We start from the raw sequence: 72089 nt of genomic DNA, 5'->3' as shown, positions 1-72089 counted from the left end.
GCGCGGAAGGCAGCGGCGGCTCTCCAGTGTCAGGCGTGCTGGCCATGGCCCGGTGGGCACAGGACCAGGCGACGAAGGCTCTGAGGCTGGACCAGGCGACGAAGGCTCTGAGGCTGGACCAGGCGACGAAGGCTCTGAGGCTGCTGCAGCCGACGAAGGCTCTGAGGCTGCAGCCGACGAAGCACAGGCTGGACCAGGTGTAGTAGAAGGTGGCTGGATGGGCTCCTCGGGCCCTCCAGCTGATGTGGCATGGTGCTGAACGGGCCCCTCGGACCCTCCAGCGGAGACAGGAGGCTGGACGGGCCCCTCGGACCCTCCAGCGGAGACAGGAGGCTGAACGGGCCCCTCGGACCCTCCAGCGGACGTGGCATGAGGCTGGTGCGGTTCTCCTGAACCCCCAGCTGACGAGGAAGGAGGCTGAACGGGCCCCTCGGACCCTCCAGCGGAGACAGGAGGCTGAACGGGCCCCTCGGACCCTCCAGCGGACGTGGCATGAGGCTGGTGCGGTTCTCCTGAACCCCCAGCTGACGAGGAAGGAGGCTGAACGGGCCCCTCGGACCCTCCAGCGGAGACAGGAGGCTGAACGGGCCCCTCGGACCCTCCAGCGGAGACAGGAGGCTGAACGGGCCCCTCGGACCCTCCAGCGGACGTGGCATGAGGCTGGTGCGGTTCTCCTGAACCCCCAGCTGACGAGGAAGGAGGCTGAACGGGCCCCTCGGACCCTCCAGCGGAGACAGGAGGCTGAACGGGCCCCTCGGACCCTCCAGCGGAGACAGGAGGCTGAACGGGCCCCTCGGACCCTCCAGCGGACGTGGCATGAGGCTGGTGCGGTTCTCCTGAACCCCCAGCTGACGAGGAAGGAGGCTGAACGGGCCCCTCGGACCCTCCAGCAGAGACAGGAGGCTGAACGGGCCCCTCGGACCCTCCAGCTGACGAGGTAGATGGCGGCGTGGGAGCCGCAGAGTCCTGGATGAGCTCATCCGAGCTCCCAGCAGGAGCCAGAGAGTTTTGAGACCCCTGGCTGAATGTTAAGCCGACCAGCGGACCGTACTGCTATCGGGGACTGGGCTACAGGAGGTACTGGAGCTACTGGGGCCTGCGCTACAGGCGGCACTGGAGCTACTGGGGCCTGCGCTACAGGCGGCGAGGGAGCTAACTGAACTGAGGGTGGCTGCGAGGGAGCTAACTGAACTGAGGGTGGCTGCGAGGGAGCTAACTGAACTGAGGGTGGCTGCGAGGGAGCTAACTGAACTGAGGGTGGCTGCGAGGGAGCTAACTGAACTGAGGGCGGCTGCGAGGGAGCTAACTGAACTGAGGGCGGCTGCGAGGGAGCTAACTGAACTGTGAGAGGCTGCAGACCCTGGCGGCTCCGAGGGCCCCCGAGAGCCAGGCGTGTTCCCCGAAAGATGTGCTGACAATCGGGGGTAGGCCACGGCTTTCTCCGGAGCTCCTCCTCTACGTGGGTGCAAGCTGCTTGCTGCTGCTCACAGAGACCGGGCTCCATGATTTCCGGAGTTAATGCGGTGCCACGGCGGCGCCGGCGCCGCCCCCTTCTGGTAGCTGGCGCGATGGGCGCTGATGGCACCAATGCAGGGGGTGATGTAGCGGCGATCTCCCGGTCGTCCGCCCACATCCTTGCCAGAAATGAGGCAGGCGAAGTAAAGTCTAAGTGGATTGGAGACGGCGAGCGGCTGGTAGGCTGTGCAGCAGGTGAGAGGTCCTGCTCAGAGATGAGCCAGGGCTTCCACCGGAGCTCGTCCTCCCGATAAGCCCGCAACACCTGCTGCCGCTCCTCCTCACCGAAGTCAACAGCCTCGGGCATCTCCGTGCAGGCAGGCGGTGGCGAAGATGCGGAAGCTGATGAAGTGTGAGCCAATGGTGTGTCCGTGGTGAGCCTCACCGTTCCGACTCTGACCGCCACAGGCTCATGAGGCGGCGGGGCAACGGCGCGATGGCACGGCTCTGGTGAAGGTGCACGCCCACCGGGCCGCTGCTGCTGCGGACGGAGTCGGAGAGCGGAGACGAGAAGGTCGCTGACGAGGGGGTGCAGCGTCTCCCATAACCAGGGGAACACAGACACGCACACCCCTACCTGGCGGGCGAACTCCTCCCGTTCCTCCTCACTGGAACAGTGCAGCCACTTGTCGCATAGCGACTCCACTGTCCGGACAATCTCCAGTCTTTGTGTCGCTGGGTCCGGCATGGTCGCGTCGTACTGTCGGTCCGCGGAGGGGTTGTGAACTGCTGGGTCCATGTTGTGGTCGTGTTCTTCTGTCATGGATCGCTGTGTGGCAGGCAGGAGGAGGACCCAAACGCAAAACTCACAGACACGGGGATGAACTCAAAATCACAGCTTTAATGCTGGAATGGCAGAACATAGGAAATACAAAACTAAACTGGGAAAAGTAAACTAACATACGCAGAGAGACACAGGGAGATCCACACAACATGAGGGAGAACACGACGCCGAACAGAGGGAGACTCAGACAGAAATACACAGAGGGTAAACGAGGAAAGTGGGCACACACGGGGAACACAGGTAACACTGATAATCATAACGAGACAGGGCGGGGTGAACTGAACATGACATGTAGAGGCACAGAGGTTCCGACAGGAGGAGAGAGAGCACGGGGAAAACACAGACATAACGGGCTGGGGAAACATGAAACAACCACAAAGGGAGACGAGGGCTCATCAATACATAGAGGGCACACAGGGGGGAGAGAGCCATGAAGGGAAAAACACTTAGGGAACAACACAACAGGGCAACTCAGAAGACATGGCCTAAATAAGGAACGAAATACGAGAATACAAAAAACTAAGAATACTGGGCCCACATGGCCCAGGACCATGACAGAAATCATACATATACCAAAAAGACTGTACATCACTGTCACAACAGGGTTTGTTTTCATTCAAAGGCTTTATGGCTTTAATACCTGGTGGGTCGGTCTGTAGTCAAAATGCCCGATTTTCTGTCCCAGTCCAGCCCTGCAGGTTATACTGGCAGTGTCACCATGCCAGCTGAATGTATTTCATCATCAGCCAGTGTTGTTCTTTATCAATATTACCAAAGTTTACCATAAGGCAGCATAGAAAGTATTTACTTGCTTTCAGGTTTTATTCAAATATTAGTCTTTTCAGTTGTTTCTCCACTTTTTTCCTGTTTCAAAATCAAACACCAGTTTGTGAGAAGATTATCTTCTTTTTTTAACAGGCAGAGAAAGTTTTACATTGGAACTGGCTAATTTGTCAATTGTTTGCTACAAATGTTCGTATTTTAATATTCAAAAATGTTTTTGCCCAAAACATATGTGCAGTATATGTCAGTAAAAATACTATGCAAATATTGCTGTCCTTGAATGCTGAGTAAACACTGACAAAGCACTGATTGTATCTCTTGTACTTTATCAACGCAGTATCTAAAAACTTTGCACCGTAGTGGTTAAAATCTCATTCTAATAAGAGTTAAAAGTGCATTTGGTTATTAGGTTTATAGGATTATTGAATTATGGTTAAGGGTTGGTAGAATTTTTTTTTTTTAAACATTATCTGCCAATTAAATCTGCCACCCTTCTCCAAATCTGTGCCCCTACCTGGCCCCCCCAACAAAAATTTTCTAGACACGCCACTGGGCATGAAATGCAGACAAATGTACATGTTGGAAATGTTTTTTCTTTTTTTAATGAAATAGGAGCAAAAATTAGATGGGTCCAATAGTATTTCTAGTAATGTTAATGTAAATATAAGATTTTCTATTTTCTGTGTTAATCAAAGAGAGCCTGTTATGCGCATTTCCAGCTCCATATTTTTATTCATGGATTATAATCCAGCAATGGCTAAAGCCTTTCAGCTCAGCCTCTGTCTGAAACAAGCTGATTTAGTGCCTTTCTCTTTAACCCTGTCATGCATGAATTATGACCTCAATCAGGATTTTTTTAATTCATCTTTAGGCATGAAAAGATGAATAAAAATACATAAGAATAAAATCCTGATTGAGGTCATAATTCATGCATGACAGGGTTGAATAACAATAATTACAGTGAAACACGTCATACAGTAAATGACCAGTGGGTGGCAGGTGTGGAGTGACACATCAGTGTCCATGCAAGTACACCATCAACACTGACACAAATACAAGCAAGCAGCCTTTGAATAGCTGTCCACTGTAGTGTCCACTATTCAGGGTTAAAGTCAACATCACTCACAAACAGTAAATGGGTGGGTCCATTGTGCTCACAGCCAGAGTAGTTTCCCTGGGATGAGCCAAGACTGGAGAGCTCTGCTCTCTCTGACATCATACAGAGCCAACACAGGGAGTGCAGAATTATTAGGCAAGTTGTATTTTTGAGGAATAATTTTATTATTGAACAACAACCATGTTCTCAATGAACCCAAAAAACTCATTAATATCAAAGCTGAATGTTTTTGGAAGTAGTTTTTAGTTTGTTTTTAGTTTTAGCTATTTTAGGGGGATATCTGTGTGTGCAGGTGACTATTACTGTGCATAATTATTAGACAACTTAACAAAAAACAAATATATACCCATTTCAATTATTTATTTTTACCAGTGAAACCAATATAACATCTCCACATTCACAAATATACATTTCTGACATTCAAAAACAAAACAAAAACAAATCAGCGACCAATATAGCCACCTTTCTTTGCAAGGACACTCAAAAGCCTGCCATCCATGGATTCTGTCAGTGTTTTGATCTGTTCACCATCAACATTGCGTGCAGCAGCAACCACAGCCTCCCAGACACTGTTCAGAGAGGTGTACTGTTTTCCCTCCTTGTAAATCTCACATTTGATGATGGACCACAGGTTCTCAATGGGGTTCAGATCAGGTGAACAAGGTGGCCATGTCATTAGTTTTTCTTCTTTTATACCCTTTCTTGCCAGCCACGCTGTGGAGTACTTGGACGCGTGTGATGGAGCATTGTCCTGCATGAAAATCATGTTTTTCTTGAAGGATGCAGACTTCTTCCTGTACCACTGCTTGAAGGTGTCTTCCAGAAACTGGCAGTAGGACTGGGAGTTGAGCTTGACTCCATCCTCAACCCGAAAAGGCCCCACAAGCTCATCTTTGATGATACCAGCCCAAACCAGTACTCCACCTCCACCTTGATGACGTCTGAGTCGGACTGGAGCTCTCTGCCCTTTACCAATCCAGCCACGGGCCCATCCATCTGGCCCATCAAGACTCACTCTCATTTCATCAGTCCATAAAACCTTAGAAAAACCAGTCTTGAGATATTTCTTGGCCCAGTCTTGACGTTTCAGCTTGTGTGTCTTGTTCAGTGGTGGTCGTCTTTCAGCCTTTCTTACCTTGGTCATGTCTCTGAGTATTGCACACCTTGTGCTTTTGGGCACTCCAGTGATGTTGCAGCTCTGAAATATGGCCAAACTGGTGGCAAGTGGCATCTTGGCAGCTGCACGCTTGACTTTTCTCAGTTCATGGGCAGTTATTTGGCGCCTTGGTTTTTCCGCATGCTTCTTGCGACCCTGTTGACTATTTTGAATGAAACGCTTGATTGTTCGATGATCACGCTTCAGAAGCTTTGCAATTTTGAGACTGCTGCATCCCTCTGCAAGATATCTCACTATTTTTGACTTTTCTGAGCCTGTCAAGTCCTTCTTTTGACCCATTTTGCCAAAGGAAAGGACGTTGCCTAATAATTATGCACACCTGATATAGGGTGTTGATGTCATTAGACCACACCCCTTCTCATTACAGAGATGCACATCACCTAATATGCTTAATTGGTAGTAGGCTTTCGAGCCTATACAGCTTGGAGTAAGACAACATGCATGAAGAGGTTGATGTGGACAAAATACTCATTTGCCTAATAATTCTGCACTCCCTGTAGTCCGGATCACATGAATTCCGTATGCACAAACCAACTCATTATTTGAAACGTTGGCATGTTTGATATTAGCAATCCAGCACTGAGTAATACAGATATGACTGAGATGCAGGAAAATCAGAATGGCTCCTATTTAAACTATGGTGCTGCAAAGATTATTGGACTCTGACCACAGATCTCACAAATCTGACAGTATAGTGTCACGTGGAAAATATATCACAAATAAGGGTATCGCTATTCATTCCCGATTATGAATCCCCACTCTGTAAATCTGTAAATCTCAAATTATTCAAACTGCATTCAACACAAGATGAAGAGAGCACAGAAAGTGACAAGAGTGGGATGGTTGTGACACTGATGGCCATATGCTAGCAAACTGCCAATCACAGCGGAAGCTACCCAAAACAATGGTTTACTTCATCTGCCTTTTTGACAATGATGGGAATTGAATCTGAAAAGTGGTTACTTGGGTCACAAAATGAAAAAAACATAAATGATAATTTTCCCAAGGATTTTAGTTAACACAGGCATTAGGAAAGAGGAGCGTTACACTCTGATGTCCATTAGAACAGATGGTAACAGTATAAGAGCTGGGATAGGCTGCACAATGAAGTGTTTAGATTTATGGCTAAGGATGAAGTCAAGGTGTATTCATTTGTTGAAACCACTGACAATACACTTTTTGCTAGATAAATGCTAATATGATCTCTAACTAGTTGTTCCCGATGGCCCCGCCCCTCCCTGAGCCTGGTTCTGCTGCAGGTTTCTTTCTGTTAAAAGGGAGTTTTTCCTTCCCTCTGTCGCCAAAGTGCTTGTTCAAAGGGGATTGTTTGATTGTTGGGATTTTCTTCGTTTTGCTCTCTCTGTGTGTGTTGTAGGGTCTGTACTTACACATATGAAGCACCTTCAGGCAGCTGCTGTTGTGATTTGGTGCTCCATGAATAAAGATTTATTGAATTCAATTAATTAAAATTGAATTTGTGTGGATATGATACCCAGGTGTTCCAATTGTCCATATAGTATCAGTCTATTTCTTTAAACCTCCAAAATGACCAAAACTCTTTCTTTCAGAACAAACAATGGAAAACCAAATGCAACTCTGGTGCAGCAAAATCAAGATGGCTGCTAGGGTGCAGACACACAGCTTGGTAGGTCCTGTGCTTTTGCCAAAAAAACTACCTAAAAAAACATCTAAAAACCCCTGGACCTTGACATCAACTTGTCTTTTTGTTTTTATACATTTTTATTTTCTGTGGAATTCGACATGTCCAAGAAAGCTGGATAACTATACCACTTTCCCAGCCAAATGGAGTCAACATCTTTTGTTCACAAGATTCTTGGATTTTGGTCATGCCAGACCACCCCCAGGTAAACATGAACAATTAAATGCACCACAATTGTCCCTGGAGATTCTGAAACTTTTTCTGATGCTACTTTTGGCTAGTGATATAGAACTAAATCCTGGACCTAATTCAAACATCAGTGATTTGGACTGGCTAACTAATTAGACTAGTTAGCCTATGGGCACAGCTATCGCTGCATTGCTTTCCACCTCAACTAACTGTGCTCCAACCACCGTCCCAGTTAGTAAGGCTACATCTGCAACTAATAGTGTTTACGCCCCTGTTGTCCGGGCCTCCGCTTCTGCTGTTTGGGTTCCCACCTCAGCTGCCTGGGCCTCCACCTCAGTTGCCTGGGTTTTTGCCTTGGCTGCCTGGGCCTACACCTCAGCTGCCTGGAACTCCATCTCGGCTGCCTGGGCCTCCATCTCGGCTGCCTGGGCCGCCATCTCGGCTGCCTGGGCCTACACCTCAGCTGCCTGGGCCCCCATTTCGACTGCCTGGTCCTCCATCTCGGCTGCCTGGGCCTCCACCTCAGCTGCCTGGGCCTCCACCTCGGCTGCCCGGGCCTCCACCTCGGCTGCCCAGGTCGCCATCTCGGCTGCCTGGGCCTCCACCTCAGCTGCCTGGGTTTCAATCTTGGCTGCCCTCCTTCTGCAAAGAATATTTTTTATGAACAACTACAGATATTACTTAAATATCATACAAATAATAAGTTTAATTAAATAATTGTAATGGGAGATTTTAATGTAAATGGGACTGTGAAAAGGACAGAAAAACACTCAAGGACATAATGGAGAAAAACTTTACTCAACACATTGAACAACCCACAAGAATAACTAGACACTCTAAAACTAAAATAGATCTTATAATTTTATCACTGGTATTTCAGACCACAATTTTATATTATTTTCTAGAAAACTTAAAATCATGGGTAAAGAATCACTTTCATAGTTCATCTAATAGGAGATCCTTTTATGAATTCATACCAAGAAGTCCGCGACAAAATGTAGCAGAAGAATTAGCATCAGTTAACTGGGAGCCTTTATTGTGTAGTGATGATCCACAATTCTGCAGCAGTCACTTCACTGACATTGTCAAGGATGTTATATCAACATACTCCATTAGAGGTCGACAAAAAATAAAGACAACATCTAATCTGCCCTGGTTAAACAAAGAGTGCAAGAATTTAATGAAAATAAGAGCTCAATTACTAAAACAGTTCCTGAAAACAAGTCTAACTCTGGATAGACAGAGATTTACTTCAATGCGGAACAAAGCAACAAGAAGTTTGAGACAGGCCAAAGCAATTTTTTTATAAATATAATTGAAAGAGCCAAAGGTAATGGTAAAATTATCTGGCAACACTTAAATAAATTAGTAGGCCGTCATTCAAACAAAAGTAAAAATACAATTGAACTTTATGTAAATAACTCTATTGTTAGCCTCTATCTATTGCCAGTAATTTAAACACTTTCTTTATCTCATCTGTTAAGGAGATCAGTCAGAGTTTTGACCCAGTCGTATGCTCTGATAATGTGAATGATGTTGGTCAAAATTTGTTCACCATCACTCATATTTCAGACACTGAAGTTGCTAAACTAATTACAGGTTTAAAACAAGGTTTCAAACAACTCATATTTTGAATATGTCTTTCGAACACTCCATTGTTCCAACAGATTGGAAAATGCTGCAGTTACCCTAATTTTCAAAGCAGGTGTGAAGACTGACATGGCTAATTATCGCCCCATAAGCATACTCCTGGTCGTATCTAAAATAGCTGAGAAGTGGGAGGTTAAACTCCTCACTGCTCACCTAGAAAACGCCCAGCCCTCATTACATCCATTGCAGTTTGGCTTTCAGGCACATCACTCCACAGATACTGCCCTGTGTCTATTAGTGGAGAACTCGAAGAGCCTGCTGGACAAGAGTCCTTGTGTTGGAGCTGTATTTTTAGATCTGAAGAAGGCTTTCGACTCTGTAAACCATCAGATATTGTTGTCCAGATTGACTCAGTTTAATATCTCCAGTCAGGCTCTTCAGTGGTTTGCCTCATATCTCTCACACAGGAAACAGTGTGTGGTGTTCGACGGGGTTAAATCTCCATATTTAGACTGCGATACAGGGGTTCCTCAAGGATCCGTTCTTGGGCCCTTATTGTTCTCTCTTTTTATCAATAACTTACCTGAAGTCTGTCCAAATATATTTGCTCAAAGGCATGCGGATGATGCAGTTATATATACGCAAGCAAATAGTGTCCAGCAGGTGGCAAAAGATCTTACAGCTGCTTTAGCATTAATGCATAGCTGGCTGGAGGACTCATACCTAATGTTGAACACCTCAGAAACTGTCTGTATGTATTTTTCAAAACGCCCCTGAAACTTGAAGCAGTCAAACATATTCCTGGATGGAGTAGAGCTTAAATTAGCTCCAGAATTTAAATATCTTGGGGTCATTCTAGACCCAACATAAATAAAGTGTCCCAGGTACTTAAATTTAATAATCAAAATTTTAATCATATATGTAATAATTTAAATATGAATGTTGCAAAAATGTATTTTTACTCAATGATCATCTCTCATATGGACTATTGTTTGACGTCCTGGTCATTTGCTTGTCCATCAACACTTAAAACTATCAAAAACATTTATAAAAGAAGTTTAAAACTACTTGACAAAAAACCGACTTCCCACCATTCCCCCATTGCAGTCAGATGCGCCCCATCACACGTCTCCCAGTGTTACAGTCCACGAACGCTGAAAGGGAATGAAATAATCACTGTCAATAATACCGATTAAGCAGAGATGTACTGGCATTAGCACAGTGTGAGGTTATCAAGCTGGGCATGACCAAGCATGTTTTCTACTTGGTATCACTTTACATAACTGCAGGTGTAAAAGGCCAAACAGGAACTGTGGTAGTGAAGGTACTGGGTAAATGTCAGGCTACTCTAGTGCATATCAATCACCTTTAACAGCTTTGTCCTGATGGCTGTACACACCCTACTCCGTTATATTTTCATATTATTTATTTTTACACAAAAACTACTTTACATGTGCATCCATTAGTTGATTGAAGCTGAGACTGTGAAGGGACATCCACACAGAAAAAGACTAGCAGCATTAAATCAGAGATTGTGGTTTGTCAGTAAAATTCAGTGACTTAGCATCTAGCAAAGAAAAGTGTGCAGGTCCTGAATGGAACTTTTCTCATCTTTAAAGGAAGCACTTGTAGAAACTACCAGTGTAGGTAAGGCATACAGATCAAAATATAAAATGATAATTAGATTAAATAAACCATCCCAACCTCTCAATGTGGATTATTTAAAAATAATCAGATTAAAGTCCTTAAGAAAACCTATTAGTGGGATAACTGGGAAAGGGCACTGTGGAATTTGCAGGTAGGAATAGCGATAGGTTTTATCCGATACCAGAACCAAACCGATACTTTTGAAACGGTGCCGGTGCTCGAACCAGTGCTTAAAGAATGGAGAACACACACTTTGTCCGAAAACCTCTCATTTTCAGCTGTTTTTTTTTGGTAAAAAGATAACAATGTTAGCCTTTTCTGCAGCTATAGGGGATATACTGTATGGTATCACTCTTGGCTGGAAGCAGTGCTTAAACAATGGAAAAATTATCAAACTTTTTCCAAAAACCTCTCAGAATTCTGACTTTTTTCTCAGATTTTTTTTCCAGTGGCCCTAATCCTCTTCCGTAATAATGGCACCGGATACCGATACCCATCCCTAGGTAGGAAACCATGTGACTTGGTGACCTGCTTACAGAGGAGTCTTACTTCCTGTGTACTTTTACAGTACTTCTTGTTGTTGTTATGCTAATCTGTCATTGGTCAAATCATGCCTAACGTCCTTAACCAGTTAACAACGGAAACATAGTTTTGATTGTGGTTAGCATTTGCATTGGGTAATGCAGCATTTAGCTTGCCGTAACAGAGTTAGAGAGCAGATGTGCTCTGCTTAGTCACATTAGGTCTGTTGAGTGAAACAGGGAATATGTCCTGCAGTTATATTAACCTTTCTTATTAGTATCTTAATAACTATGACTGAGTTTGTGGCTTAAATGTGGTCAGAATTGACCATTTTTCATGTTCTTGGCTGATGAGTTCCACATTACATAGGTCACATGTCAGGTGTGGTGTAGTATTCAGGCCACATTTGGCCCACACAAGTGCCATAAGTGGGCTCAAATATGTGTGCACCATCTGGGAAAGAAATCAGGCACCCTGTAATTTTCTCTGAGAGATTGGATGTAACAGCAGGAGACATTGCAGTAACATAAAGAGTAGAATTCACTCATGCTTGATTTTTGCTTTGTCTGTTATATTTGCAGATTTTCCATTTTTATATTTTAAATAAGTATGTTGGTGAAAAATTATCACAATTATAACGTGTGCTCCAACACACCTCTGTTAACTAAAATATTTAATGGCATACAAACAGCACAGAAGCTTTTAGGAAATCCAGGGATATTTTGTTTTACTGATAAAGTTTTTCTCAAAAATAAGTAGATGTACCCAGTTTGTGTTCTATAACATGTCCCTGAGGACTGGTTTTCAACACCACCACCACATATTGGGATGCACCTACTCGTGTTTCAAACTACGTGCATGCATTGACAGAAAGGTGCTGATGCACTTGACCAAGACACAAAATGTCACTGGGAGAAGTGTTTGTACCAAGACTAGTGAGACAAACAAATGCACTTTCACATAATTACAAACAATGTTCCCTCTAATATTTCATGTGTCTGAGCAAACACACAAACTCCCTGAGAGGCCCCTTGGACCACTGTGAGCAACAGCAGACGTGTGCAACATGTATCACTGCTGTAACACCTGCACCGCTTCAGCCGTCTGTTCCCGCTGGGGGTTCTGGAGAACCGCTTCAGCCGTCTCTTCCTGCTGGAGGGTCCGAGGAACCGCTTCAGCCTCCTGTCTCCGCTGGAGGGTCCGAGGGGCCCGTTCGGCCTCCTGTCTCCGCTGGAGGGTCCGAGGGGCCCGTTCAGCCTCTTGCCTCGTCAGCTGGGGGTCCGGGAGGACCCAGCCAGCACATCCCAGTGTCTGCTGACGGTTCTGGCGAGGCCATTCAGCCACCACCAGCTCCACCGCCTGCAACCTCAACATCCAAGCCGCCCGCAGCATCTGCTTCCGCCTCGTCTGGTCCAGCCTCTGCAGCTCCGCCTGGTCCAGCCTCAGCCTCTGCAGCTCCGCCTGGTCCAGCCTCCGAGTGTTCAGCTTCGTCTGCGCCTGAGGTCCCCATGCCGTCTGGTCCTGCTCATCCTGTCCGGCCTGCTTGTCCTGCACGTCCTGTTCGGCCGCTTTCCAGGCCGATGACCGTACGTCGTTGCCATCATGGACGGCCCCCTGAACTACACCGCCGTCATGGACGGCCCCCTGAACTACGTCGCCGCCGGTGCCTCCCGCCCGGCCGGCCTCCTGGTCTGCTCCATCGCCGCCGGTGCCTGCCGCCTGCCCGTCCCCCTGGACTGTTTTCTGGGCTCTTGGGCCGTCAGCCTCCGGGCCGGCCCCCTGAACTTTGTGTGAACTGTTTTTCCTGTCCCAGTCCAGCCCTGTATGCAGCTCATATGCAGTCTGGTGTTGCCTACATCTTCCTATTCAGAAGGCAGAAGTTCTGAGTACAATCGAAAGCACCACGACTGCAGTTTTTGTGTTGGATGTAAAAGGCGCACATGATGCTGTGACGTAGGCTAGAATCATGGCAGCAGTCAATGACGGTCCAGGCGTGGGATTTCTCTCGTGGAAATGTGCACATTATCTTTTCCTTTCTATTGGTAGGTGGCACAGTGCACTTGTGGCAAGTAAGCAAGCTAGAAGACTGGCAAAGTTATGGAAGAAACACATTAACAAGAGAATTCTGAGTAAAATCAAAGTTACTTTCCCTAGTAACTAGTTACTTTGAAAGTAACGAGTAACTTGAAGTAACTGAGTTACTTTTGAGAGAAGTAACTAGTAATGTAACTAAGTTACTATTTTAAAGTAACTTACCCAAGACTGCTCCTGTCTAACCCTGTCCATTCTGGTCAGTGTCATTGAATGCTTTATAATTGACGTGTCCTGACGTGTTTGTCCAGGACATTCCACAGATGCTTGATTGGACTGAGAATTTGGGTGCCAAATCACAAACTCATTGTTGTGCTCCTCAAAGACTCCTGTTCTGGGGTGTGTCAGAGCCACGTGCCACCATGCTTTCAAGTCTGCGGGGTCCATTGTTTGGCTCCGATTAACTGCCAGTGCAGGATTAGGATCTAAATGCAAAACACAGGAAACTTCAAACTGAATTAAGAAACTATGAGACATTTACCTAGGCCACAGTTTAAGGTCCAACACAAAGTTTGTACCATGAAGCACAAAATCCCCTCCAAACACAGCAGGCAGGAGGAACCATATGGGGACTCAGTGCTTATGTATACACCCACAGGATGATCCAGGTGAAGCTGAAAAATAAGGCACAGGTAGAAGAGAATGGTGAAAACAACCTCACATACAAACAGATCATGGGAGTAAGAACTAAAAACTCAACATCCGAAGGATGTAAACGTGTAAAATCTCAAAAACTCTTGGTTCAAGACCCAAGACCACTAACATTGAGTTTGGCTAACAGAGTACACTTCAACTGCTGTCCACAGATATGTACAGTGGGGCAAAAAAGTATTTAGTCAGCCACCGATTGTGCAAGTTCCCCCACTTAAAATGATGACAGAGGTCAGTAATTTGCACCAGAGGTACACTTCAACTGTGAGAGACAGAATGTGAAAAAACAATCCATGAATTCACATGGTAGGATTTGTAAAGAATTTATACGTAAATCAGGGTGGAAAATAAGTATTTGGTCACCTCAAACAAGGAAAATCTCTGGCTCTCACAGACCTGTAACGTCTTCTGTAAGAAGCTTTTCTGTCCCCCACTCGTTACCTGTATGAATGGCACCTGTTTGAACTCATCATCTGTATAAAAGACACCTGTCCACAGCCTCAAACAGTCAGACTCCAAACTCCGCCATGGCCAAGACCAAAGAGCTTTCGAAGGACACCAGGAAAAGTATTGTAGACCTGCACCAGACTGGGAAGAGTGAATCTACAATAGGCAAGCAGCTTGGTGTGAAAAAATCAACTGTGGGAGCAATCATCAGAAAATGGAAGACATACAAGACCACTGATAATCTCCCTCGATCTGGGGCTCCACGCAAGATCTCATCCCGTGGGGTCAAAATTATCATGAGAACGGTGAGCAAAGATCCCAGAACCACACGGGGGGACCTGGTGAATGACCTGCAGAGAGCTGGGACCAAAGTAACAAAGGTCACCATCAGTAACACACTACAACGGCAGGGAATCAAATCCCGCAGTGCCAGACGTGTTCTGCTGCTGAAGCCAGTGCATGTCCAGGCCCGTCTGAAGTTTGCCAGAGAGCACATGGATGATACAGCAGAGGATTGGGAGAATGTCATGTGGTCAGATGAAACCAAAGTAGAACTTTTTGGTATAAACTCAACTCGTCGTGTTTGGAGGAAGAAGAATACTGAGTTGCATCCCAAGAACACCATACCTACTGTGAAGCATGGGGGTGGAAACATCATGCTATGGGGCTGTTTTTCTGCCAAGGGGACAGGACGACTGATCCGTGTTAAGGACAGAATGAATGGGGCCATGTATCGTGAGATTTTGAGCCAAAACCTCCTTCCATCAGTGAGAACTTTGAAGATGAAACGAGGCTGGGTCTTCCAACATGACAATGATCCAAAACACACCGCCCGGGCAACAAAGGAGTGGCTCCGTAAGAAGCATTTGAAAGTCCTGGAGTGGCCTAGCCAGTCTCCAGACCTCAACCCCATAGAAAATCTGTGGCGGGAGTTGAAAGTCCGTGTTGCTCGGCGACAGCCCCAAAACATCACTGCTCTCGAGAAGATCTGCATGGAGGAATGGGCCAAAATACCAGCTACTGTGTGTGCAAACCTGGTAAAGACCTATAGTAAACGTTTGACCTCTGTTATTGCCAACAAAGGTTATGTTACAAAGTATTGAGTTGTATTTTTGTTATTGACCAAATACTTATTTTCCACCCTGATTACGAATAAATTCTTTATAAATCCTACCATGTGGATTCATGGATTATTTTTTTCACATTCTGTCTCTCACAGTTGAAGTGTACCTCTGGTGCAAATTACTGACCTCTGTCATCATTTTAAGTGGGGGAACTTGCACAATCGGTGGCTGACTAAATACTTTTTTGCCCCACTGTAGCTACAAACAGACTCTGTATTTGTTTACTGACAGTCAAACAAATCCACATGTGTCCTGATTTGTCGGCTGTGACTTATTTAGTCTAATTCTCTGTGGACAGCAACAGAATCACCAGTAGGAATGAAAGGCTCATCCATAACTTCAGCCAGTCTTGCAGATGGTAAAATAATTTACTGGGGACGATATTAAGCCAGGAACTCTCACACACATTTAACCCACAGCTCAGCAGAGCTGGCCTGTCTCCTCTATGGCTTTGTATGTTTGTAACACCAGATGCTGCAGTTTCTGCACATCTTTTTAAAATATTTCTCTTTATTTTGTTCCTTTTGTTTATTGTTTTCTCAGTCCTTGGCATGACGTTTGATGTTTAGTTCAGAGTAGATTAGTATTATTAGATAGGTTTTTTTTGCTGAACAATTTCATTCCCATGTGGTCTTATCATCTAATCATCATCTGGACTCATCACTTGGTCTTATCATCTCTGTGGGACACTATACTATGTGGGAAAACTGGGCCACCTACACATTCCCTGATACATTACATGCACAGGAGCAGCCTGTCCATGTATGCGATGAAGCTCCCAGCACACAGTTGTTGTGCTGATGTTAACACTCCGCAGTTATTGACTCAGCAGAGCATTGGGCACTTTTATGCACCACACACCTCAGCAACCTCATTTCATTTGGTCTCCCACTTTGTGATTGAGTTGCTAAATCGTTTGTACCCTATTGTGCACCTCTGAGTGACTGACTCTGTCACATAAAGGCAGACTGCATGGCTGAGTGCTTCAATAAGAGCGAAAACGTGTGATTCAAATAGAGTTGTGATTTTGTTCTTTAAGCATACGCCAATCTTTTACAGTCAGGGCTGAGCTGAAGATTTTCAACTTTAATTCCAGCTGTTAAACAACTGTATTGTTGAAGAATGACGGCCAGCTGTATGCACAGTTGCCCACTGGAAGCGACCGACATCCTCCTCAGGTCCTGTTTTGTTAAACCTGACTTACATTCATGTTTGGTGATTCTCATTAATAAGCTCTTACAGATCACATTAGCTCTAAATTGTGTCTTTTGTGCTCCCTTCCGAATTTATAGCTGATTGGTTATTAATTTACTACCACATGAGGTCAGTGACATTATCTTAATTTGAGGGTGTAGATCATTTGTTCCTCGTTAGCGCTTTTCTTTGTTAATGGTCACATTACCCATTTATAAGTAATTAGAGTGTGGATCGTATCCTGATGTTGCAGGAGCGTCGGTAACCTGATCACGTGATTTCTATGCAGCAGTGTGTGCACATTTGTGGAGGCCTGCAGACTCCATAAAGCATGTCATGCATATACTCTGTGCCATCCCATTGCTCACAATCCTTCAATCATTTAATAAATAAGTGGTTTCACAGGCTCAGCAGCTTCCTTAACATACAATCTTTGTATCGCTACTTTTCAGAGAGATACTGGAAGAAAAATCCCAGTGGATACTCAGAGAGAGATGGGACAATGTGATGACATGCTGTACAGGTGGAGAGTCACTCTCTGCTCTTCACTAGCATCATTTAAACTGAATCGAGCACTGCAGAGGAAATGAAATGGGAAGGAAGAGGCTGTTGAAAGAGACACAGCATGCGAGGCGGAATCAGAGGGCAAAGAGATTAGCCAGGGAGAAAAATTGGAAAAGAGAGGAAATGCACAGCAAATATGGGAGAAAAAGAAGAGAGATGAGACAGAACAAATTGGATGAAAGTTCAGAAGTGGGAAGGCAAAAATTGAGGAAGCAATAAAGATGTGAGAGATGAGCAAGAGAAGAGGGGAAGGAGAGGGCAGCACAGAAACTAAGAACACAAAAGCTTTGAGAAAGGAAAAGACATTATTACCCTTTGATGTGGAGTAACAAGCAGTCAGAGCAATCAGAATTTGGCTCTCAGGCAACAGCCCCTCAAAAACACACAGGTTAATCAGGCCTGTGCACGGTGATGTTGTGTATTCACAGTCGCAGGTCTGGTCTAATGATCCCCCCACTGATAGTGGGAGAGCAGCCTAATACATCACTGTGTGTGTGTGTGTGTGTGTGTGTGTGCGCTCATTGATGAGATTACCCCTCTTGTAGAAGTGGTACATTGCAGATATGCTGGACACACACACCCCTCCTGCACTCTCACAGCTCAGCAGATGAAACACAGATGGCATGTTAGTGAAAGAAGCGGAAGGACGTTTGTACGCACAGAGACACACACGGGGAGTTATCCTCTTGCTAAGCGATGCTACACTTGTGTATTTTTGCGTATTCTATGTTGTGTTTAAAACTATCGCAAATGCAACTCAGCATAAATGCATGAGTTGCATTTGCTCACTGCTAAACAGATCTGTAGTGCTTTGGTCTGTAATCTGAGAATTTGACAGATTTTTTTCTGTATCCTCAGAAAATCCAAAAGGACAGACTCGGATTGGGAACAGCTTCAAGCCTTCCACAGCAGTTCCATCACTTCTGGGAGCTTCACTAATATAAACATTTAGTAAGTAAGATTTCTACTTCTGCTCACACTCAGCTGTGTACTCGATCTATAAATCATGTTGTAGGCGTAGTGTCGTGAAACTCTCTTGCATCACAAACACGTCTCCAGTTGTGAGTCATCATTTGCACTCTTGGTGGCGCTGTCACTTGGTGTTCGCTCGCTCTGCGGTAGAGTATCACTTCCTGTTCCTGCTCAAACACAGTGGTGTTTCTGAGTAGCTTATTTGCTTAGCAATTTAATTAACAACTTTTAAATACATTCTTCTTTCATAGTATAATTTTCACGTGCTTCATCCGAAGCACACTTTCTGTGTACTCACTACCTAATTTATAGCCAAAGTATTCACTCACAGTCTCTGTACTGTTTCGCTAGCTTAGCTTAGCTCGTAGCCGACTCGTTAGCACCATGGCTACTTCACCTGTCCCTCCTGCACTTTCTTGCTCATTGTGTCAGATGTTTAGTTACTCCTCGGCCTCCTTTAGCAGTAATGATATCTGTAACAAATGTAGCATATTTGCAGCTCTGGAGGCCAGGATTACTGAATTGGAGACTCGGCTTCGCACCGTTCATTCACCCATAGCTAGCCAGGCCCCTGTAGCTGGTGCAGCCGAAGATAGCATAGGCCCCGCTAGCTGTTCCCCGGCAGACCCCAAGCAGCTGGGGAAAGAGGGCGGCTGGGTCACGGTGAGGAGGAAGCATAGTCCTAAACAGAAGCCCCAGGTACACCACCAACCCGTTCATGTGTCTAACCGTTTTTCCCCACTCGGCGACACACCCGCCGGGGGTCAAACTCTGGTAATTGGTGATTCTGTTCTCAGACATGTGAAGCTAGAGACACCGGCAACCATAGTCAATTGTCTTCCAGGGGCCAGAGCAGGCGACATTGAAGGAAATTTAAAACTGCTGGCTAAGGGTAAACGTAAATTCAGTAAAATCATAATTCACGTCGGCAGTAATGACACCCGGTTACGCCAATCGGAGGTCACTAAAATCAATATTGAATCGGTGTGCAACTTTGCTAAAACAATGTCGGACTCTGTAGTTTTCTCTGGTCCCCTCCCCAATCAGACCAGGAGTGACATGTTTAGCCGCATGTTCTCCTTAAATTGCTGGCTGTCTGAGTGGTGTCCCAGAAACGATGTGGGCTTCATAGATAATTGGCAAACCTTCTGGAGGAAACCTGGTCTTGTTAGGAGAGATGGCATCCATCCCACTTTGGATGGAGCAGCTCTCATTTCTAGAAATATGGACAAATTTATTAAACCCCCCAAAATATGACTATCCAGAGTTGGGACCAGGAAGCAGAGTTGCAGTCTTACACGCCTCTCTGCAGCTTCTCTCCTCCTGCTACCCCCCCCCAAAAACCCATCTCCATAGAGACTGTGTCAGCTCCCAAACAGACAAAAAACAAACTAAAAACCAGCAACAAACAACTTAAACATAAACAATTACAAAGAAAGAACAATAAAGTATCCACATCTGAACCAAAGAGTAAAACAGTGAAATGTGGATTATTAAATATTAGGTCTCTCTCCTCCAAGTCTCTGTTAGTACATGACTTAATAATTGATCAACAAATTGATTTACTCTGCCTTACAGAAACCTGGTTGCAGCAGGATGATTATGTTAGTTTAAATGAATCAACACCCCCGAGTCATTCTAACTACCAGAAACCTTGAAGCACAGGCCGAGGGGGCGGTGTTGCAGCAATTTTTCACACCAGCCTGTTAATTAATGAAAGACCAAGACAGACTTTTAATTCATTTGAAAGCCTGATGCTTAACATTCTCCACCCCAGCTGTGAAACTCAGAAACCAGTCTTACTTGTTATCATCTATCGTCCACCTGGGCCTTACACAGAGTTTCTGTCTGATTTCTCAGACTTTATATCTAATTTAGTTCTGAGCTCAGATAAAATAATTATTGTGGGTGATTTTAACATCCATGTAGATGCTAAAAATGACAGCCTCAACATGGCATTTAATCTGTTATTAGACTCAATTGGCTTCTCTCAAAATGTAAAAGAACCCACCCACCACTTTAATCACACTCTAGATCTTGTTTTAACATATGGCATAGAGACTGAACATTTAACAGTGTTTCCTGAAAACCCTCTCCTGTCTGATCATTTCCTGATAACATTTACATTTACAATAATTGATTACACAGCGGTGGAGAGTAGACTTTATCAAAGTAGATGTCTTTCTGAAAGCGCTGTAACTAAGTTTAAGAATATAATCCACCCACCGTTATCATCTTCAATGCCCTGTACCAACACAGAGCAGAGCAGCTATCTGAACGCTACCCCAACAGAGGTCGATTATCTTGTTAATAATTTCACCTCCTCACTACGTACGACTCTGGATACTGTAGCTCCTGTGAAAACTAAGGTCTCTAATCAGAAGTATTTGACTCCATGGTATAATTCTCAAACATGTACCCTAAAGCAGATGACTCGTAATCTGGAGAGGAAATGGCGTGTCACAAATTTAGAGGATCATCATTTAGCCTGGAGAAAAAGTTTGCTGCTTTATAAGAAAGCCCTCCGCAAAGCCAGAACATCTTACTATTCATCACTGATTGAAGAAAATAAGAACAACCCCAGGTTTCTCTTCAGCACTGTAGCCAGGCTGACAAAAAGTCAGAGCTCTTTTGAGCCAACCATCCCTTTAACGTTAACTAGTAATGACTTCATGAACTTCTTCACAAATAAAATTTTTATCATTAGAGAAAAAATTACCAGTAATCATCCCACAGATGTAATATTATCTACAGCTACTCTTAGTACCATTGATGTTAAGTTAGACTCTTTTTCTCCAATTGATCTTTCTGAGTTAACTTCAATAATTACTTCCTCCAAACCTTCAACGTGTCTTTTAGACCCCATTCCTACAAAACTGCTCAAAGAAGTCCTGCCATTAATTAATTCTTCGATCTTAAATATGATCAACCTATCTCTAATAATCGGCTATGTACCACAGGCCTTCAAGCTGGCTGTAGTTAAACCTTTACTCAAAAAGCCATCTCTAGACCCAGCAGTCTTAGCTAATTATAGGCCAATCTCCAACCTTCCTTTCATATCAAAAATCCTTGAAAGAGTAGTTGTCAAACAGCTAACAGATCATCTGCAGAGGAATGGTTTATTTGAAGAGTTTCAGTCAGGTTTCAGAGCTCATCACAGCACAGAAACAGCTTTAGTGAAGGTTACAAATGATCTTCTTATGGCCTCTGACAGTGGACTCATCTCTGTGCTTGTCCTGCTAGACCTTAGTGCAGCATTCGATACTGTTGACCATAATATCCTATTAGAGCGATTAGAACATGCTGTAGGTATTACAGGTACTGCACTGCAGTGGTTTGTATCATATCTATCTAATAGACTCCAATTTGTGCATGTAAATGGAGAGTCCTCTTCACACACTGAGGTTAATTATGGAGTTCCACAGGGTTCAGTGCTAGGACCAATTCTGTTTACATTATACATGCTTCCCTTAGGCAGCATCATTAGAAGACATAGCATACATTTTCACTGCTATGCCGATGACACCCAGCTCTATCTGTCCATGAAGCCAGATAGCACACACCAATTAGTTAGACTGCAGGAATGTCTTAAAGACATAAAGACCTGGATGGCCGCTAACTTTCTGCTTCTTAATTCAGATAAAACTGAGGTTATTGTACTCGGCCCTGAAAATCTTAGAAATATGGTATCTAACCAGATTCTTACTCTGGATGGCATTACCTTGGCCTCCAGTAACACTGTGAGGAACCTTGGAGTCATTTTTGACCAGGACATGTCCTTCAACGCACATATTAAACAAATATGTAAGACTGCTTTCTTCCATTTGCGCAACATCTCTAAAATTAGAAATATCCTGTCTCAGAGTGACGCTGAAAAACTAGTTCATGCATTTATTACTTCCAGGCTGGACGACTGTAACTCATTATTATCAGGATGTCCAAAAAACTCGCTGAAAAGCCTTCAACTAATCCAAAATGCTGCAGCAAGAGTCCTGACAGGGACTAGAAAGAGAGAGCATATTTCTCCTGTTTTGGCTTCCCTTCATTGGCTTCCTGTTAAATCCAGAATTGAATTCAAAATCCTGCTCCTCACATACAAGGTCTTAAATAATCAGGCCCCATCTTATCTTAATGACCTTGTAGTACCATATCACCCTATTAGAGCACTTCGCTCTCGCTCTGCAGGCCTACTTGTTGTTCCTAGAGTATTTAAAAGTAGAATGGGAGGGAGAGCCTTCAGTTTTCAGGCCCCTCTTCTGTGGAACCAGCTTCCAGTTTGGATTCAGGAGACAGACACTATCTCTACTTTCAAGATTAGGCTTAAAACTTTCCTTTTTGCTAAAGCATATAGTTAGGTCTGGACCAGGTGATCCTGAATCCTCCCTTAGTTATGCTGCAATAGACTTAGGCTGCCGGGGGATTCCCATGATGCATTGAGTTTTTCCTTTCCAGTCACCTTTCTCACTCACTATGTATTAATAGACCTCTCTGCATTGAATCATATCTGTTATTAACCTCTGTCTCTCTTCCACAGCATGTCTTTTATCTTGTCTTCCTTCTCTCACCCCAACCGGTCGCAGCAGATGGCCGCCCCTCCCTGAGCCTGGTTCTGCCGGAGGTTTCTTCCTGTTAAAAGGGAGTTTTTCCTTCCCACTGTCGACAAAGTGCTTGCTCATAGGGGGTCATATGATTGTTGGGTTTTTCTCTGTATCTATGAAGCGCCTTGAGGCGACTTTTGTTGTGATTTGGTGCTATATAAATAAAATTGAATTGAATTGAATTTTCACTAATACTTCAAATTAGTGATATTTTTACGCCTGCTCAGAAAAAACAGCTAAATTTAACCCAGCAATCATAGAAGCTCAGTGAAAATGATGTGATTTCCTGTAATTTGTGGCTTTTGTCATGAGTGGGAAATAATCTGCATCATGTTACTGACCAAGCCTTGGCAGGGCCGACCTCTGAGGTGCGCCGCATTTATTAATCAAAGGCTTGATCATCATTGGACTGCATATTAAGATCGAGACAGTCGCTGTGACATCACTCTCATTCATTTATGATGTTTTGAGTGTCAGTATTAATATTTTGGCTGCTGCTTGTTGAGGGTTTCTTTGAAGAGTGACCACACGGTAGTAAATATCCGCTCATGCTAGCAAGCCTGGCAGCGACACTGTATCCATAAACTGTGTGGATGAATTTCACTGACACAGCTACGTAACAGATGAACAAAATAATCTCGTTTAACTCTCCAAAGCTGAAGCACGAGCTGAAACATCACCACACCTGTACCTATGTAACCCGTCTGTGTGCTACGCCTGTCGATGCGGTGTGTTCTGGTGTATAAATAAAAGGCAGGAGACAACACTGGATCTCTGGGCTGTTTACTAAGTCGCAGCAACATCTGCGAGCTGCAACATGAAGAAATACAGAAGTGTGATCCGTGCGTGTCGCACCTGCTAGGACACCTCTGCTCCTGCCATGCTGAAAGGAGCTGTGCCTTGCAGCTGTGTTAACTCCACAATAATATAATACATCAAATACAATCAATTGTTTTTAAAATATCAACTTAAGCCCTCAAAAAAATAAATAATATAAAGTAATGTATCACTGGAAAATAATCAAAAACAACTTATAAGAATAATACACAAAATAATACAAAAACAGTTAAACAATCAGACAAAGAATACAACTCAATAACAACATTTAGATGATGCTTTAAAACGTCATACCTTAAACCTTAAACTCAAATCCAATTATCTTAATAAATGCCATTTAACAGGTAATACAGGACTGTACCACAAAAGCAATTCATGAAATATCTCCATAACTGCAACATACAGAAGTACAGAGCTGTGATCTGTGTGTGTTGTGTGCTTGCTAATACAGCAGTCCCCAACCCCTGGCCCACGGACCAGTCCGTGAGTCATTTGGTACCGGGCCGTGAGAGTTGAGGCTCGGGTGTGAAATTTATGGTTTTCGGGGTTTTTATTGTTAACTCGGTTTCCCTGGGTCTTTCCCTGTGTTGTAGTTGTGTGTCTTATTGTGAAAGAAATATTTACATGTTACCATAGCGACCAGAGAGCATTAAGGGGCAGAGAGGAGGATGTTACTCTCAATGTTGTTGGTGCATTTCAGGAGGTTGCTGCTAATAAAGTTACACAATTACACAGTGAATTCATGTTTATTATTATATGTACAAAATACCACAGTTTGTGTCTTAGTCGTATTATTTTACTTTGTTGTATTTATCTGCCACACCTTAAAGGCCTTAAAGGCCAGGCTAAGTTAGCATGATAGTATAACACCTGGATCCTCGGGCTAAAACTCATTAAAAACTTTGATTAGTGTACTCAGCCCTGTAGAAGACTTACACCGAACGAGTCCGATATCAAACAGGCCAAAAACGTGGCAGTTCAGTCATATGTAAATTACAGCTTGTGGCCTTTAGAAACTGTCATTAGCTAAGAGCAACGTAACAGTGACTTACTGACCAGGGAGCACATGCACACACCTGCGTCACAACCACACGAACACACACAGACTCAGAACACAAAAATGCAAAATGAAATATTTAATTAAAAAAGGTTGTTTTGGTGAAATTCATAAGTATTTAACACATATGCTACACCTAGCTAACGCTATTATAGGGCAGCTCCTATAGCACGTACAGCACAAACAAGGTGACTGAAAACTGGACACAGGTATGCAATCTGTCTTTGGATCTTCAGCAGTACGTCACAGGCTCGTGTGACTCAGTGGTACAAGTAAGTCTTTTTTTAAGTCTTTCGATTGTGTAAAATCCAAAAACTACAAAAACTTCTTATTTTCTCAAACTAACGAAGTTGAAAACAATGAAACAGTAACAAACAAACAGCACTTAGTAGATATTTTGTAAAGAGTGTTTGTAGTTATACTCGCCACAGCCTAAGCTCTAATCAAACGTGTTTTTTTCCACCAGTTTGGGGAGATAGGGTCGTAAATCCTTAGCTGCTGAATCAGAGAGTTGTTATGATTTGTCAGCAGCTGTGTCCTGCTTGGTTTGATGCAAAGCAGAAATAATATCAGTTCTTATTAGTTTCTAACAGTGTCTTACTGTGAAGTGGCTTTTTTAAACACAATACTCTGTACTTTTTGTGCGTGAGTAGATTTGCTCTTTGGCCGCCACCTGCATGTCACCACCTATGAAAAGTCTGCAAAGTGCTTTAAATACCAAAGTGATAGTAAATGTCAAATGCTCATAAAAATAAAAAACAAAGAAAATAAGCCACCACTAGACAGCAGAAGATAAACATTATGTTAATAAAATCCCAGAATTAATGTCTGCATATTAATAGTGTGACTCAGCAACTAACTTTAAGCAAGTGATTTAAATGCTATTATGACAGATAATTAGCCACGCCTCCCATGTAGATTGTATAAAGGAAAAAAGCAAAGCAGGAGTTTTTTAAGGCTGGCAGAAAACTTTGAAAGTGACTCCTGAGTCAGAGCAGGATAACCCTGCCCTGCCTCCTGCCCCTCCTTCATGCAGTGGAAGTTTTGTGTTTTAAGAGAAAACTTTGATGAAACCATATTTTTCACAGGAACTTCGAGAGGGACACGCAGTACAAGAGGAAAAGAGTATTTATCAGAGCATCGCTGCGTCCTTCTCTAGTGTAAAGTTGTAAAAAAAGAGTCACATTTTTTGATGGTTAACACTGAAAAACATGCACTGAATCTATTTAATGTTTGAAAGCAGTTTTGTTTGTAGGATGTAACCAAGAATTACAAAGCGCAGTAAAGTTCTTCAAGTAGTTCAGCTGTAAACTTTCATGTATTTGTATGTGTATTATTAAAACAAGTATCCAAGATTCATTTTAAAGGGTTTTATGAATTTTTATAAATTCTTTAGATGATTTTGTTAGAGATTGCTTAGTTAAACTACACATCAGAATAAACTCATAAAGGATATAAAAATAAGAACATAACTAATGACCTTACATTCCCCTAGGTATCGATCACTGTAGCACGGTGCGCTTCATGTTAAAGCAGCCGTCATGTAAACACGTGTTTAAACAACTGTGTTGCTAGGCAACCCGGGGTGGCTTTACATTCATTTGTCTGGGGTCAAAATGACATTCTGGGTAAAAGTGATCATAATTTCTTTCTATCGATTCCACACACCCCAAAATTCAGGATTTGATCAATATCTTTATTTTAGAAAAGGTCGAAGACGACGGGATTTTAATACCATTTTAAAAGTGGTGATGCCCTCCAGTTGTCTACCACAATAGTTTCATTGTTTTGTCCATAGATGGTAATGTCAGGAGCAGTTCTGTACTTTACGTGCATGTTTCTCGACAGCAGCCTTGCATTTTGGTTTATTTCAGCTGTAAAAACTTACTTTTAGAGTCAGCCTCCCGTCAGAGGTTGTTATTGAGTTCGTTAGTTGATGTCTTACTAAATTTGCCGTTTCATTTGAAAGACAGCATGCCGCAGTTTCAGCCAGGATGCAAATATCTCAACTAATGTTGCATAAAATTGCATTATTTTAAAAGTTATTTAAGGGTGATTTAAAAGTGATTTTTGAATTAGTTTAGCTGTTACTGATATATTTCTTGAATGTGTTATTCTATTGAAAGATTTATATTTTTGTCTCTTTTGTTAACGTAACAATGGCTGGTTTTACTGGTTTTAAACTAACATGGATATCAAACCAGTAAACTGACAGCCGAACAGGTCAAAGTTAGTCCTTGCATTATTCATTCCAAAACTTGGTGACAGTTCAGCAAACAGATCCTTCAGATTAGCAAGGAAATGGTAAAGTTAGTGTTTTTTTACAATGACAGAAAAACAGAACCTGCCAGCTAACCTTGATACAACAGGAAGAGCTGTTTTCCCTTTTTAATGCGTCTGCCTCAAAGGTTGAAATAATTTGCAGTAATTGCATGCTAATGTAGGCAAAGGTGCCTGGAGGGTAAACGAGTACACAGGAGGAGTGTCAGAAGGTGAGCTGGGGAATCAGCTCCCATCTGCTGCAGCACTTTAGAGGCCGTGGACTCTAACACCACGGACAAGAAAGGACAGATGCTCCGTGGTAGAGACTGAGGGCGCGAGCATCTGTATTTCTGTCCAGGAACAGTCATTCTCTTTGTGTGTGGTGGTGTGTGTCAGAGGGACAGATGCTGGCGTAGCGGGTGCTCCGTCCCCTGACAGGTGACAACTCTAACTGCTTTGAAAACCTTATGGCCAACAGACCAGGGTCACATTGTTAGTTAAACACTTTCTGATTCTCCAGGGCGCTCGCTTTAACCTGCCTTGATGTGCTGGGGGGACTGTTAATTGGGTTCTACTGAAAGTGCACAAAGTCCCTGTTTCATGCCCATAATGAACACTTTGAGACCTGAATGGCATAAAAATTTGTTCAAACTGTCCGACCTTTAAAATAATGTATATTTGCTCATTCTTGAGCAAATGGGTGAGGAAGCATTACCTCTATGGGGGCTCTATGGGTGCAACGATTTATTAAGACGTGTAACTGTCAAAATAAACCATCTCATCTCTGTAAAATGATGATAATTTAGTGAATGTGCCGTTTGGGACCACCGATACATTCATACACCACCAGAAACACTTTGGATATCACTTTGACGTTAACGTTAAACAACAATGGTGCTGAGCTGCTTCTTTGAACACATTTTGATATGAATGCTACATTATGAGCTGGAGCGGGCGAGATATGACTGATAGGCGGGTTTCATCAATCTTTTTCATAGATTTCTTTATTTTTGTGTAAATAAGAAACATTAGCCAAAAATAAATGTTAGCTTCTCCATAATATTCTGCTTCTGTAGAAATTAAATTGTTTGTATGTATTGGGTCTTTTGTTATGTGTCTAATTTGTTATCTGCAATCAGCTCTGCTCCAGGTGCATAAATCAAAGTTACCTGTGCTGCAACAATCAGCAATTAGTAGGACCTCAGGTTAGAGCCCGCCATGCTCACCTGGCTTCATATCACACACATGTCAACATCACCTTCTGAGAGGAGACTGTGAGTCAGACATCCATGGTGGAACAGCTGCAATGATCTGCAGCAGACACATATAAGAGAAGACAGGAATTACAAACCAGTAACATCACACCAGTCAAAATGTGGTTCACAGAATAGTTTGAATGATTTTGTTAGTTTTCCATGAGGTTAAGATAGTTGTGAAGGAGAAGGACTTTGGAGTAAACTGATGTTAACCACCTGACATGTTACGGGAGGTCTGTTAAGAGAGTCTCCGTGCAAAAAGAATAGGAATTCTAGTAGGGACCAGCAACAAACCACCACGCACACACTGCAATGGGTTACACAAAATTTATTTGTTCTTCCTCTAGGCAAACTACCGGCTGAAGACAACCCCGGCCAGGGATCCAAAGCCCAAAGACCACCGCGGTCCGAGTTCTTCGCCTAGTTACAAACAGGGGAGAGAGGGTCACTGCACGAACATGCAACCAACACGTATCAATATTGCAGCTCCCTAAAACAGGTTTGCCACCCACCTTTTCAGGCTTTAACTTTGTTCGAGGCTGGGTCTCCACATTACCTCCCGGCAGTTAAACTTCCCCGAGCTGGTCCAGTTCTTCTTATCGGGGCGCAGGAGGTCTCCAGTCTAGTGCTAGTTTTCCTCTTTTCCAACACGTCCCTTTTTTTCCAGCACGTCCTCTCTTTTCCAGCACGTCCTCTCACAGCTCCATAGGAATACGTCCTCCTTTCCACGTCCTCCGTTTCGTTAAAAGCAAAAACCAGGCCAGGCTAAAAAAAAATCCTTTCTATTAAAAATGCGCACACTTTGTCCTGGATCTCCGGGGCTCTCCTGCTTCACCGAGGTCCTACTAAAAACAACAACCACACTTCCTGCTTCCTCTCCCCTTTATAAAGAGGAACTCCAATCAGCCGCTCCCTGTATTCAACTCCGCCTCACTGGCAGCTGGGCTAGAGTAAAATCTCCCCTCCCACACAGGTGCAACAACCGTAAATAAACACAAAAACATGCAATTAATCCAAAACAAACTCAAAAACAAAACCAACAAAACTTGGGGGGGGGGGGGGGGTTCTCTCCGTCCTTTCCCACCATGCTATACTCCGTAACACCCACCCCAACTTTTTCCTAGCCCGTCCTCGGGCACTCTACTAAGTATATCGAGGTGGGGGCTTCCCGAGATTTTCACGGGCAGATCTCCTTAAACCCTCCTGAGTTGCAGGGGCGGACTTGTTGGAGGACGGATAGTGACCTGGCCCTGGCATCTGCTGTGCCATACTCCATAGAAGTAACCACTGGTCTGAGGCTGTCGCTATATCATGCGCAGCTGCCGTTCCTGGTTCTAAGGCGCCACCTCCTGTTTTATCATTGACGGAAGGCAAGAAAGTACATATGCGCAGGCGATTACGATGGACCACTCTAACAGGCCCATCTTTACCTTCTGGCCGAACCCTGTAGACTGGGTTCATAGGGTTTGGCTGGCCAACTACAATTTGGATCTCTTCCTCCCAGTGTGCTGCCAGTTTACCCTGTCCGTCCCTTCTTGTCGTATGGACTAGAACCCTTTCCCCCGGGAGCAATGGTGCTGCCCTAGCCCCAACATCATACCTGTCCTTCATCCGGCCTGCAGCCTTCTGGCTGCTCTTTTCCACCATCTGGTATGCCAGCCTCAAGCGCTCATGATGTCTCCTCACCCACTCCTGCGTCGTGGTTGACTCCATGGGTCTCTTCGTCCACATAAACAGCTCGCCTGGCAGACGAGCATTCCATCCAAACATCAGGTAATGGGGGGTGTAACCTGTAGACGCATGGACAGAGTTATTATAAGCCTGGAGCAGTTCGGGCAAACATTGTACCCACCGAGTCCGCCTCTCTTCCTCTAGGGTGGACAGCATATTTATTAATGTCTGATTGAAACGTTCACAGGCCCCATTTCCCTGAGGATGATAGGCAGTAGTTCGACTTTTCCGACAATTATAATACTGACAGAGCTCCTTTATGAGGGCGGACTCGAAATTAGCACCTTGATCCGAGTGCAGTTGTTCTGGGCATCCAATTGGCTGAATAATATGTTTCAACAACATCTTCGCTGTAGTTGCAGCGGTCTGGTCCCTGGTAGGTATTGCCCAAGCATACTTTGTAAACAAATCAGTGGCGACCAAAATGTACTGGTATGAGTCTGCCGGTCTACCTAATGTCAGGAAATCAACTGCCACGGTTTGGAGAGGTGCGTGTGTAAGAACAGGACTAAGTGGGGCCTGACCGTCACCACGACCTTTATGACGTACACACCGTTCACAGGATGTTGTCCAGTCCCGCACTCTCTTCTCCATTTGAAGCCAATAAAAACTACGGCGCAGCATCGAAAGTGTCTTTGCCACCCCCAAATGACCATTCCTTTCATGGAAAGCCTTCCATGTTGGTTGCTGTTCCTCCAAAGGAACAAGGATTTGGTAGTACGCCTCACAGGTGTTGGAATCCACCCCCCTGCGGACCAGAACACCCTCCAACAACTCCAGCCGTGACCATTGTTTCATGTAGTTTAAGACTGCAGTAGGCTCCTGGCGTCTTTCCTCCCCAGATGGCATCTTTCCTCGGGACATGTAGTATCTCACTCTATGCAGCGTGGGGTCCTGCTCTTGTAAGCCTTGCCAGCATCCTGGATCCCAATCGATGTTCACAGCCTGAACCCATGCTTTTTCGTCCACCCTCTGTGGAGGCACCAAATCCTGGGGTTGCACCTGCAATGGCATTCTAGACAGAACATCAGCATTCACATTTTCCTGGCCAGGCCGATACTTAATATCAAATTGATAATTTGCGAGCTGGGCTACCCACCGTTGTTCCACTGCGCCCACTTTTGCAGTCGATAAATGGACCAATGGATTATTATCAGTATAAACTGTGAACAGAGACCCCCATAGATAATCTTTAAATTTCTCAGTCACCGCCCACTTCAAAGCGAGCAGCTCCAGTTTAAAGGAGCTATAGTTTGCATCATCCCTTTCGGCGGGTGCTAAGCTTCTGCTAGCATAGGCTATCACACATTCCTTCCCATCTTGTACTTGAGACAGTACTGCACCAAGGCCCACTTTACTGGCATCCGTATAAAGCCGGAAGGGTAATCTGAAATCAGCAAAAGCTAAAATAGGAGCCTCGAGCAATTTCTGCTTCAGAAGATCAAAGGACTGCTGACAATCCTCATCCCAATTTATGGGGATATTCTGTTTTTTATTCTTCGGTACTCCCACTAGCAGCGAGTTAAGAGGCCTAGCAACACCCGCAAACCCTGCAATGAACCGCCGATAATAACCGGCAAAGCCCAAGAAGGAACGCACCTGATGAATAGTCTGCGGGGCCGGCCACTTCTGTACAGCGGCAATCTTATCAGGGTCCGGAGCCACACCCTCACTGTTCACCAGGTGACCCAGGAACTTCACCTGTTGCTGGAAAAGAACACATTTATCAGGTCGCAACTTCAGCCCATAGCTCTTCAATCTTGCAAACACTGCCTGCAGATGTTCTAGGTGGCTGTCAAAATCCGGTGAATATACTATCACATCATCCAGATAGACAAAAGCGGACTCTGTGATTTGACTTCCCAAACAACTCTGCATCAACCTTTGAAATGTTGCTGGAGCATTACACAATCCAAAAGGCATTCTTTCAAACTCATACAAGCCAAAAGGAGTACAAAATGCAGTTTTTTCCCTGTCAGCTTCAGAAACTTTCACTTGCCAATACCCACTTGCTAGATCAAGGGTGGAGTAGTATTTTGATTTAGTCAGCATCGTCAAGGTCTCTTCAATTCTAGGTAATGGATGGGCGTCTTTATGTGTCACTGCATTCAACTTGCGGTAATCCACACAAACTCTCAATTCCCCATTCTTTTTCCTTACCAGGACAATGGGTGCTGCCCAGGGACTTGTACTCTCTCGCACCACCCCTGATCGAATCATATTATTCAGCAATTCTCACACTTCCTGATACATTTTAGGGGGGATTGGCCTATACCGCTCTCTAATAGGAGGTGCCATACCTGTCGGAATAGAGTGCGTAATTACATCTGTGTGGCCATAATCCTCTTCGTCGGCAGCAAACACATCGCCCCACTTCCTCAAGAGACCATTTAACTTTTCCTGCTCCTCCATAGATAGATTCGACCGCCCTTGTGTCATAACTTCAATGTGAGGAGCTTTACCAGATGGTTCCGAGCTCACCTGGGATACGCCCACTTCAACGATGCCTGGCCTGGTTTGCTCAAATGTGACTTCAAAAGGTTCCTGAATGTCGACATTTTCCGTGGAGAATGTAGCCAGGGCCTCATAACGTCGTAACGTAATAGGAAAAGGATTGAGATTCCTTACTTTGATGGGGACCCGGCCTCTATAGACAGTTCCTAGCGATCGAGCAACGGCAACTGTACTAGGCCCTTCCAATGGCTCCACCAAGATACATTGTCCTTTCCTCAGTGTCTGTGGGGCCCTAGCCCAAATCACCTGCTCACTGTGCTCAGGGATCTTCACCGGGTGGCGGTAAGCAGGTCGCAGGGTCCCTACTTGTGGTACGGGGACAGCTGCCTGAATTCTTTGACAGTCCTGAAAAGCAGATGCCCACGCTTGTTGAGCGTCTACAGTCGAGCCAACAGGCCAGGTCTGGGTCTGCGTCTGAGGTTTCAAAAAAAACACATCCCAACATGGAACGATGATGTTCATACCTAATATAGGTAATGCATTAGAATTATTGGGGTCGTCCTTTGAAATCACAATTCCCATATCTTTCAGGGTAATGTCTCCCACCTGTACTTCAGCTAACACATAGCCCACGTAAGGAATAGCCAATCCATTCGCGGCCTTCAGCTTTAGCCAATTAAGATCACTCTTCCCCGGCTCCTGTTCACCAAACAATCTCCTAAAACAGGCTTGTGGCATTAATGTTACATTAGACCCAGTATCCAGCAAAAATGTCACTTCTTTACCATCAATGAATACTTCTACTTGACGGCATGCCCCTAAAAATTGAGGGTGGTTTAACTGAGTTGGACCACTATCATCCTTTCCAATCACCTGGCCCATAGCGACTGGATTTACTCGTTTAAAGCCATCTGAGATGAAGTGCCCCGACACTCTCTTGCCATGTGTCCACTAACTCCACACCTACTACAAATAGGCTGCCCATGCTCATCCCACTTGTGCCGTGGTCGCTCCACTAACCGTGGGGTTTGCTTTGTCACCGGGGGTGGCTCGGACACTTCAACACCTCCCCTATATTGAGGGGAACTAAGGTTCCACCTTTCTCGCTCACCTCTAGGAGCTGAAAACGTCCGTGGCATTGGTGCTGGTCGGACAAATTCCCTCAGCTCCTCCTGAAGAGTATTTTTGAGATCCATAATTTGCTCCTTCATTTCTGCAAGGATCTCCACTTTAAACTTATCTCTCCAATTCAGAGTATCCTGCCACTTTAAATCCCCTCTTACTACAGCACAAGCGGAGTCCTCATGTACGCCATACAGCGCATCCGCTTCCAATTGCAGAGCCTCTTTACGCACCTGTTCAAATGAGAGGTCAGGATCGTGCCTTAATAAACGCCGCAGATCACGCTGTATCTCACCCTCCCTAAGACCCAAGACAAACTGATCACGCAGGTGCAGGTCAGCCCGCCGAAACCCTTGTGGCTCTTTTGTCTGCAGGCGATGGCCCAACTCCCTTAAGCGTAACGTGAACTTTCTAATAGGCTCTTCTGTCCTTTGTCTACATTCATAAAACATGGCACGCAGGGTACCCACGGCTGTTTTGTCCCCATACAGTTCTTTAAGCTGAAGAAAGATTTTATCTGGCGTATCCCGCTCCGCTTGTTCCAGAATAAGAATTTCACGTCGTGATTCTCCTCCTAATGCACTCAATACAAAATCACATTGCTGTTCTATCAACCACTTTTGAGCACGGAGCATTGCGCTAATTTGACTCTCCCAATCTTCATAATTCGTATTAAGCCCACAAAATTTTGGTACCCAGGGCGCACCGATAAAAAATGGTGACGCCATATTCCTGGTTTCAAATAACTCATCCGCCATATTAATCAGTCTAAGGCAGGTAGGTTTGTATACTGGTCACAAATCCTGTCGACAAACGCCAAATGTTACGGGAGGTCTGTTAAGAGAGCCTCCGTGCAAAAAGAATAGGAATTCTAGTAGGGACCAGCAACAAACCACCACGCACACACTGCAATGGGTTACACAAAATTTATTTGTTCTTCCTCTAGGCAAACTACCGGCTGAAGACAACCCCGGCCAGGGATCCAAAGCCCAAAGACCACCGCGGTCCGAGTTCTTCGCCTAGTTACAAACAGGGGAGAGAGGGTCACTGCACGAACACGCAACCAACACGTATCAATCCTGCAGCTCCCTAAAACAGGTTTGCCACCCACCGTTTCAGGCTTTAACTTTGTTCGAGGCTGGGTCTCCACATTACCTCCCGGCAGTTAAACTTCCCCGAGCTGGTCCAGTTCTTCTTATCGGGGCGCAGGAGGTCTCCAGTCTAGTGCTCGTTTTCCTCTTTTCCAACACGTCCCTTTTTTTCCAGCACGTCCTCTCTTTTCCAGCACGTCCTCTCACAGCTCCATAGGAATACGTCCTCCTTTCCACGTCCTCCGTTTCGTTAAAAGCAAAAACCAGGCCAGGCTAAAAAAAAATCCTTTCTATTAAAAATGCGCACACTTTGTCCTGGATCTCCGGGGCTCTCCTGCTTCACCGAGGTCCTACTAAAAACAACAACCACACTTCCTGCTTCCTCTCCCCTTTATAAAGAGGAACTCCAATCAGCCGCTCCCTGTATTCAACTCCGCCTCACTGGCAGCTGGGCTAGAGTAAAATCTCCCCTCCCACACAGGTGCAACAACCGTAAATAAACACAAAAACATGCAATTAATCCAAAACAAACTCAAAAACAAAACCAACAAAACTTAGGGGGGGGTTTCTCTCCGTCCTTTCCCACCATGCTATACTCCGTAACAGACACACCATCCTCTGGTGAAAACTTACCTCAGACTTTGTAAGAGCTGTTTGACCGAGCAGGGGGAGGATTTTGGGATGAGTTGAAAAGTAGCTCTGTGCTGCTTACTCTGTAAATCCCTGTAAAATAAAAAACAGCAAGTGGAAAAAGAGACTGTTATTACAAATATAGAGATAAAATAGAATATTTTTCAGTGTGCATATATAATGATAATGATCATTTTGACACAGATGAATCTTTGTCTTTCCTCCTTGTCCTTGAAAACACCCAGACTGAAGGGCAAAGTTGAGACGAACATACAGGTGAAAAAGTGCCAAAAAGCAAATTTCTTTTTGCCTTGGCTCGCTCATCGCTGTAAATTAGGCTCATATTCCTGGAACTGGTCCAGGGGGGGCATTTCATCTCCTGCAAGACAATTCCTGACTACCACGTTAGAGATGGCTGGCACAAATCAGAGCTTCACACACCAATCATGTTTGTTCAGTGTGTTGCCAGGCTGCAGCTGAGACGGGTTGCAGAGCCAAAAGCAGCCAGCACAGAATGATGAACTGTGAGGCCAGCTATTTGCTTTAACATTAAGCCAGGGCACATTATTTTAAGCCACTAAGAGGGTACTAACATTGCACTAAAGTTCAATTAATCATTATAATGTGCCCTTTTGCTTTGACAGAAAACAGACAGATGTGTAAGTATAAGCCTGTGATCCTGTGTAATACAGTCAGGGAAGGAGGACAGTTTTATTTGATTGGGAAGCAAACTTCAGACTAGCTTAACATAGCACAGAGACAGGAAAAAGCAAGCAAACTTGTGGTTTTACAGACACTTACACGTTAGTAATGATGTGTCCTTTTTCATCCTAGCTGTGGAGAAAGCAAGGTTAGCTTTTTCTCCTATTTCTACTCTGTAATGTAACTGAGAAGGAAACTCTTCAAGCTTCTCTCTGTTCTGTGAAAAGCAGCCTGAGGAGTGCAGAGCACTTTGCGCTCATTTTCACAAACAAACATTTTAGTGACTATTTCATTTGAAATATTACAATAATAGTAGAACCTAAATAGCCCTGTGTTAGCCCTTTTCAGCTTTATTTGACAGACAGAGTGAAGAAAGGACAGGAAAGCCGTGGCACAGAGAGGACATGACAGACATGTACGGGCTTTGCTTTTGAAATCAAACGTCAGAGTGTTAACATCTTTGTTTGTGTTGGTGTTTGTGATATGAATCTTTGCCCACTGCTAACAAACTTTTGACACAGGGCCATGGCTCAGTAGCCCCTTTGAGTGTGTGTGTGTGTGTGTGTGTGTGTGTGTGTGTGTGTGTGTGTGTGTGTGTGTGTGTGTGTGTGTGTGTGTGTGTATACACTGAAAAAGCAGGGCTATGCAGTGCAGACAAGTGTGTGCGGTCATGACAGCTAATCTGTGAGCAGGTGTGGACTTTGAACACATACACACAGTAAATCAGTGAAATCTTGCTGTCTGTGGATGATGCACGACATCACCAGAGGCACATCACTCACACTGTCATGACATGCGTTTGAGCCAAACTGGCTCACCCTCTCTGAAGTCGCAGGAAAGATTTGTCAAATGTTTGGTTTTGATTTAACTAACGTGGAAAGCCGAACAAGTTTAAAAGCAGACAGACTTTTATGTAGCATTCATATAAACTCTGAAAAATGAAGGCTTTGCAAAAATGAACAGTGTATTCAAGCCTTGTCTTGTTTTTTCTTATTGCGTTATAAGACGCATTGTTTTCAAACTGAGGTACATTCCTCATCCTGTATTTGGTGAAAAACAAAATTGTATCTGTTGGAAAGCTTGTAAATAGTTTTTCTTGTGTGTCAAACAATAATTGTTATTATTTCCTGTTTTCCAAGACTTGGAAAAATTACATATTTAGATTGCCTTAGATTGCAATTAGACTTATGTAGACACTGATGATGGCTCAGACTTTAAGATGGTTAAACTTCCTCGGCTGGGCTATAGCTGCTGTACATTTGAATTCAAACACATTGAAAAACAAAGCAAAACCAATGCACAAGACCTTATGAACAATAAGTTTGAGTCAGAAAACAAAACATTGAATACTAGATAAAACCTAAAAGATTGAATCCGCCAAAGTAATGAAATACAATAAAATTATAACTTACACAGAGTAATAAAAGTAAAGCGTATAATACCTAAAGCATACCCAAAAAGCCAGCCTGAGAGGGGAAAATGCATTCAGCTGTTCTCAGGTCGATAGATAGACAGATAGATAGATAGATAGATAGATAGATAGATAGATAGATAGATAGATAGATAGATAGATAGATAGATAGATAGATAGATAGATAACCAGTTTGGATGTGTGACAATCATGTTGGTAACATCGGATCACATGACTATGGCCCCAGTCACAAAGGCCAGTTTAGCAACAACTGGTAATGAGTGAAAAATCTCTCCTGACAGGTTGTTGGAGGTTAATGGTAGTTGCCTGGAGAATAATATGCTAAAGTCACACAGGCCTACAGACCCGTCAGTGGCAACCACCTGTTGCTATGGAAAAATGTGCAATCGCCACTCTGTTATCAAAACCTCTTTGTGACTGCTTTGGTCACTGACATATTGCAGCGGTCATAGTTTGAGTGGAAGCGTTGGCCTTGTCTACAAACACAGGGCAGCTACTCTCCAAGCTGAAGTGAAACTGTGAAAGTACGACACAAAGCAGAAAAGGAGACATGCATGAAACACGCCTCCTGCAGCACTGCGACACATTTTTACTTTGAGGGTGAGTGCCTGTGATCAAGTTAGACTATCAAACATGAAAAAATAAAGCAACAACATCAACCAGTAGGAGGTTCCTGTTAGTACAATCCAGCAACCCCAAGGCCACCAGTCAGCGAATACATGTTTCCCTGGCAACCAGTGGTTGAGCAATGTGTAAACGATTTTGTGTCAAAAGCCTCAAAATAACAGAGTTTGATTTATATACAAATATTTTGCAAACATATATGTATGTTGCACCAGGTACTTTTTGAGTTTGGGTTACAAGGCATGGTTGACCTACGTTATACTCCAACCAGCCACCAGGGGGCCATGGACCTCACGTGTAGGCTGGGATGCTATTACCGTCACATTATACGGCAGATGTCTTTATTAGAGTGAAATCTAATTTCAATCCCACATTCAGCTTTGACTCTATACTTGTGACTGGTTTATATCTCCTGGGAGATAACCCTCCCCACAGACAGAGGACAATAGCTTTTCACCAAGTTTTCTCTCACAGTGTATTTGACCCAAACACAACAAGATATCTGAATTGAAGCATCTTTTGAGCTCTTCTGTTGTCAGTGTCTTTCCCCGATGTCCCCATGTAAGGCACTGGAGCTGTCAGTGTTAGACATGGTCTGTGGGTTATCAGTGCTGGAAGCTGCTTTCCAGTGCAGGACAGGACGGCTAAGCAGACGAGCTGACAGGCTGACAGGTGTCAGCTCTCCAGGATTCATGCAGATCCAGACCTTGCGCTCCCTGCAATGCTTCAAGAACAGGTGGCTCATGCTGATATATCACACATGGACCTGTTCACAGTGGACACACACACACACACACACACACACACACACACACACACACACACACACAGTCTTCAGAAAAACACACAGCCTCAAAAAAAATCACCCAAAGAAAACTGATGCAATACAGCCAAGCATGAGGTGTTTGACAGGCATCAGTAAACATGCATATATGCAAGTGTGGTTATAGTCACATTTAAAGATGATAAACAATAGAAGGGGAAATATTTTATGTATAAGCTCCATACAGTTACACATCACAAGTATAATTCTCACATATTTAATATATTCAGCTTTAAAAGTTGTCCCAATATACAAAGGCTGCCATTAAATAACTGTTGTGGGAAAAGTTCACCATGTTAACTCCTCATTTCTCGACCTGCATCCTTCATGTAAAGCTGAGATCAGAAGTTCTTGTGGATATGAGCAAATATCAGAGAGCAGAAATCACTCATCTGTTTAAGTGCTCTGCAGAACACTGGTCAGTACTTAGAAAGATCAGACCATAGACTGAGGCTTGGGTCCAAATCTGACTCCTGACACTCTCACATTGTTTGCACATTTGTGTGGCTGCTGTTGCAAACTGTTACTCCAATGATGCAGTGAATCAGTACATTAAAGCAGAGCACTTTCTTTGAGTCTATTATGGATTTTTACATGACTTTACAAGTCTTTTATAATTAATTATCTTGATTTTTGTTGTTAAAAATGTTAAAACAAAATGAACACACAGAACTAAAAAGATAAGAGGAAGTATTTTAGAAATCTTGTTATGAATTCTTGGATCAAATTGATTTTCCAGCAGGTGATGGACAAGAGCAAAATATCAGATAATATCAGTATGAATCGCTATTAATAAATAAGTTCCTGTTTCACAAACATGCCCAAAGCTTGCCAGTGTATTTCTATCTGACAGCTTAATTAAAAAAGACTCATTCAGCAGTTGGAGGTGTGACTCCACACTGAGTTACATCTGTCATGGGTTGAGGAGAACATTGGTAGTCTACAGATGGAAATACCTTTTCTACATCAAATAATGAAAGTTTCTCTGTAATAGAAACTCTCACAGAAAATATCATTACATTTGACAACATGCAGCACAGCTTTGTGAAGAAGGACTCACACTTCAGCAGAACATGCTTGAAACAAGTCCGTGGACTTCTAACCTTAACTGGCTTTTCTCCAGTCACTGGACCTCACCTCCAGTGGACATTTATGGGGCACTTGACGGCATACCTGATATCACAAGAAGCCAGCGCCAGATCATGCTGATATATCATTGGCTATCAGTTTTGCAGCCTTTCACTCAGATTTTTAAGCTCAGCTTATATGACGTTTAGCATGAAATTAGACAAATGCAAAATAGTGTAAAATGTTTAAATGACCCATCCATCTAGGGTCACAGGTCAGGATCACATCAAAGTGTGCAATAGACACTCCAGTGCACCGCTTCCATGTCACCCTTTGCCTCTCCAAAACATGAAATAGACAACCATGCAGACGTTACAGTAAGTTGCAGTAATTTGCAGTAATTTGCAGTAGCAGAAGAGGGATTTATTTGATTTCAAACATGAAAATAACCATGGGAAAGTGTTTAAACAGACATTTTTAACATATTTATATGTATATAAATTTTAGCTGTCTAGCAAAATCATCTCAGGTGATGAAGGATGACGCCAGAATCTACTGTATATGTGTTTTTGCTAATTACCAACTTGGCTTTAAATATATTATCTCCCTCTGCTGGAAATGCATGCAGAGGTTGTGAGTCCATTTCAGTTTGGAGAAGCGCCAGACGGACACAGTGGACCGGCGTGTCTATTACACATTGTGCTGTGATACTGGGTCGCACAGGTGGGCCAAGCCTATGTAAGCTGGCAGTGGATAAAAGTGCAGGGTACAAAAAAATAACTATAAAATATCCATATTAAATAGTAATATTCCAGCACCTAGGGCACTGGGAAAATCCCCCATAATGACCTGAACTCAGAGCCCCAGTGACTATGGAAATTTGTTCTGGTGATACAGACACCTGGAGATGTTTGGACACATGTAGCTAAGTTTGTCTCAGTCAGTATAGTTCAGCTTTACTGTAAAAACACAAACAGTTTTTACTATTGTTCCAATCACTACTGTAAGTATGAGACAGTACAAGCAGTGCTTTCAGGTTGCACAGGTAGTTTTCCACCACGATGGCACATGCATAGGTATAGCTGCACAAAGGTTTGGTGTTACATGAGGAGGATAGGGCTGCAGAAAAGCATCAAACAGGACCAGTGTCTGTTTCTTTGTGTAAGGTGGAACAGAACAGACACTGTCAGTCCCAGAAAACGATCTCATGCACATTCCTGACCAAACAGACTCAGAAATGGAGTCCATGGGAGTGAGCACCATAAAGGGCTCCATAAAGGGTCCATGCAAAGCCTCCTGGAGTGAAACAGAAGATGAAAGTTAATGTGATGGTTAATAAATAAAACGTTTGAACCCAAAAGAAGACTTGCAACCCCCAATACAACATGCACACTGGTAATGTGCCTCATTTTTGTGCAGTCCTTGATGATCTTATAGGGTTTTCACAGAAAAGCCGCAGCTACGACGAGCATAATTATTTAACATGTTTTATGTTTACAGTGGAAATACACCCTCTGACATCTGTACTGTAGAAGTCATATAATGCATGAAGAAGTGTAGGGAACGCCTGAACAAATACATGTAGTTAGTAAATATAATATCTATAAATAATTAACATGTGTAACAAACAAATCAATGGACAATCTGCTAACGAATTAACTGAAATGTAATTTTAACATCCTTTTTACTAATCATATAAAATTTGAGATCTAAACTTTAACTGGTTTTATATCTTTTATTTATTAAATAAACATTTCATGTCAGTGAAATGATGCTAAACTGAGGCGTGTATTTTTACTGCGTTTTCAGGTGAAAATAAACTGCATTATTATAAACAAGAATAACAGGAGAAATTTATAAGATAACTTCTGTTACATGTTTTTTACAGTGTTGATATGTTTCCAGTCCATCAGAGGAATAACATTAAATAACATTTTTAAATCTTTTTTTTTTAGGAAAAATGAACAATACAAAGACTATTTGTACTGTACTTTGTGTTTAGGTGACTGTTTGCAGGTTTCTTTGTGTATCAAACACATTTGTTGTTTTTGTATCCACATTTGTTGTAGAATAATACTCACGAGTATCATTTTGTAGCTCAAAGCATTCTCTCTCTGTGTGATTACTCAACAACTCACTGTTTCTTTAAGATAAAAAAAAAAAACAGGAAAGATGAGAGAACAAAAGCACTGAGTCAATGTTATTCCATCACTGGCCCTGTAATAAAAGGTGCTGCTCGACTGAACTCGTTCAGTTGCTTTTCATGAAATGTTCAGTGTCAATTAGAGGAACAGAGAAAACAAAGTGTTAACTTATTGGCTAAGACATGAACACAAACAAGGGGGAAAGGGTGGAAGAAAGTATAGAAACAACATGCCATGAAAAATGATAACATTAACAATATTTATTCCAAATATCCTGTTCATTCTTTTACAGAGTTTGCAAAAAGGTTGCATGTTTTTGTTGTATATAAGATCTAGAGTTCTTATACTATCACAACAAGAACTATATATACTAGAAACAACAAGAATGCCGAAGATGGCGCGGCCACGTCCAGACACCTTCCTGACCGCTCCGCTCCGACTATCAACTTTTCTCGGTTTTTTTGCTCTGGTTTACATTCCAAAATCCTCTAGTTTTATAGTATACGACAGCAGATCACTTATTCACTTAATGAGAGGACCCGAGCTTGAAGGATAAAGACCGCCTGCAGGGGCGAGTGCAGATTTTTGTTTTTTACCCTTAATTGGTTACCTGATACAAGATATAAGGTATGTGACATTAGTGTCACACTAATGTCAGACTTATCACCCAAAACACTTTGAAACATTGCTAGATGATGGTCAGATGAAGACAGGTGTAATAAACTGTACTACAAAAAGAACTTACTGAATGTAACTGTACACTCAAAAAAATAACTCTTTAAATGAACATAAAAAAATCATGGAAAGAATTTCCACGCGATTAAATTGCTTTATTTTAGCATTATGAAATTCTGTTACTCCAACTTAATGCACTCAAGTTGGACCAACTTAATTAAAGATTGATGAATCAACGTATTTACTGCATTTTGATCCAATATATTTTAATAGTGTTGATCCAACTTAAAGAGTTTTGTTCCAACTCAATTCAGTAGGTTTTCTCCAACTAATTTACTAAATTTGGTCCCAGCTTAAGTTAATTGAGTTGAACCAACTCATACAAATTAAGTTATTCCAACACAAGTCTTTAATGCTAATAGAAAGCAATTTAATCACGTGGAAATTCTTTCCATGATTATTTTAAGTTAATTTAAAGAGTAATTTTTTGGAGCATTTAACAAAGTCTAGAGTCTGGTTAACATACATTTCACTATTACATCTAAAAGGTAAATAAAAATTTGTCATACACATCTTTTTGTTTTCTCCAATTTATTGAATTTATAGCAAATTTCACATAATGTATAAAGAATACATGAAATGCAAGTACAAGTTACATAACAGAAAAAAAAGTAGTGGACAAAGTGGAAAGTTAACCTGTTAAAACAATTTTTAACAACAATGAATGGCTGAATCAGGTGATTTTCCGATGACCAATACAACTACTTTGAAGGTCAACAGATGCACTTTCAAAAAAGAAAATATCTGCAATTATTTTAGGTTCATGATCCAGATACATGGTGTAGCTGTTGTAATGGAAACATTTCTCAACGAGAAAATAGTGTTTTGAGAACCTGTACTTTGTGTGCTGTTGAATTGTTCGTGTGCATCTAATTCCATAAGAATCTTCTGCAGGACCTCAAAGGTGTACCTGAGTTCCAGAGGGTAGCTCAGGTTCAGTGAATAGACCAGACCAAGCAACATTGTCACTGCAAAACTACATTGCCCAACTCACCCATCACTTCCACCCCCTCTAGAACAATCACAACATCCTGAGGGTCATCGCCAGGCTCCACACCCTCTGACCGAATGACACAGATTCCAAAGACTGTCTCTGCTATGGCAGTGGCGATGCTTGTTATCAACTTCCTGTGACAATAAAACAAACAAAAAAAAGATAATGATTTCTCACTAATGTCCATTGCAAACAGTTTTAAAAGTAAATATCTGTTTTACATTAATGTAAAATACCTAAAAGCTTTATTCATTCAAGCCTTATAATAATGTAAATGTAATCAAAAATGACTGCCCGATATTTTTCCTGACTCAAGAGAAGTTCATTCAATACCTCAACAATGTCCTGTCTTTCAAAATCTTGAGTTGTGATAGGGGTGACTGTGGCACAGGAGGTAGAGCAAGTTGTCTACTGGTTTAATCCCTGGCTTCTCTAATCTGATACTAAAACTATCAATGGGTAACATACTGAACCCCAAGTTGCTCCTGATACATCCATTGAAGTGTAAATGTTACATAAAAATCTTGTATGAATGAGGTTATTATAATGATATTATAATAATGATAGTATAAAACACTCAAGAATGGTGTGTGTAGTATCCAGTGAGAAACTTAAAGCTCTTACTTTTCCTATTTTAAAAGGTATTTTTTACAGCCACCGGTAATTTATAGGAAAACCCCATCCCCTGAAACTTTTTGTATGTAGTTCAAGCTTATCTTTGATCATCTCCTTAGTTAAGGATACAGGCAAGTTAACATACCAGGTAATCCTTCACCAGCTTCTCAGGATCTTCATTCAGGTACACGCAAAGACCTTTGGCGATGTATTCTCTTCTGATTTCAACAGCATCAGTCTTTATACACAGAGGGGGAAAAAAACAAATATATACGGAAATCCATCTCAACGACCTAGCAGTGGGATTAAAGAACTTTTAGTTGAATTACCAGGAATTTGTGAGAAATACAGAGGCTATTGTTTTACAGTCTTAATCTTCTCAAATAGTATTTATGCATTTTAGACAAGTCTGTCATTTTAATATTGTTTTGTAATTTGTGTATTAATTTAATCATGCCATACCCCCAATTCAAGAAAGTTTAGATGATGTGTACATAAAATCAGAATGCAATGTTTTCTTGGTCTCAAAACTATATGTCACTTACAAATGAATATATTACATTTTTAACATGGGAATGTGATCATTTTTAAGAAAAATATTAGCTCACCATGAATTTGATGAACTGGCCTACCAGCTCTCCAGACCTTTCACCACCTGATAAGATTAAACATGTATTATCTTTACAGGAGGGAACTGCATGTCTCCAAGTTTGTTAAGTAGAAAAATATTTAATTTCAAAAAAATTAAAAAACAGGAAAACTTATCTGTTCATGTTTTGTCTTTCCTCCTCAGTGTACTAAAAACACATAAATTGTTAAATAAACCACTGTCCATCAGTTGCAACTTACAAACTTACAAATTTCAACAACCCACACGTAAAATGTAAATTTATCACAACAGTCTCTGTGGTAGAGCCAAACTAGCTTATGTGCAGAGGTTAAGTTATAAACAATATCTATATTTGGAGTAGCTAAGTCTTTCATATTAGGCTATCATGCTAGCATGACATTGTGCTATATTCTTGCACTAACATGTTAGCTAGCTAGAATGGCATAAACAAACAGATATTTTTTAAAAAACAAAACAAAAAAACAAATGTGAATAAATAGAACTGAAAAGAATCGACAAACTAATGATACCTTTGTGCAAAAAGTATTTTCATCAAGATGGATGAAGATAGATTCACTCTTACCTTTCCAAGATGACCGCGAAGCAAACCATGTGCTTTCCTGCCTCTTGTTGTTTAGAATCTCACGTGATCTTGTGATATCGCGAGTCTTTAAGGCAGCTAACCACTCTTGTTAGATTTTATCATGTCATATCAACAAGAATAAATTTAAAAGGCGCTAAGTTGGTAAATTTCATGTAGATCTTATATGATTTTATTACGTTCACCTTAGAAACATAAATTCATTGTGTTCAAATTACATGTTAGAGTCTTGTAAATGCAATAACCACCAAATTTCACTTTTTTGAGTGTAGCTGATTAAAGCATGGTCAGTTTTTTTCTACAGCCACCACAGCTGGACTGGCCATCGGGCATACCGGGCATTTGCCCGGTGGGCCGCTGGCGATTTTTTGTTTTTATGGGCCGATCAATTTTTTTATTTTTTTTTTTTTGGAAGGGTATAAATAATGAAAGGTGTTGGATTGGCCAATTGGTCATGATCGACTCTGGGCTGGACCAATTACAGCCGAGGAGGTCGGATGCACCCTCCCCCTTGTTTAGTAATCTTATAGACAAACTAAAGAAAATGGAGAACAAAAAAAGGAAAGGAGGTGCAGAAAAAATTAGGGCCAAAAAGAAACAAGCCCTTCAGGCAGACGCTGCCAAATGTGTAAAAATAACTGAATTGTTTGGCGGTAGCTATGGCATAGCTTCCACAGATTTAGCAACATCAGCAAGTGGTGGAGGCCAGAAGGGTGGATGAGGGAAAGGGGAGGCAAGAGGAGGAGAGACCCGAGGCGGCCGCCGGTCATAGTGGCAGAGGAACTGAACTTCAGGTAAGAAGTTATGACCTGCTGTCTATCTGTGTCAGATATAAACCAAGTTTAGTTGTAGTTTGTTTTCGTTGTGCTGACTTTTTACAGTCGCTTAGAATAACTGGTACTGCGTACTAGCTAGCATGACGGAGTTTATATACTGCTGGGCGGGTGCTATGAAGTTACTGATAGTAAATTTTATTTTATGCTTAAGGTAGTTTCTCAAACTCCTCAAAATCTTAACAAATTGTGCCAATCCTTACATGTTGCACCAGGCTGATTTATCATCAAAAGTGGAGAAGTCTGTGACAGAGGAGACAGAAGAGCAGCAGAGAGAGATGGAGCAAGAGAGAGAAATAAAAGAGCTGGAGAGAGAGATGAAGATGGAGAGATGACTTTATGTCATCCATGAGGGATGCATTTGACATATGTTTCACATATTATAGCCCAACAAGTTACTTATAGCAATTTAAATACGAGCAATCAGTTTTTGGCAAATACCGGAAATCAGTTTTTGGCAGACAATCACTTTTTGGCACAACACCGGCTATTGCAGTTAATAATACAACAGCTTCTTGCCATTTTTTGTGTTTCTTTTTATCGCTGTGTAACTGAGTTCAATTGAACGCCTGCATGCGCTAGTACCTCTTGCCACAAGTTCCCAGAATCCTTTGCAGTTTTACCCCTGAATGACATCACATTTTTGGTGGGCCGGTCTCTAGTCAAAATGCCCGGGCCAATTTTTTGTCCCAGTCCAGTCCTGACTGCCACCAAAAGAAATATGCCCATAAATGTGTGAAAGTGCCTCCTGGAAAAATCTGAAAAACTTTAGAGTACAGCAAAAAAAGTTTAACAGGAAAAAATATTTCAGATTAAATGTTGAGTTTTGTAACTGTTAGCCACACAGTGCCTCGTGTTGCGTGTGCTAATAGGCCTTTCACCATTTACAATAAACCATATTCCCACTGCAATGAAAAACCTAATTAGGATCTGTTCACTGAAATGTTGCCAAGGAGCGAGAGAGACTAATACCTGTGAGGCTACAAGCATAAAACTGTACCTTGAAAAAAAAACTATAACAAAATGATTGGCAAACATTAAACTGTATTCTCTGTGAGAAAGATTGTTTGTTTGTTTGTTTGTTTGTTTGTTTGTTTGTTTGTTTGTTTGTTTGTTTGTTTGTTTGTTTGTGAAATGACAGATTCTGTTGAAATGTTTCAGGAAACAAAATGACCACTGCTTGTCAAAAAGTGAGAACACACAAAGTTCAGGGAGCCTCCAGAACATGATTGGCACTCCCCCTGGTGGCCAGTGTTCAGATTAACGTTTCAACCAAAGGAATTTATCTATGTAAGCCATAAAAATATTTGATGCACTTAGAATTTTAATGTTACTTTTGCTGTCAGTACCAGAAAGTAACACAAAAAATTTATAACTGGAAGCTTGTCTCAAAGGAAGGCCATGTGTAGAGAGTCCTTATTACCTTAATATTTATACAGTGACCGTTTGGATTTATTCCTTTATAAACAACTCTTCACATTATTACCTCACATAAGGGGTGCAAACAGATGAAGATACGTAGCACTCGGACCATAAAAAATATATTCAAGTACCAACAGTCTTATTTACACTAAGAAACAAAACAGCTCCTTTTTTTGCAGTCTAAACAAAACACTCCTTCTAGTTCTTATTTCTTTTCTTCACTAGATCTTCAGTCTAATCTCAAACGTGCAATCCAGTCCAGGATTTCAGTGCTTCTGTAGCATCCAGGTGAAAGTCTGCACATTTCAGAAGGTTACAGGAAATATAGATGGAGTCTTCCAGCGGACACATGCCTCCAGCACCTTCCTGTTAAAGGGATTAATCAACTTCTTTGCCAGCTTTGCTCGTAATATACGATCTGTGCATCTGACCTCGAGCCACTGCTGTCCCCACCTCAGCTGGCATCTCCTGCTGTTCTCATGGGTGTGTGTCTAATGCTTGCACCAACCAGGAACAATCGGTGAGTTTTGGGAGGGTATGTGGGCGTTTCCAGGCATGTTTAACAGGCTGTCACAACAGTTACTCATTAAAGGAACAGCTGAGCACTAGTTATTGAACTCTTCGCAAGAAATTGTCAAAACCCTTCAAAGAGCAGAGCAATAGTGGAAGAATCAAAATCCCAGAAGACAGATTTGGATACACTCTTCTGTTTTCATAGCAAGTCCTGTTGCAATGCAAATTACTCATGTAGAATATTTGCAGTTGAAGTGTTGAACTTGTATTTGGAAGCTGCTGATCCGAACGTTCAATATGAGTTCCAAAGAGATGTGGTTACAATTATAGGAGCTCTTCACTCGAATAAATAAAACTAACTAACAGAGGGCCAGTGCTGCAACAGCAAAAAGTCTGGAAGATTGTCCAAGTGGAGGATTGCAAATTACTGCTTTATAGCACCTAACCAGATCAAGAACACTTTATAATACAGCTGAAATCTTAAGCTCCATGTAGTGCAGCTTAAAGTGCAGCTGCACTGGTTCTCACGTGGTGTTCATTCAGAATTCACCTACTTTTTTTCAAGTTTCAATTCTTTACATTTCTGTTTTGATCTTTAACTAAACACACGCTGTAAGCTGCAATTTCTTTATTAGAAGGGCAGCGTCAACAGATCCTTTCCAGTACTGCACCTTCTGGATAGCAGTCTGACAAAATGACAGCTATCTCACTTCTTTTAACTTCTTTGGAAGCTAGCATATGTTATAACTGACTTTGACACTTGGAATGAAGTGTCTGATGACTCTGACATCAGAGCCATGCTCTGATACTGATGAGATTATGCGTCTAATCTGACATGTGATGGTTTCTATGAAATAGTGCAAATCAGCAAAGTTTCTTCAAGGAATACTTTGTTGATTTCGTTTTGACATAAATCAGGCAGTAGATGCATTTTTCAACATCTTGCAAAGTTGTGCACCGGAGTGTCTATTGCACACTTTGATGTGACCCTGATCTGTGACCCTAGATGGATGGGCAAAGTTACATTCGCTGAGAAAATGATGTGGGAAACAGACTGCAACCATCCTGCTTCTTGCTCGTTTTCACACGTTGTATTTAACTCTGCTCTTTTGTCTCTTCTCTCTCTGCTTTGTGCAAATGATTTCCTATATACTGCATCTCTTTGTGGTATCACTCTTCCCTATAACAAAGGGCAGCGGTCGGTTGCTGCTTTAGCATATATATATATATATATATATATATATATATATATATATATGTATACACATACACATATACGTATACGTATATATATATATACACATACACATATACATATATATATATATATATATATATATATATATATATATATATATATATATATATATATATATATATCAGAAAGCCAGTGTTTCAGTGTTTTGTTGCTAAACAGAGACAGACAAAGAGTGTACAGTCAACCAGACAGCCAGTAGTGGGTAATGTGGGCTAAAAAGGTCAGCACAGCTGATGGCTTCATCCATCTAAAATGGCAGCTGACCTGCGAGAGTGGGTTCAGGGTCACTGTGGATGAGACTGGGATTTACAACAAGAACAGACGTTCAATGCAAGAATGCAGAACAGAGCGTTGATTTATTTTTGTTTCTTTCTGACGTTATTCCCCTAAGTTTGTGCTGTTTCATGAGGACAGCTTTTTCTGTTTCCGCTTTGTGTTTACATTTCATTAAGTTGACGACGTGTCCTAATACCTCTCGTTCATCTCATCTCCAGTGAGGAGTTGCAGCAGGCTTTGTGATAGCTCCATCCGTCTAATTTGGCAGCTGACCCCTGCACATTTGTGCTGAAAGAGGGAGGTGGGACACAGAAATGAGGAAACTCAGATGCAGATGAAAAGTCAACACAGGATGAATGAAATGGAAAAGAAACTTCACATCCTATTTTTGGATTAAAGCTCTAGGTCCTGTATCTCCATCATATCTACAACCTCCTCCCCACCACAGGCTCTCTGCTGATGCCTTTATCCATCTTACATGACAACCAGCCTGTGAGAATTGCTTTGGGGTCATGATGGTTTAAAGCTAGAGAGACAGAAATGAAGAAGGACACAGAGAAAGAGAACAACAAGAGATTGAGCTCATTGTTTCAGAACTGATGTTGAAGGATCTAATCAAAGATCACTACTGAAGTTATTACATCAGGACACTTTCAAAGGAGACCTACAGTGCTACGAAGGTCAACATGTTGCTTGTAATTTAAATAAGTCTAAGTTATCATAAGAACTATAGCAGCCATGTCCGTATGAGTGACCTGGCCATGCAATCATTGTCCTCTCATCACAAAAACATTCTTGGATTAAACATCTGCTCTACCTGTCTGTCAGAAAATTGCTTGTTTCCTCTTTGACTACATGGATTTCCTTTCACAGGTCTAACGCATTCTTGTTAGATTAACTGGTGATTCGACCTTTGTTGGCCATGTGATGGGATGGTGGTTTATCCAAAGTGTACCCCATCTCTGGCCACTGTCAGCAGGGATAGGGTAGAGCGCTCTGAGACTCTGAGTTGGATAATCAGTTAAAAAATGGATGAAACAGTGATATCCAACCACCTCATAATTCTTAATTAACTGTAACATTTAAGACAGTGTAACAGTGATTATGTTCCTTTATTATGTTATTCTTTGCTTATGAGCTGTGTGATAACAGCCTCGTGAATCATACAGCCACAGAGCAGCTGACCAACGAGGAGGACAAAGATGGCAAGGAGGGCAAGATAACGAACACCAAACTGGCTTTCATGCACCCGTTGCTGTGTTACTGAATAGGGATGTTCAATATTTCTTAGTCAAATAAATGAAGAAAAACATTTAGAGTAACCGACTAAAACTAAGAAAAACTCAGATATCAAGTTAAGTTTGAGGACCGTTAATTGCAAATGTCAAAAACTGTCTAAACAAAGGCATCTGGAACCATTGATCACACTGTTCAATAATAAATTGTGACTGAAAAGTTTGGTGCTGACAAATGGTAAATGACCTGTATTTGTATAGCACTTTTCTAGTCCCTAAGGACTCCAAAGCGCTTTACACAACCAGTCATTCACCCATTCACACACACATTCACACACTGGTGATGGCAGCTACATTGTAGCCACAGCCACCCTGGGGCGCACTGACAGAGGCGACAAACCAGCTACCCTTTGAGGAAATCTCATTTTCATCGCTTGTGAAAAAGAGTTTTTGCAGCCTTGAAAAAACAAAAACAAATAATAGGCCTAAGAAAAACTGAATTCTAACATTTCTCTACAACCATCTCTGGGTTGCAGCTCCATCTGGTGGCAGCTGGTTGCAAAATGTACAGGACACAAGAATGTTGGGTTTATCCAGAGTACCTGGGTAAACTACAAGTGAAACAAAAGTCAAAAGTATGCTAAAACAAAACTTTTGGAATAAAAGTAAATGTAGGTTGCTAAAACTGCAGTGTCCTCTCAGAAAACATTTTGTGCATAATGGAGGGACAATTGTTCAATTTGTGCTCAGCTTTTACATTTGTGACTAGAGACCTGACACATTAATAAAAATCCAGAGGTGGAGGAGAAGGTGTAGGCGTGGGCATGGTGGAACAATAGACTCCACTGTAACCACCCCAATCTAACACCATTGTAGAAATGTTATCATAGCCCTCCACTGTCTGTACAACCAAAGGACTCCATGAGAGACATGTTCAACCCAAGCTGCCGGATTTATTTCAATCATGTGCACTACTACTGGCATTTAAACTATTAAAGATTTAAAAATTCAACTAATTAAAGTGTCTGACCCGCTCTGTCATGCTGTGTCGTCACACAGAGACCATTTGTCTCAGTCAGTTTAACACGTTTGACCTGTGTGTGACTTGTTTAAGTCCCATTGCTGAGCTAAAGTTTTTGTTCCATCCATCACATCTTCATCCATTTTTAATTCAAACTGCCATGTCAGCAGAGTGAGTTGGTTGGAACCACAGCTACTTACAGAAGAGCTTTGACATGAGTGAAGAAATTCTTGTTGATGTTTCTGGTACTTAGTATGTAAACTTTACAGGTTCATACATAACACTGCTGATTTATGTTACCTCAGGATAAAGGAGGCAAGTTGATTTTTTTAGCAGTGTGTGAGGAGCAAAATAAGACTAACATATGAAATATTTACATCAGGTCTAATGAGGAGTTCAGCTGGAGTTGAAATGCTTCCAAACCTGACAAACTTTAAGGGGGAAAGAGTACAAACCTGCATCGCTGATGACACCAGGGAAACAGAGTCAGTAGATGACTCTGGAGCATGTGACTGCCAGCCCCATGGGGATGGATTTTCAACCTTTTTTTAACATCAAATGACTTGGCTCGCTTACACAAGACACCATATTCCCAGGCACAGCTAATTATCATTGCCTCAGAAAAATTCACATGTAGTCTTGTAAGATCATGCAACAGCAGCGGGAAAGAGGTCAGAAAGCATGAAATTGCAGAAAGAGAAAATATGATCAAAGGCGAATTTCACAATTACTCTGGATTTTCTAAACATGCGAGTGGATTCCCAGGCAATGTGCCCCATAGCACTCCAGCATGCCTTGTTATGTTGTTTGTTATTCCCACTGTGCAGCATTTAGAAGGAAACGTTAAAAAAATCTTTGGCTGAGGTCATTTGTGTCATCATCGTAAAGTCGTGAACTGTTCAAAGCGCTGCAAGATTTCTTTATTCATTGTTTTATGATAGCAAATACTGAAACTGAAGATAATTCCCAAAGTGGCAAAAAAGGCAGGAATCAGTTCTCTGTGTGTGTGTGTGTGTGTGTGTGTGTGTGTGTGTGTGTGTGTGTGTGTGTGTGTGTGTGTTATAATCCATTCTTAATCACATATGGTTTCACATAATCTGTGGGATAACACACACAGATGTTTCGATCCGTCCGCTCGGTTGTGTATGAAGGTCCAGCTTGCATCTTACAGTGAAAAAGTGTTTGCACCAGCTGATTCCCTGTTGTTTTGCATATTTGTCACATTTACATGTTTCAGATGATGAAACAAATTTGTATTTTGTATTTACTTTGATTATCTTTGTCTAATAAAACTTCAAATGATGATTTCATTGATTAAAGAGAGTGGGGAGAAAAGTTATCCAAACCTATCTGTTCCTGTGTGAAAAAATAATTGCCCCTCCTGTTAAATCATGAATTAACCACATTTTTTGGAAAGGTAAGTTCAGTTTCACTGACTCTCTGGGACTCTCCACCATGTGACCCTGGAACTGAAGAAGCTTCTCGGATGAGAGGTGATACGTCTTCAAGACACTTTTCTTTTCAAGCTCCTTAGATTCAGTTTAACTGAACATTCTCAGGCTTGATTACTGGCAAATCTGTTGAACCAAGAAATCAGTTAAATGCAACCTGTCTAACAAAGTGAAGCAGGCTAAAAGATCTCAACACATCACGCCACGATTTAAAGAATCACCTGAGAGTCACTGACATCTCTCAGTCTGGACAAGCTTACAAAGCCATTTCTAAGCCTTTGGGACTCCAGTGAACCAAGTTGAGAGCCATTATACACAAATGGAAAAAACAATGGTGAACCTTCCCAGGAGTGACCGGCCTACCAAAATTACTCCAAGAGCGCAGCGATGACTCATCTCGGAGGAACCCAGAACAACGTTGAAGAACCAAGGCTTCACGTGTCTCCGCTAAGGTCAGAGTTCATGAATAATCAGAAAGTGTCTGGGTTTAGGAGGCAATCTGTTTTTACTTTTACAGAGAGCCATGTAGGGTTTTTTTTCTCTTAATGAAATGATAAATAATAAATAAATAAGCACCTTAATTTAGATACTGCATTTTGTGCTTACTTATGTTATCTTTGTCTAATATTTATATTTGTTTGATGATCTGAAAAATTTAAAGTGTCACAAATATTTAAAAAAAAATTGGAAATCAGGAGGAGGGCAAACACTTTCACACTACAGCTATTTATTCACCTTTCAGTCACTTTAATTTTAAATCTGTGTAATTTTAATTCTGTGTATATACTGTATATTCTGTGTATTTATTATCTCACTCCTATTGCCTGTTTATGACCTGTCCTCATCTTCAACGCCATGCTGCTCTGTTGTATGTTAATTGCCCCTTGGGGATAAATAAAGTCTTTCTGATTCTGATTCTACTGTACATCCAGGTCACCTTTGAACAGTCTGCAGCTTGGCTCCTATTGGATGTGGTACATGCCTGCCTCTGTGGATCTGGTGCTTAGAGTCGGTTGCTCTTAGCCTTGTACAGTGCCAAACACACCACGCGTCCAACAATCAATGTGTGAGGACTCACAGTCTTTAGTGTAGTCAATCCAGGTGGTGCTCAGGTTGGTCTGTCATGAGAGCAGATCAATGCTGATCATGAAGGATCTCTACGTCTCAGCCTGTCAGGATGAGTGTGTGCTGTGATCAGCCACTTTGTTTCCATTGTAAATCAAACACAGCCCCCTGAAGAAACAATATGACGAAAATGAGGTTCATTGTTCCTATTCCTGATAATTTCTTGGTTATGTGTGTGTGCCCTCTCTCTAACTATTTTGCTGTGGTAATATTTCTTTTCATTTCTGTATGTGAACAGACTGCGCCAGCACCGAAGTCTGCAGAGAGCATTATAAGGTACAGTAAAAAGAGGGAAAGAAAGAAAGTGGAAGCAGTAAAGTCCCAGGAGAGCGCACTGGCTGGGAGGACATGACAGGCATCTTGGAGTAGCATCCTCAGTCCGTATGTTGCCTGTCAGGCGACAAAGCTTCGCCCTGTTGCACACACACCCTGGAGAACGGAGATTTATAACACAGCCGTTCTAAACATGGCTGGAAAACAGATACACATGCATGGAAAAGCACACGGAGAGGAGGGATTTACAACTGAAATGCTGTTAACATGGGGCCTGTTGAGGAACACATGCAAGAGCGGTTTTAAATCCTGAGTGCCGTCTTACGCTGAAGCCACGAGGTACAAATCTCACATGCTGCTCAGTAACATGCTTCACTCTGCACACGTTTTTTTTTCCGTAGGATGAAGTCACATGGTTTTGCATAACTGTTATTTCTCCTGAGGATTGAAGCAGACATGAGGAGGCTCTGCCAGTCATGACAGGATCCGTTTCCACACACCTTAGAGATATCCTTAATTGGAACATACGTCCCATGACACTCTGCTAAAGGCTGCTTCTCCATTTAGTTTTTAACCTTATTTTTTGCTCCACAGCTCGTTGCCCCAGTAACAGTTTACATGTGTTTATGCAAAGTATTAAGTTTTGCTGTTGACACATAAATGGGAATAAATCCATTAAGTCTATTGCATGTGTGTGCCATTGGAGTAGGGCTTTTGTAAATAAGGCAAATACACAATAGAAGCTGTGGAATATTATATAATACAAAGAATTATGTTGGTTAATTACAGACTCATTTCCCCACATGGTGGGTACCACTGGAGATGTCAAGGAACCCAGTGGGCACGAATCCAAAATAAGTGCCCACCTGAAGTCCCACGAGGATGAACTCGGTTGGTCCATTCAAATGAATCGTGGACATTTTTATGGTGCTTTGGATGCTGAAAAGCTTTGTGATGACTTTGACATGAGTCCTTTATTCTTGAAGTTCAGATGCAGTGTCATAATCACAGATCATCCAAGGACACAGAAAAGCCTTAAAGATGCCAAATGCTGATTACACCCCTCACATTAAGTTTTGGTCTCAGATATCTGACATTCTTTTGCATAGCGTTAACACTGCTGGTCTTCTGCAGCACAGGTGTTGGCTTGTTCTCAGCAGGGTGAGGATATCCAAAATCCCAAAGTGTTTGTAACTGGCTTGCACTGTGTGACCCTCACATCAGCAAGCAAATGAATGAATTTACTGAGGATGTTTGAAAGGTACAGCATTATAGCGGATACCTTCCTGTAGAGTTGCTGATCACTATAAATTACGTTGTGATGTCCTAGCATGTGCTTCTCTCAAATGTCCTTGTAAAGAACCCACGGCACACCCGACCACACGTTCGTGCTTTTCAGCATCCTTTATTAACTCACGCCCGGCCACAGTCCCACATTCATTAAGCTGGATAATGTGAGGGAAAGAACGTTATCTGCTCAGCAAAGGATCAAACACATGACTGTCTGAGGCATCGAAGATCAAATGACAAGTGACCAAGAGCCCCGAGTAGCAGTTTTTACTCATGAATACATTAGAAAGCAAAGAATCTGGAACTAACCTCATGTCTTGAAGGGTTCTGGTTAACTCCGGTAGATCAAATTCATCGTCAGTGATGACCTAGTCCCAACCTGAACCCGAGCTCTGTGAACCTGAGAAAATAAAAAAGGACTGATGATTTAAAATTCACAGTTACAGACCTGAGAAATGCTGGGAATCCGTTTAAAGTTTTATTGTGATTTCAGCATAAAAACCGAGAGGTCACCTCGAAATCAGCACATAGGAAGCACGGGGAATGAGTCAGTTTTTATTTTACACTGGTCTCCTTGTCTCGCTCAATAATATAACCAGTGGAATGCACAGAAAGTTTATTCTGTCTGGATTTCCAAGATGGCGGCGCGCACAGACGCAGCGGCTCACTGCTCCTCACGTTCGGTGTTTTGTTTTTTACTTTCTCTACGTGTATCTGTGTGGATGTGTGTGCTTTTTATCATTATACATCGAGTAGAGTCCACCTACAGTCGTCAGGACCTTTTGAGTTTGGGATTACGCTGTGCAAGGAGCATTACATCGGACTACCACCACTTTCACAGCATTCCGGAGGACATAATAAGAGCTCCAGGGTCTCCGTGGTTGGTTCTTCCCAGCGGCAAGACAAAGAGGAAACGTAAACAAAGGAGGCGAAAGCGTGGCTGCAGGGCGGGTCCACTAGCTCGGCTAAAGAAACAGCCATTTAAGCCACCGCTTCCGAGTATTTTCCTCTCCAACGTCAGGTCCATAACCAACAAAATCGACGAACTGAGATTACAAATTGCAGTCAATAAGTGTGTACGGGACAGCAGCATAATATTACTCACAGAGACTTGGCTGCAGCCATCAATTCCGGACTCGGCTATTGAGCTAGCAGGCCGCACGGTTCACCGTCACGACAGGAACGGCCACTCCGGTAAGATCAAAGGAGGGGGTTTATGCATCTACACCAATGACAGCTGGTGCAAAAACACAAAGACTGTAGACAGCCACTGTTCCCCGGATTTGGAATACTTGACTGTGAAGTGCAGACCCGTCTACATACCTCGCGAGTTTACTGTTGTCATGGTAACGGCCGTGTATGTACCACCCGATGCTAATGCTAACTCTGCCATGGAGGAGCTGCACAAGACAATAAGCAACCAGCAGAACTCCCATCCAAACGCAGTGCACATTATAGCTGGGGACTTCAACCATGCTGATTTAAGGTCAGTATTCCCCAGATTTGAACAGCATATTAAATGTGCAACGAGGGGGAAAAACACATTGGATAAAGCCTACAGCAACATCCAAAAAGGCTACAGAGCAACCCCTCTACCACATCTAGGTTTGTCAGACCACATGTCCATGCTGTTGATCCCTGCATACACTCCCATTAGGAGAAGAGCCCCCCCAGTCACAAAAACTGTGAAAACCTGGCCAGAAGGTGCATCACATCAGCTGCAGGACTGTTTTGAAAACACGGACTGGAGCGTGTTCGAACATCAGGACCTTGAAGAGCACACAACATCAGTGCTCTCATATATTAACTTCTGTGTCAACAGTGTCACTGTGGACAAACGTCTCCGGGTGTATTCCAACCAGAAACCCTGGATGACTAAAGAGGTCCAGGTCCTGCTGAAGCAACGTGACGCCGCTTTTAGATCCGGTGATGGTATGCAGTACAGTGCAGCCAGATCTCAGTTGAAAAGAGGCATCAGAGAGGCCAAGGCAGCGTACAAGAGAAGGATCGAAGACCACTTCACCACCAACAACTCACGACAGGTATGGCAGGGAGTTCAGCACTTAACCAACTACAAACCTGGCAATACCACGTTGACTGAGGGTAACGCGGAGCTTGCAGAGGAGCTGAACCACTTCTTCGCACGCTTTGAGGTGAAGGGACCAGAGGCAGCAGCAGCAAAAACATCGGACAGCAGCAGCCCAAGCCTCATAGTGCAGGAATATGAGGTGAGGCGCACACTGAGGGCAGTGAACCCCAGGAAGGCCACCGGACCAGATGGGGTAACCGCAAAGGTCCTAAAAGAGTGTGCAGACCAGCTGGCTGGGGTCTTCACTAAGATCTTCAACACTTCACTGTCCCAGTCCTGCATCCCGCCGTGCCTAAAGTCAGCCACAATTGTCCCACTGCCAAAGCGTACTAACATTAGCAGCCTCAACGACTACCGACCAGTTGCTCTAACACCTGTTATAATGAAGTGCTTTGAGAAACTGGTCCGACGTCACATCATGTCCTGCCTGCCACCCACACTCGACCCGCTCCAGTTTGCATACAGAGCTAACAGATCAACTGAAGATGCCATTGCTACAACGCTCCACACCACCATCTCTCACCTGGAAGTGCAGGGCCGTTACGCCAGGCTGCTCTTTGTTGACTTTAGCTCTGCTTTCAATACGATACTCCCGGACAGACTAATAGATAAACTGCTGGAAATTGGACTTCCTTCCACCACCTGCCGCTGGATCAGAGACTTCCTCTCAGACCGTGTACAGAGAGTTAGAGTGGGGCCTCATCTTTCCTCAGCCCTCAGCCTCAACACCGGCTCTCCACAAGGCTGTGTACTGAGTCCCCTACTGTACACTCTGTACACACATGACTGTGTTAGTTCCCACCCAGACAACACAGTCATCAAGTTTGCAGATGATACCACTGTGGTGGGGCTCATCTCAGGGGGAGATGAGACTGCATACAGAGCTGAAGTTCAGAGGCTGTCAGATTGGTGTGCAGACAACAACCTGGACCTCAATACCACCAAAACAAAAGAACTGGTAGTTGACTTCAGAAGGAGGAAGTCCGAGCTGCAGCCTGTCAGCATCAACGGGGAGTGCGTGGAAAGGGTCTCCAGTTTCAAGTTTCTGGGTGTGCACATAGACACAGACCTCCAATGGAGCTCTAACACCTCTGCGGTCTTAAAGAAGGCCCAACAGCGTCTCCACTTTCTGAGAATCCTCAGAAAAATGGACCTGAAGAAGGAGCTGCTGACCGTCTTCTACCGCTGCTCCATTGAAAGTGTGCTGACATATTGCATCGGTGTGTGGTTCTCCAGCTGCACCACAGCACACAGAAAGGCACTCCAGAGGGTCATCAACATGGCCCAAAAAATCATTGGACATCCTCTTCCCTCCCTGAAGGACCTGTACAGCACTCGCTGTCTCAAGAGGGCACGCAGCATCCTACGGGACTGCACACACCCAGGACACCGGGTGTTTAAGCTGCTGCCGTCTGGCAGGAGGTTCAGGCTGCTGAGGTCCCGAACAAATAGACTCAAGGACAGCTTTTACAACAGGGCAATAGCCCTGATCAATGTAAATAGCTGACCTGACTGGATACCTCCCTGGACTTTTTAGGGGGAGGTAACAATGTTTAAAACGATAACAATAATATTTATATTTATAACAAGGTGCAATAATAATTAATGTGCAATAATAACAGTGTGCAATACACATACACTTATTCTTCTTTTTTATACTAAGTTAATATACTGTGTTGTGTTGTTTGTTACGTTGTGATGTGTCATATCGTGTCGTGTTGTGTTATATGTAATGCTGACGTAGGACAGTTTTTCCAATTTCATTGTACTACTGTACTATGTATGACTGTGCAATGACAATAAAGAGTTATCTTATCTTATCTTATCTTATCTATAAGAAGTATTCTTAGGACTGGACTGAGAAGATATTTTGAAACTTTTTGTGAAGCTTCAGATTTGTTGGATACAACATCCTTGCCCTGTTTTGTTATGCTGTCCAGATAACTTGTGTTCTTTAATAGCATGTTTCCCACATATCATTCCACATATGACATATTTTAGGGAAACCTGAGAAGCAAAGAACAGTCAAACAACAGAGCATAATGACCTTGGGAGATGCTAGCATTACAGTCAGTACACTGATGGATACATATGCATGTCATGCTCTAAATACAAAGGCTTCTCTCTGCGGAGAACAATTCTCATTGGACCTCATTCAAATGCACAATCTGGTAATAAGGAAGACAAATGAACACTGAAATACAAATCTTTAAACAGAATAATAATAATAATGAAAGAGGATCCTGCTCAGTTATTATCATTATTATTAATAAATAATCATTAAATTTAAATAAGTTATTTATAGAGGAGAACATATTAAAATAAAGAACTTAATAACTCAGGTACTTTAATGTATCTTTTTTTTTAAGAGTAGCTGAATCTCTCTCTCTCTCTACACATACACATATACATATACACATATACACATACACATACACACATATACACATATATATATACACAACAACAACAACAACAACACCCAGCACGCCCCTGCGGGCGGTTTATCCTTCAAGCTCGGGTCCTCTACTAGAGGCCTGGGAGCTTGAGGGTCCTGCGCAGTATCTTAGCTGTTCCCAGGACTGCGCTCTTCTGGACAGAGATCTCCGATGTTGTTCCCGGGATCTGCTGGAGCCACTCGCCTAGCTTGGGAGTCACCGCACCTAGTGCTCCGATTACCACGGGGACCACCGTTACCTTCTCCCTCCACATCCTCTCGAGCTCTTCTCTGAGCCCTTGGTATTTCTCCAGCTTCTCGTGTTCCTTCTTCCTGATATTGCTGTCATTCGGAACCGCTACATCGTTCACTACGGCCGTCTTCTTCTGTTTGTCTACCACCACTATGTCCGGTTGGTTAGCCACCATCATTTTGTCCGTCTGTATCTGGAAGTCCCACAGGATCTTAGCTCGGTCATTCTCCACCACCCTTGGGGGCATCTCCCATTTTGACCTCGGGACTTCCAGGTTATACTCGGCACAGATGTTCCTGTACACTATGCCGGCCACTTGGTTATGGCGTTCCATGTATGCCTTGCCTGCTAGCATCTTGCACCCTGCTGTTATGTGCTGGATTGTCTCTGGGGCATCTTTACACAGCCTGCACCTGGGGTCTTGCCTGGTGTGATAGACCCCAGCCTCTATGGATCTTGTACTCAGAGCTTGTTCCTGTGCTGCCATGATTAGTGCCTCTGTGCTGTCTTTCAGTCCAGCTTTGTCCAGCCACTGGTAGGATTTCTGGATATCAGCCACCTCCTCTATCTGCCAGTGGTACATACCGTGCAGGGGCCTGTCCTTCCATGATGGTTCCTCGTCTCCCTCCTCTTTCTTGGGTTTCTGCTACCTGAGGTATTCACTGAGCACTCGGTCAGTTGGGGCCATCTTCCCAATGTATTCTTGGATGTTCGTTGTCTCATCCTGGACTGTGGTGCTGACACTCACCAGTCCCCGGCCCCCTTCCTTCCGCTTAGCGTACAGCCTCAGGGTGCTGGACTTGGGGTGAAACCCTCCATGCATGGTAAGGAGTTTTCTTGTCTTTATGTCAGTGGCTTCTATCTCCTCCTTTGGCCAGCCTATTACCCCAGCAGGGTACCTGATCACGGGCAGGGCGTAGGTGTTGATGGCCCGGATCTTGTTCTTACCATTCAGCTGACTCCTCAGGACTTGCCTGACCCTCTGCAGATACTTGGTGGTTACAGCTTTCCTAGCAGCCTCTTCATGGTTCCTCCCATTCGCCTGCGGGATCCCCAGGTACTTGTAACTGTCCTCTATGTCTGCAATGTTGCCTTCTGGTAGTTCAATCCCCTCAGTTCTGACTGCCTTCCCTCTCTTTGTTACCATCCGACTACACTTCTCCAGTCCGAACGACATTCCAATGTCATTGCTGTATAGCCTGGTAGTGTGGATCAGTGAATCGATGTCTCGTTCACTCTTGGCATACAGCTTGATGTCATCCATGTACAGGAGGTGGCTGACAACTGCTCCGTTCCATAGCCAGTATCCGTAGCCAGTCTTGTCAATGATCTCACTGAGGGGGTTCAGGCCTATGCAGAACAGCAGTGGGGACAGAGCATCTCCTTGGTAGATCCCGCACTTGATGGTGACTTGTGCTATGGGCTTGGAGTTGGCCTCTAGTGTTGTACGCCACATCCCCATTGAGTTCCTGATGAAGGCTCTTAGGGTCCCATTGATCTTGTACAATTCTAGGCATTCCAGTATCCAGCTGTGGGGCATTGGGCCTTTGGGTCATAGGCCTTCTTGTAATCAATCCAGGCAGTGCACAGGTTGGTCAGTCTGGTCTTGCAGTCTCGACTGACTGTTCTGTCTACCAGTAGCTGGTGTTTTGCGCCTCTGGTATTCTTGCCAATTCCTTTCTGTGTCCCGCTCATGTATTGACCCATGTGCCTGTTCATCTTAGCCGATATGATGCCTGACAGGAGCTTCCATGTAGTACTGAGGCAGGTTATTGGTCGGTAGTTGGAGGGGACCGGTCACTTCTTGGGGTCCTTGGGGATCAGGACCGTTCGACCTTCGGTTAGCCATTCCGGGTGTCTCTCGTTAACTAGCAGCTGGTTCATTTGTGCTGCCAGACGCTCGTGGAGTGCAGTCAGCTTCTTCAGCCAGTAGGCGTGAACCATGTCGGGCCCTGGTGCTGTCCAACTCTTCATACTGGAGACCCTTTCTTGGATATCTGCCACTGTGATGGTTACTGGACCCTGTTCAGGGAGGTCACTGTGGTCTGCCCTCCGATCCTCTAGCCACTGAGCATTGCCGTTATGGGTTGCGTCCTTCTCCCATATGCTCTTCCAGTATTGCTCCGTCTCCAGCCTTGGTGGTGCTGTTCTCTTATTGTTCCCTTGCCACTGAGAGTACACCTTTGCTGGTTCTGTGGAGAACAGCTGGTTTATTCTCCTGCCTTCTATCTCTCTGGTGTACCTCCTCAAGCGGCTGGCCAAGGCTGTGAGTCTTTGCTTGGCAGTTTCCAAGGCCTCAGGTATGGACAGCTTGCTGTATTTCTTAGGCATTGTAATTGAAGTGCTTTTCCTCCCTGGGCGCCCGAGTCTTGCTAAAAAGTCTTAAACCCTAAAATATGCAACATGAGCATCAATGAGCTGTCAGAGTTGTATTTGTTATCCTTCTACTGTGATTCAGGCCGCTCCAAGCATTAAGTCTGCTCAAATAAAATTAGATGGATGTACTAATTTGACTACTTACTCTAATAATAATAATAATATGTGAGATTAAATGAACAGGGTCATAAATTTAATTACACTCGCCTTTACTGAAGAACTGAGCCTTCAGAAATAAATCCCATTAAACATAAAATATTTTTCAAACCTGGGAACCTTCGACCTTCTTCGTTTATAAATGCAGAGTACTGTTGCAGTCCACAGTAACTGTGAACAAATTGTGAAAATGAAGCGAATCAGAAAAAATATCACCAACAAAAAACCTTCAATTTAAATCCAGAGAAACACCCAAAGCTACAAACAGTAGTGAAAGTGAAAGAAACCAAAAAGTAATGCAGCTTACATTCCTCTTATGCTGTGCAGGCTTCAGGCAGAGCGCACACCATTTCTGATGCGCACACACACACACACACACACACAGGGTCTAATATTGGAGTTATTAATTGAGAAAATGACTTTGACGCTGGTTTGACAGTAGTGCAGAACAGAGCAGAAGGCAGACCTAATCACTCCGGCCCTAAATGGATTCATTATGAGGACCAGCCTGACATGCTGCTACAGCTGCTACTGCAATGCAGAAGGAAAGGCAGGGTGGGGGTGACTGGGGCCTAATCCAGCACAATGACACCTATAAAATCGACTTTTACTTCCTGACAGGGCATTACACTGAGCTAAGAGTCTTGTAGAAAGACAGCAAATACAGTATTTAGGTTTGAACTCTGGGACTCAAACAGGTTTTCTTGGCTTTGCCTTTTGTTTAGATGACAACGTTTCTTCAATCAGCATGATTGACCTGCAGCACATGTCAGGACACTGAGCTACTATTGATCATATCATTTTGATATTCATGCAGGGGTACATAACACCTAACAAATAAAAGAGCTTTCCGATTTTGATGCTAAAGTTGCAAAAATTGACAACCTGCTTATTATGTGGAGATGTTCGACACTCCTCGGTGGAAAGAATGCACTGAAGGAGAACACAGTGAAAAAAAGCAAATCCTCGAGGAATGAAACATAAAAAGGATTTTGTGCAGCAAAGATATTGATTCTCTGCTTCCTTGTTGATCATCTCACAACCCTGAAGATTATGTCCTCTGGGTTGGGAACCAATTACCTCTGCTCATGAGATATAGTTTTTTTTTAGTAAAGTATAAAATAAAAACTCTTTCATGAGTGACTCTTCCAATCAGGGGCAGAATTTGATGACAGCATTTTTTTTATTTTATTGTGGATTGTTAAAATTGCTTGGGGTTAAGATGTGCATGGCGTATAAGGTGGTGGAATAAAAACCAGTAGCTGTTCTAAAAACTAAAACTGACGTTTACTTAAAAATTTTGAGGCAACACTTTTACACTTAAAAATATTTAGTAGATTGGAAACCAGTCAAATCTGTTCAATATACTTGATCAATTGAATAACTAAAGCTTAAACATATTAAGTTGAAATTAATAATTGTAGTTGTTACACAAACGTGAAAAAATTGAGTAAATAACACTGACATGCTTGGTCAGTGTAACTGAAATATACAGGGTGGGCCATTTATATGGATACACCATAATAACATGCACTGTAAAACCTAATAAGTTCACAGAACTCAAAAATTGTTGTGTAACAGATTACACAACAATTTTTTAGTGATGTTTTTAAAAGTTTTAAGTTTAACTACAATAAAAATTATAGTTGCAGTTGCCTTAAATTACCTCAATGTTAACTCATAAATGTTGATATTCCTCAACTTATAATTAGGGAGTAATAAACTCAAAATGTTCAATTTTTTCAACTTAATTAAGGTGGGAAATACACTCAAAATATTTTACATATTGCAACTCATACGATGTGGGAAATAAACTCAAACTTTTTCATATTTTCTAACTTATAATATGGGAAATAACACTTAAAATCTTCAATATTTTTTAAAATACTGTGGGAAATACACTTACAAATAATTCTAAACTGTTTACCCAGTAAATTATAATCAGCTAAAAGTGTTAGAAAACATGAAAGTAACAACACTAACAATTTAACAACTTTTTATTAAACACAATGTGCTTTTAAAAAGGCACAAACAACAGAGCTCACTCATAAAAAAGTGCTTCATAAATAAAACAAGAGAAAAAGACTCCAAGGGTCTCCATCTCAATTCTAAAATTCAATAACATTTTCAGTATTAACAGCAATTGCAGCTATTAGAACATTGATGCATTTAACACTTACTGTACCTTGACAGCTGCAGCTCACTTTCTTTTTTAAAAATACATAAAAAAAACAGTACTGGTTTCCACTGCTGTACTTATAGGGAACAAACATCAAGGCAGTGCATTTACGTATTAGGCAACAGAATAGTGAACTGAACAGTCATTCATCTTAAATGTGAGGTAGAAGAGGCAAATGATTAGGAAAAAAACAAACAAAAAAGCTTCCTCAATACTCAGCTTAACAAGTAGTCCATTCTGAGTGATTCACTCATTGAACAAATCATTCTTCAGCATCAGTAGACGCCCTTTCAGTGGTTTGTTGTCCTCAAGGCACATCACAACCTTTTGGATAAATGTGAATGTAAGCTCAAGTTTCTTTGGGTATTGTAGGTCTAATGCATAGATGTACCCAAAGAGCAGGAGAAATGACTCAGCCAGATTTGTGGGACCATTCACAAGTATTTCATCCTCAACGACAATGCAGATGCTTTCGGGACTGAAGAGGGCCGAATCAGTAGTGTCATCCGTGACAACTGTCAGCAGAGCCACAGGAGTGTCAGTGAGGTCTGGACCATCTGCTGACTGCAAAACAAAAATAATACAAGAATGAGTTCAGCCCCACAAGGACACAAATCATGCTATTGATTAGAGGTGTGAATCTTCATAAGTCGCACGTTTCTTTTAGGATTATAATGTCAACGATTTAATTTGATATTGCGATACATCATGATGCATTACAATAATCTTAATTTGGGTTTGGTTTCAAAACATATGTGTAAATAAATGTTTTCAATAATAAATATATGCCAAGATATTTGTTTTTGTTATTTACCAAACATTTCTCTGACCACAACATGGCACCTCCAAAAAAATAGAACACTTGAATTTTAAAAAGGGAGATAGTTTTTATCTGCAGATTTTTTTTGTATAATAATCTTTCAACTATTTTCATGTTTTCTGGTTTATGCGTAACAATCTTCTTGCAATCTTATTCAACAATAGTTGATATATGGGAGAAAACAAGTCAGATGAGGACTGTGTTGAACATCCTTCCTGATATACAGTGGGGCAAAAAAGTATTTAGTCAGCCACCGATTGTGCAAGTTCCCCCACCTAAAATGATGACAGAGGTCAGTAATTTGCACCAGAGGTACACTTTAACTGTGAGAGACAGAATGTGAAAAAAAAATCCATGAATCCACATGGTAGGATTTGTAAAGAATTTATTCGTAAATCAGGGTGGAAAATAAGTATTTGGTCAATAACAAAAATACAACTCAATACTTTGTAACATAACCTTTGTTGGCAATAACAGAGGTCAAACGTTTACTATAGGTCTTTACCAGGTTTGCACACACAGTAGCTGGTATTTTGGCCCATTCCTCCATGCAGATCTTCTCGAGAGCAGTGATGTTTTGGGGCTGTTGCCGAGCAACACGGACTTTCAACTCCCGCCACAGATTTTCTATGGGGTTGAGGTCTGGAGACTGGCTAGGCCACTCCAGGACTTTCAAATGCTTCTTACGGAGCCACTCCTTTGTTGCCCGGGCGGTGTGTTTTGGATCATTGTCATGTTGGAAGACCCAGCCTCGTTTCATCTTCAAAGTTCTCACTGATGGAAGGAGGTTTTGGCTCAAAATCTCACGATACATGGCCCCATTCATTCTGTCCTTAACAAGGATCAGTCGTCCTGTCCCCTTGGCAGAAAAACAGCCCCATAACATGATGTTTCCACCCCCATGCTTCACAGTAGGTATGGTGTTCTTGGGATGCAACTCAGTATTCTTCTTCCTCCAAACACGACGAGTTGAGTTTATACCAAAAAGTTCTACTTTGGTTTCATCTGACCACATGACAGTCTCCCAATCCTCTGCTGTATCATCCATGTGCTCTCTGGCAAACTTCAGACGGGCCTGGACATGCACTGGCTTCAGCAGCGGAACACGTCTGGCACTGCGGGATTTGATTCCCTGCCGTTGTAGTGTGTTACTGATGGTGACCTTTGTTACTTTGGTCCCAGCTCTCTGCAGGTCATTCACCAGGTCCCCCTGTGTGGTTCTGGGATCTTTGCTCCCCGTTCTCATGATCATTTTGATCCCACGGGATGAGATCTTGCGTGGAGCCCCAGATCGAGGGAGATTATCAGTGGTCTTGTATGTCTTCCATTTTCTGATGATTGCTCCCACAGTTGATTTTTGCACACCAAGCTGCTTGCCTATTGTAGATTCACTCTTCCCAGTCTGGTGCAGGTCTACAATACTTTTCCTGGTGTCCTTTGAAAGCTCTTTGGTCTTGGCCATGGCGGAGTTTGGAGTCTGACTGTTTGAGGCTGTGGACAGGTCTCTTTTATACAGATGATGAGTTCAAACAGGTGCCATTCATACAGGTAACGAGTGGGGGACAGAAAAGCTTCTTACAGAAGACGTTACAGGTCTGTGTGAGCCAGAGATTTTCCTTGTTTGAGGTGACCAAATACTTATTTTCCACCCTAATTTACGAATAAATTCTTTACAAATCCTACCATGTGAATTCATGGATTTTTTTTTCACATTCTGTCTCTCACAGTTGAAGTGTACCTCTGGTGCAAATTACTGACCTCTGTCATTTTTTTAAGTGGGGGAACTTGCACAATCGGTGGCTGACTAAATACTTTTTTGCCCCACTGTACACCCTGGTTCTCCTTGAGTTCTGAGCAATGTCATATGGTTGATGCTGAGGCCAGTACACTTACATCACAAGTCCTGAATAACGTGGAGGCATCTTCACGCAGGTACACAGGAAGTGCACGAAGGACGAGGGCCCGTCTTGTATTTACATCATGCTGTTCCTAGATGAACACACAATATCTATTAGAATAGTATTTACACAAATGCAGAGTAAAAACAAAGTGTTGGATAGCCATGTTCTGATTGTCATTGTTATAGATCAGGGGTGTCCAAACTTTTTGTGTAACGGGCTAAACCTGTCAATCTAGAAGGGTAACCCAAAAAAAATCTAAAAATTTTGAATAATTCAAGGCAAAATTCTCTAGTTTCTTTGTATTTATTTTTTATTTAAATTGGGACACAAATTATAAAACTCACCCACTGACAACTGGTGAAATGTTGACTCTCTGTAGCGCTCTTTGCAGTCTGATATCTGTAAACAATATGTGCACAAAGACGACTTATTAATGTTCAAAAACATTTCTTGCACAGCACACACACACAAGTAGTCAGCTGATCTCATCTGATGCAGATCTGCTCCTTGATCAAGTGACATTTGTCCGGATTTTTGGCACGAGTGACGTCGAATCAGCACCGCAGCTGGATGGCCCGATTTACATACCCAGCGCAGCTGATACTCACCACAATAATTTACTAAGATTATATGCACTCCTGTTATTAAGTCCAGTTCAGTCTGTTAATGTTAACCGTTTCAAACTAATGTTGATAGGTGTGTTGCTAAGCTTAATAACTTAAATAACAAACTTGAAATTTACCCGTCCTATTTTCCCTTTTATTGTTTTTTCTCTGTGCTGTAAATCTTCTGTCTAAGAAGAAATCTGAGGCTGCTGTTCTGAAAATAAGCTACCAAAGCTTTTTCTGAATGAATCAATAAAGATCCATTTATGGAAAGCTGTGATGAAAGCAGTTTTGTCTTTAATTATATTCAACAATATAACATATTCGACCACTTTTAAGTGATTTTGTGATCTTTAATACACTTTAATACACTAAAGTTAAGGTTATTTACCTAATTTCTAGTAAGTAGCCCTCAGTGAAAAAAGTTTGGACACCCCAGCCTTACAGGTTAGGGAGTATTTGTGATCCGCACAGTCTGCATCAATGATTCTTTCTTAGCCTGGGAGCAGAGCGCGGCTCTTTATTTTCATTTCATTTCAATTTATCTAGCAAAGATCGATAGGGTCTGGCTTAAAGGTGTCAAGGAGGCGCCTCAGTCTGGCTGGTTGAGCCTTGTCGAATTAGCGCGAACAATTTAGCTGAACTTCGTTCGTAGCACCGAGTTCGACCAGTGTATAATGTTAGGCTGAATCAGGCGATGCATTTTTCCGCAAGCCTTGACTTGTAGAGCTCGCTTAGTGGAATACCCCTCTAAACTGTTAAAAGGATTTCGAGATTATCTCACAACCACACATTTGAGACTACGAAAAAATACAAACGTGTCTAATTACCATCATGATAACACACTCATGTTGTTTATTATTGTTCGCTTCATGCTAGCACACACACACACACAGCTCAACAGCGTAAACTACTGACTGTGTAACACGGACACTTATTGAAATAAGTATACTCACAATACGCACGTACATTACCGGCGAATACGACAACCAGTGGAAAGTTTTAGTAGAAAGTTCAAATGCATGGAGCTAGAACTACCACCGTCAACTTCCCGGGCAAGAATACAATGCATTATGGGAAATGTTGTCCCCCACGGAAAACCGCCAAAACGTTACATCATTCTAATTTGAAATAACATTACGTATTTGTCACATTAGAAAACTTCTAAAATTACAATTACTTGGATTCGAATTCATTTATAACAAACATTCACTGTGCACAAAGTACGAATATATTTCCAGTAAAAAATAAAAAAGAATGTTTATCGAAATTAAATTTAAACAAAACAAAAACACGTTAGACTTACCAAATTTAGGGCAGTTGATGAAAAAAAATAAGGTGGTGGTCGTGGTGGGTTGAAGTTGGGGACTCTTAATCCACACGGGCTGGCCAAAACTTCCCCGTATCAAGGTAAATTCAAGATGGCTGACTAAGCTTTCCTGAGGGAGCGACAAGACTCCACCCACCAGAACGTCACTAATATATGCTTCTTAAACTTTTTGAGCGTTCCAAAAAATTTAGCTAAAAAATATTGAGCCCTATTCAATTAAAGCTGCATAAAAGCCAACAGAGCTCAATACTTTATAGTTTGCTCAACTACAAAACGACATTTGAGTGTTATGAGCTTATTAGTTATGAGCTAGAACAACTGTTAGGGATTACACTGTGGGAATGGTTGGTGATATTAAAGTCCTGTTTGTGGCACATTAGTATATGTGAGGGGGCAAACTCCTCAAGATGGGTGGTGACCATGGTGGCCATTTAGAAGTCGGCCATCTTGGATACAACCTTTGTTTTTTCAATAGGAAGAGGGCCATGTGACACATCAAACTTATTGGTAGCAGTCTCCTGGAAAGTGGATTGGTCATCGTGGGCCAGTTGAATGGCCCCCAAGTTCTCCCGATCTGACCCCCTTAGAAGGCAATTGTCTATGGTGTGAAGATATGAGACGTGCAGCACCTGAAACTACAGATACTGGATGCCTGTGCTGGCATTTCTCCTGCGGTGTTGCTATCAGTGTGTGAAGAGTGGGAGAAGAGGGTTGCATTGACAATCCAACACAATGGGCAGCACATTGAACACATTTTATAAGTGGTCAGAAATGTGTAAATAACTCATGAAAGAATAAAGTTACCTTTGAAACCAAGCACACCATTGTTTTTCTTGTGACATTACCAATAAGTTTAATGTGTCACATGGCCCTCTTCCTATTGAAAAAACAAAAGTTGTAATCAGGATGGCCGACTTCTAAATGGCCACCATGGTCACCACCCATCTTGAGGAGTTTGGCCCCTCACATATACTAATGTGCCACAAACAGGACTTTAATATTACCAACCATTCCCATTTTATTACGGTGTATAAATGGCCCACCCTGTAGATGGTCAGTTAATCCAAAATTTTGTTCCATTTTCTTAATATTGTAAACTGAATGCAATATAATCAAAATTGTACTTAATATTAAACATGGTAAATGGCCTGTATTTGTATAGTGCTTTACTTAGTCCCTATGGACCCCAAAGCACTTTACACTACATTCAGTCATCCACACACTGGTGATGGCAGCTACATTGCAGTCACAGCCACCCTGGGGCGCACTGACTGGCCCTCTGACCACCACCAGTAGGCAACCAGTAGCAACCAAGACTGTTGGTGCCGGGGCTTGAACCAGCAACCTTCCGATTACAAGACAAACTGCCAACTCTTGAGCCACGATCGCCCCCTAACATTCAAACATGAATGTTATTGTATTTCACTGGTAGTTTAAGTCTACAAAACCAAACAAACTAATATGTAGTTGTGTGTTTCATAATACATGTGATAGGTTTGTAGCTTGAACCCATCCGCTGGAACGTTGAAGACAATATAATTACACTGCAAAAGAAGACACAAGTAGGCAAAGTTCTTCATGTTTCTCGTGCACGGGAGAGACCGGACAGGCGCCGTTCCTTCGCTTGACCCCAGTTGCTCTCGTTCGTTCTCCCGTAACACTGTTCTTTTATTGAGGTTACATGAATATGCATAGGTTCATTAACATATGACGTCTACATACAAACAAAGAGTACCTTGCCTGTGTGTGTGTGTGTGTGTGTGACTTCCTTAACCTGCTGGTCTGGAAAATCCAACAGTTCATCTAAACAAAAAGCACTTAGACTAGAACAGA

General features: G+C 42.5%; 1 protein-coding gene and 1 long non-coding RNA gene across 2 annotated transcripts; both read right to left on the bottom strand.

Annotated features, from left to right (window-relative positions):
- Positions 1 to 42861: 42861 nt before the first annotated feature.
- Positions 42862 to 45621, bottom strand: LOC146717162 (uncharacterized). Its single transcript, XR_014921862.1, has 4 exons — positions 45396 to 45621; positions 44811 to 44999; positions 44348 to 44440; positions 42862 to 43721 (listed from the first exon to the last, which is right to left on the bottom strand). It is a non-coding gene; the product is annotated as an uncharacterized LOC146717162 (long non-coding RNA).
- Positions 45622 to 65400: 19779 nt separating this feature from the next.
- On the bottom strand, positions 65401 to 69955 carry LOC146717161 (uncharacterized). The gene is made up of 4 exons (XM_085472429.1): positions 69883 to 69955; positions 68670 to 68720; positions 68314 to 68409; positions 65401 to 66164 (listed from the first exon to the last, which is right to left on the bottom strand). Exons 1-4 carry the CDS (start codon positions 69895 to 69897, stop codon positions 65847 to 65849), a joined length of 480 nt encoding a protein of 159 aa, XP_085328555.1. The 5' UTR covers positions 69898 to 69955; the 3' UTR covers positions 65401 to 65846.
- Positions 69956 to 72089: the final 2134 nt, after the last annotated feature.

Source organism: Copadichromis virginalis, linkage group LG2, assembly GCF_057382275.1.
Source record: "Copadichromis virginalis isolate Kocher_CV1m ecotype Utaka linkage group LG2, C_Virginalis_male_GT1.1, whole genome shotgun sequence".
Taxonomy (NCBI): Eukaryota; Metazoa; Chordata; class Actinopteri; order Cichliformes; family Cichlidae; genus Copadichromis; species Copadichromis virginalis.
The sequence above is the reverse complement of the archived record's forward strand: the minus strand, read 5'-3'. Positions and strand labels throughout refer to the sequence as shown.

Excerpts from the sequence above, each read along its gene's own strand:
- LOC146717161 (XM_085472429.1), bottom strand. Across the intron at positions 68,410-68,669 it reads CAACATTTCACCAGTTGTCA|GAACAGCATGATGTAAATAC; the intron begins GTGGGTGAGTTT and ends GTGTTCATCTAG. Across the intron at positions 66,165-68,313 it reads CGTTATTCAGGACTTGTGAT|TCAGCAGATGGTCCAGACCT; the intron begins GTAAGTGTACTG and ends TTTGTTTTGCAG.